The sequence below is a fragment of the Camellia sinensis genome, chromosome 13 (assembly GCF_055761805.1).
Source record: "Camellia sinensis isolate YWXY chromosome 13, ASM5576180v1, whole genome shotgun sequence".
NCBI classification, from domain to species: Eukaryota; Viridiplantae; Streptophyta; class Magnoliopsida; order Ericales; family Theaceae; genus Camellia; species Camellia sinensis.
Window position 1 is genome coordinate 18,861,788 of NC_138973.1, and position 58,839 is coordinate 18,920,626.

General features: G+C 36.5%; 2 protein-coding genes and 3 pseudogenes across 7 annotated transcripts; 3 read left to right on the forward strand and 2 right to left on the reverse strand.

Annotated features, from left to right (window-relative positions):
• Positions 1-2,584: 2,584 nt before the first annotated feature.
• LOC145806033 (putative pentatricopeptide repeat-containing protein At3g15130 pseudogene) lies at positions 2,585-6,459 on the forward strand (annotated as a pseudogene). Its single transcript, XR_014348454.1, has 2 exons — positions 2,585-5,184; positions 5,968-6,459. The product of XR_014348454.1 is annotated as a putative pentatricopeptide repeat-containing protein At3g15130 pseudogene (transcript).
• A 1,237-nt stretch (positions 6,460-7,696) lies between these two features.
• LOC145806451 (uncharacterized) lies at positions 7,697-16,644 on the reverse strand. Of its 2 annotated transcripts, none has more exons than XM_082903467.1 (2): positions 16,229-16,644; positions 7,697-8,313 (listed from the first exon to the last, which is right to left on the reverse strand). In XM_082903467.1, exons 1-2 carry the CDS (start codon positions 16,426-16,428, stop codon positions 7,878-7,880), a joined length of 636 nt encoding a protein of 211 aa, XP_082759593.1. In that variant the 5' UTR covers positions 16,429-16,644; the 3' UTR covers positions 7,697-7,877. The 2 variants fall into 2 exon arrangements, with proteins under 2 accessions (XP_082759593.1, XP_082759594.1); XM_082903468.1 differs by lacking the exon at positions 16,229-16,644 and adding an exon at positions 13,354-13,762.
• Positions 16,645-28,400: 11,756 nt separating this feature from the next.
• On the forward strand, positions 28,401-32,199 carry LOC145806452 (putative pentatricopeptide repeat-containing protein At3g15130 pseudogene; annotated as a pseudogene). Its single transcript, XR_014349592.1, has 2 exons — positions 28,401-30,924; positions 31,708-32,199. The product of XR_014349592.1 is annotated as a putative pentatricopeptide repeat-containing protein At3g15130 pseudogene (transcript).
• A 1,219-nt stretch (positions 32,200-33,418) lies between these two features.
• On the reverse strand, positions 33,419-42,360 carry LOC145806454 (uncharacterized). Of its 2 annotated transcripts, none has more exons than XM_082903475.1 (2): positions 41,960-42,360; positions 33,419-34,053 (listed from the first exon to the last, which is right to left on the reverse strand). In XM_082903475.1, the coding sequence occupies exons 1-2, from the start codon at positions 42,157-42,159 to the stop codon at positions 33,618-33,620; spliced, it is 636 nt and encodes a 211-aa protein (XP_082759601.1). In that variant the 5' UTR covers positions 42,160-42,360; the 3' UTR covers positions 33,419-33,617. The 2 variants fall into 2 exon arrangements, with proteins under 2 accessions (XP_082759601.1, XP_082759602.1); XM_082903476.1 differs by lacking the exon at positions 41,960-42,360 and adding an exon at positions 39,087-39,495.
• An 11,793-nt stretch (positions 42,361-54,153) lies between these two features.
• On the forward strand, positions 54,154-57,554 carry LOC145806453 (putative pentatricopeptide repeat-containing protein At3g15130 pseudogene; annotated as a pseudogene). Its single transcript, XR_014349593.1, has 2 exons — positions 54,154-56,635; positions 57,419-57,554. The product of XR_014349593.1 is annotated as a putative pentatricopeptide repeat-containing protein At3g15130 pseudogene (transcript).
• The last annotated feature ends 1,285 nt before the right edge of the window (positions 57,555-58,839 follow it).

Below are 58,839 nucleotides of genomic sequence, written 5' to 3' on the forward strand. Positions count from 1 at the left end.
AATCATGATTTTTCTAGTTGAAAACTGCTTGAATGCTTGGCAATCCTAAATTGAGCAACTTATTGCACCGACTTTGCAACTAAACTGCAAGCCTTTGTGTTGTCGCAGCAAAGTCTATATTTTGAGACATGCTCTGGACGTAACAGGTGGTTTCAAAGTTCAACAGTTCCCGTACTTTCAAATTTGAACTTGTTCGCTGATATTCGCATGGTTTGCAAGAATTTTGGAATTTAGATGCTAATGTTTCTAGTACTTTCTTATGGCCTTATAGCTAGTTTCCTTTGGTCAAAAGGAGAATAAGAAACAACAGGATTACTTAGACCTTTTAAGACACTAAATCTAAGAGCAGAAACCATGACCCAAAAAATGATGGTATTGGTTGAAAAACCAAGTAAATTTTGTGTTTGTACGCGTGCAAATCCCACATGGAGCCAAAAACCAAGTGCTTATATTATATAATCATCGCACTAATAGCTTGTGAATCAAATGAAGGTTGAATCACTGAGGTAGTGAAACTGTGTTTGGTGGGGCCACTTCTGGATGGACTATGAATCAATGAGTTTAATGTTTATGATGTTCCTTAGTAGCGACAGTTTGCTTCTTTTGCTGGGTTGAAAGCTGTATATTATACCATGTGTAAATTATTTGCTTGGTGTGGTAGGGAAGTATCTTATGAATTTGTATAGATTGCATAGCAGCTGTTAACTAAATTTATTGGTTAAAATAATTGCAATCCATTTGGCAGCTGGTTACTTACAATTTGAAATATGCCTCACAAATGTTGTGGGAGATTAATATCTGGATTTTTATGCAGGCCGTAATAGAAAATCTTTAGGATTTCATGCATTAGATTGCGTGGAGTATAGTTTATGCTTGGAATTCAATTTCAAACGTCATGCTGGGGCATGTTGTGTACTTCTTTGACTTGTGTTTTAATATATTTTTAATCCACTTTCGGTTTCAGTCATTAATCTTGTTGATATTGCAGTTTCATACAACGGTGAGGATAAATCCTCTAGTTCTTTGTTGCTGAAGGTTGCCTCTGCCAATGAATCTGGCACCATTGATCGTGGAAGTAAAGAGCAACCATTTTTACGCAAATGTGAGACAAACACTGAAGCTTTGAGAGTTCTTCCTTGGGAAGTCGATGGCAGAGTAGAATCATCCCGTGTCTCATCGACAGTTCAAAATACATCGATTTCCACTTCTGACTCAGATCATCACGTTGAACCACATGTCTATCGGAGTAAATTTTTCACCCCGAATCAAATAAGTTGTGCCATTGCAGTGTCAGAGAGTACCCGCATCTATTGTTCTCTACCAGCAGCCATTTTAGTAGTACTTTCTCATGTTGGACTTCCTGTACTGGGTAGCCACATCGTGAAGAGCACCATATTTTTTGGGCCTTTGTATCTAGTTTTGCTTACCAATGTATCGATTGTGCTAGCACAGCTACTTTTAGGAAAACAGAGACGGTTGGAGCGGATTGAGCAAGAAGCAAATAGTGTCCCTTTGATTGGTGGGTACGGTTTTGCTGAACAACTAGGCAAGGCATTGGAGTCAGGTTTGGTGTTGCAGAACATAGTGGGTGCAATGTTCATGGATTGTAGTGTGTATGCGGTCGTTGTTGTATGCGGTCTCTCTCTTGTGCACAAATTCGGCTGGTAGGATATTTGGTTGAATAATTTGAATCATTGGCCCTTGATGAGCTAGTTCAACTCCTTGTCTAATGAATGTACTTTCACTCAGGTGTCTTCCTTTCTTTGTAATATATTTTGTATAAGGATTTGAAGGCACCTCCTTTTAGGCCTAGTCATGTATAACATTTATCTTTAATACTATTTACTTTTCTTCTGTTCAAAAAACCCTAGTTCAACTCTGCTTTGAATGCACTTTATTTTTCAATTTCTGTACATTTCCCCCCCTAGGCATGGATTCAAGTTTATGTAATTTTCTTTAGGTTTCAACTTTGTGTTGAATTCGGATTTGAAGGGACAGTTTTGTAAATCAACTTGTATCTATCTATGTTATAATCGGAGTTTCTATTTGCATACCACATATCTTCGGGCTTTATTTAGTAGTCTAGAAGCACAATATAACATTGCTTACGTGATACTCTAAACCAATTACCTAGTTAGTGTGTTATGATTTTTTTATTGGCTGGGATTACTATATAGACAATGACATGATATTTATATCTTCTCAATTCACATCATTTTTTCAACTAATTATGATCATGCTCCTTGAACGAATTTCTAAAATGCCCTCATCTTCTATTCCCACATCCCCATCATCTTCTACCTGAAACCCAACAACCACCCCATCCTCACGATGCCGAAAATTGCCTTTGCCCCCACCATTCCCAACCCTCTACCAGCATGCCACCATGGAAACGGGTAAGAGACGTAGTTAGGAGGGAAGGGGCGCCAGTGGTGGAAATGGCGGCAGGAAGTTACAGGTGGTTTTAAGCAATATGTTAGGGTCAGGGTTAGAATATTGGAAATTAATTTATTATGGAGAGTAAATGGTGTCAATTGAAAAAAAAATCAAAAATTAAAAATGTGTGTTTGGTGTTTGATTATATTTTTTATTTTTATTTTGTTTTCAGAAAACATGAAAAACTTGTTTTAAAATTTTTAATTTCACACAAAATAAAAACGTATATGACTTTTTCATTATTTATTTTGTTAGAAACCATGTTCAAGCAACTCATTTGGTTCAACCTCTGCATCTCTCGAAACAGCTCAATTGCTTCGCTAGCTCTACTATGATTCGCTGATCCTCCAATCATTCTACTCCATCAAATACCATCTCTTTCCGACATTTTATCAAACAACCGCCAAGCTTGATACATTCTTCCGGATTACCCAAACAAAGTCCTCTGCAAAAACCCATTTCTATCTGCACAAAAGCGAAACCATTGATCAACAAAGATTGCCACCGAGGTCTCGATGGATTTTGTAATTGTTAGTTAATAATACACTGAATTTCTGTTTCATTGATGATTGAGAGGCAAACATTAGCTAAGCTCCTGAGGAGCTGTTCAAAAAATTGGTTTATTGATCAAGGACTACAAGCCCATGCAGCTGTAGTGAAATTGGGATATGGGTTTGACATGATGCTAAGCAATGACCTTATAGACATGTATGGAAAATGTAGTAGAATGGACATTGCTTGTGCTGTGTTTGATAGAATGCTTGAAAGAAATGTTGTTTCGTGGACTGCATTGATGTGTGGTCACTTGCAGCAGGGTAATCCCAAAGTGTCGTTACAGCTTTTTTGTCAAATGGGGTATTCTGATGTTGATCCCAACGAGTTTACTTTCTCGACAAATTTTAAAGCTTGTGGGTTTTTGAGTATTATTGAGAATGGAATGCAAATTCACGGCAACTGTGTTAGAACTGGATTTGAATGGTATCCTGTGGTGGGAAATTCTATTGTGGACATGTACTCGAGATGTGGAAGAATTAGTGAAGCAGAGCGAATGTTTGATCTAATGCCAGTTAGAAGCCTCATAAGTTGGAATGTGATGATAGCAGGATATGCCCTTGAAGGAATGGGAGACAAAGCATTACTTTTGTTCCAGAAAATGCAAGAACAAGGAGAAGTGCCAGACGAATTTACACTTACAAGCTCTTTGAAAGCTTGTAGTGGTATTGGTGCGATTCGGGAAGGAAGTCAAATTCATGCTTATTTGATCGCAAAAGGATTCCCGCTCTCTGTTCAGACAATTATAGCAGGTGCGCTTGTTGATCTGTATGTGAAAAGTGGGCACTTATTTGAAGCACAGCAAGTATTTGATCAAGTTGAACGGAAGAGTGTGATATCATGGACTGCCCTAATTGTGGGTTATGGTCAAAAAGGAAATCTAATGGAAGCCATGGATTTGTTTGGGCAGCTTAGGGAAAGTAGCATTCGGGTAGACGGTTTTGTTCTCTCGAGCATGATAGGCGTGTTTGCTGATTTTGTTCTGGTAGAGCAAGGGAAGCAAATGCATTGTTACACAATCAAAGTTCCATCTGGTTTGGACATATCGGTAGCCAATTCAATTGTTGATATGTATCTGAAATGTGGGTTAATAGAGGAAGCAGAAAGTCATTTCAGTGAAATGCCTGAAAGAAATGTGGTTTCTTGGACCGTTATGATTACGGGGTATGGCAAACACGGTCATGGCAGAGAAGCTATACAACTCTTCAAGAAAATGCGGCTAGATAATGTTGAGCCCGACGGAGTGACTTACTTGGCTGTCCTCTCAGCTTGTAGCCATTCTGGACTAATTGAAGAAAGTCAAGAATTCTTTTCAAGATTGTATGAGGATTGTCGAATCAAACCTAGAGTAGAGCACTATGCTTGCATGGTTGATCTACTTGGTCGAGCTGGACGCTTAAAAGACGCTAAGAGACTTACAGAGAACATGCCGCTAAAACCAAACGTTGGGATATGGCAAACATTGCTTAGTGCTTGTAGAGTACATGGGGAGTTGGAAATAGGGAGAGAAGTAGGAGAGTTACTGTTCAGATTGGATGGTAACAATCCAGTCAATTACGTTTTGATGTCAAATATCTATGCTGATGCTGGCTACTGAAAAGAGCGTGAGAGCGTGAGAGAATTGGTGAAGTTGAAAGGGTTGAAGAAAGAAGCAGGACAGAGTTGGGTTGAGATTGACAAGGAGGTTCACTTCTTTTACAATGGAGATGAGACGCACCTGCTTACAGAAGAAATCCATGAAGTTTTGAAGGAAATGAAGAGAAGGATAAAAGAAGAGACGGGTTATGCTTATGAAATGAGATTTGCGTTGCACGATGTTTAAGAGGAATCAAAGGTGGAGAGCTTGAGATTTCACAGTGAGAAGCTGGCAATTGGGTTGGCATTAGTTCACAGTGGGATACAAAAGGGGGGAAGAATGATTCGAGTTTTCAAAAACTTGAGAGTTTGTGGGGATTGTCATGAGTTCATCAAGGGCTTGTCAAGGATTTTGGACAAGGTCTTTTTGGTAAGAGATGCCAATAGGTTCCACAAGTTTGAGGATGGGTTTTGCTCTTGCAGAGATTATTGTTGATTCGGATTTGGTTTCTCCAATGGCTGAAATGCAACTTTGGGGAAGCCTTGCAGTTTTGCAGACGGATACCGTCCCATGTTAAGTAGCAAAGAGAGATTGAATAGAAAGCTCAAAAATTATAAGAGGTGAGGAAACTTCTCTCAGATGCCAGTGGTATTCCTTCTCTCCCTCTCTTGCACAGGTCCGCACAAATACACACACAAATCACATATGCATTTCCATCCTAAGCTCCCAATTTATAAGATCAGAATAACGTGCTTATGACTTGGTCTACAACTTAATTTATAGTTTTCAATCCATTGAAACAGAAGAATGATATTAACGGACCAGATATTTAAAGAAATTTGATGCTTCAATGAAATTGCAAATAAATGCCTTGTTTTTATTCATGGATCAATATGGTGCTCAGGTGTAAAAAAAATTTCAAAATATAAGAACAAACCATAACTAAACACCTGTCCACCCCCTTTCATTGCTCCATCTTTAATTGTGTGCATTACATTATAGATTACCCATGTAAGATTTGTCTACTAATCCATCTCACACTGATCAATATATAAAAAGACCAAGAATATTGCTTTGATATTGATCATGGTAATCTAAGTGGGAAATATGTATGGCTGTAACGTCTAACTAAAGACTCGCATCTCTATATACTGGTGACAAAATCAAATATATTTCCTGAGTATGTTTTGTGCATTGGTTTGTTCGACTTACTTGTTTTAGAAATTTGAATGTCTTTTCCTTGCACAGATATATCTAACTGTCAAGACATTACGTATATATCAACTCAATTTTGATTGCTTTGATTAATCAAAAAGGCAAAAGCATATTTTCACATATAGATATCCATATAATTTTACATAAAAATTATATGAATATCTAGTACTAACAGTGCAGATCCTCAGGTGTGGACATTTGTGGTTGATGGATCTCGGACAGCAGCAAAGTGTAGAGCTGGTGCAGCATGGGTTTGCCACAATGAAGAACAAGTAAATGTTCAACAAGAAGTCACAATACACTATCTTCCCTCTCCATTGGTGGCAGAAGCTAAAGCTTGTGTGGATGCACCACAATGATCATTGACTAACATGTGTGTTGGCATTCACAGATTGCCAAGTCCTGGTTAATATTTTGAATGTCAAATGTGAACCATATTGGAATATTAGTTGCACAATTAATTATTGAGCACATCAAAACTATCTGTAGGTTATTTAATGTTTTTATGTATATCTAAAGTTTCTAGATCTGTAATTCTGCCAGTCCGTGAGCTAGCTAATCTGTAAACGCTGATACTACATAATGTTATATAATTTTCTGTTTCCACAAAAGGGACGAAAAAAATCTTCAAAGCACTAGCAGGTTATATTTTCCCAATAAAATACACCAACTTCAAGTTTACTTGTGATCCTGCAATAGAGTTTCTGTTTATTATCCAAACAGGGCACAATAAAGCAATGCAATTTATAGATAAAGGCCAACAATTCAAAACCCAGTGAAGCAATAGCAGATATCCAGCAACAGCATTTCATAAGATCACAAAACATCTGATGTTAGAGAAACACCATCTATATGACGGTGGTTAAAGTCATTATTTCTACCAAAAAAAAAAAAGAAAAAAAAAAAAAAAAGAAAGAAAGAAAAGGAAATAGCTATGATTCTCAGCCTCGAGTTCTTGAAATAGTAAAACTAAAAACCAGAGCATAGAATATATAAATTATCCTCATCCCTACCACACACTATTGGGGGTATGGTGGGTATGCAGGTCCAGCTGCAGCACTATAATCATACGTACCGCCATAATTCGTCTGTCCTGCATACGGTCCCTGCAATCCATATGATCCACTTGCCCAAGCCCCAGTAGCTCCGATGTCTTGAGTAGCAAATGGGTACTGTTGAGGAAGGGCAGCAGCAGGGCTTTGAGTGAGAGCCCCACCATATCCCGGTTCATACGAGGCTGCTGTGCCAGGACCACCCTCATACACGCTGTGGCTGGCGGCATAGTTGTATGGTGAGGAAAATCTGCCAGCTGCTGCGGTGTGATGTGGCTGGGGAGGGGGGTTCCTGGGCCGGAAAGATGGGGAGGCATTAGAAAATCTTCATTATTTGAAAAGTACTAAAGGAAAATTTTGAATCCTTTGTCGTGTTTGTCTTCTATAAACTTAGTTTGTTTCTTACGTGTAAATCCTAATAAGTGAACTTATTATTTATCCTATGAAAAAAATTTGTCATAAAAAAAGTCATTAATTGTCAATTTTTAGTGACATATAAAAAATTGTCACAAAAAAATTATTTTTAACAACAATTTTATCAAAACTTATTTCCAATAGAACTTAATGGGAATTAAGCTCAACTATTAAGACCTATTAGTAGTTTACCCTTGTTTTTTCTTTTGAAGGAGTAGTTTGTTTTTGTTTATGTTTGTTCTCTCTATAAGAGAAGTGTATTGAATTTCATTATATATTTTTCTTTTTTAGTTATAATATGACTTACTTGTCCCAAAAAAAAAAAAAAAAAAAAAATCAGCGCAATCAATTTTTTTTTCATAAATCAGCAAAATACTGATTTCATTTCTTGTTTTTGATCAGAGTAGTTCTTATTCAACCAATATCCATGATGAAAATAAAAGCAATCAAGTTACCATGACTCATAATATTAGGATATCAGCTCCAAAATTACAAAAACGTATAAGAGCTACAAAACTGCAAAATCAGGCAGTAACAGTACTAAAAAAAACAAAAAAACACAAAAACCAAAAATAAACCCGACATGACAGGCTTCAACACAGCTATGACCGGGCCTTCAACACAGCTCACACTTAAGAATTAGCAATCAGCTGCTCAGGAACATCACTATGCAATCCCTCCCCATCAGTATCTTCAACACCTTGCTCGATCTGCTTCTGTTTGCCCGACCATCCATACATCTGTCTTCTTGCATCCCTACGAGCCGCCCTCTCAGCTAGTTTCAATTCTTTAAAGCCCTCTTCAAACTTAGCTTCATCCTCGGGTGAAAAGAAAACTACCCCCATTTCCCCAAGCTCTTCGTACATTTTCTCAATTTTGGCTTTCCAGAAGAGGCCCATCTCTGTGTCCATCTTTTGATATGGCGTTTTCAGCAAGTACTCATCGATCCCACCTGCCTTGTCTATGCAACGGAGGGCATGGGTTGTTACCTTTACACGAATGTGTCGGTCTAGGATGTAACTGAAGAGTCGCTTCTCTTGTACGTTTGGTTTCCAGTTCCTCCTTGTCCTGTTACCACCATTGCATTAAAGCCTTGAGAAGAATAATCCACTCGTTTTCTTTTTCAATCAATGAATGACAAGAGAATTTGAAGCATAAAAATAACCAAGGAGAACATGTCTAAGCTGTCTCATAAGTTTCACAAAATATGAAGAGACTAAACAATGTTTCTTCCAAAAGTATCATCCATGGAGGCTAGTGCATATAGAAACTAGCAATGATTTCATATAGTGCAAGTCATTACGTATCATATGTAACTTGTCTAATTCTTGTTTAAATGAAATGGGTAATCGATGGATTCTAGGAGTATGTTGTTTACATTCAATTCCTCCAAAGAATATCTCCTCAGTTAAATACTCTTTCTTTACAGGCATGTCAGAATTTTCATGGCAAATGGGAGTTGGAAGGTACCATCTATGATTCTATTTTGGTATAGCAGAGCAAACATGGCTTGGAATACTTTTGCAGGTCCGTGAAATCTGACATGAGAAAACTTTCAGTTTCTTTCTAGGCATTTGGCTTTTCTAATCTTAGTGGCACTGGTTTTATGAGATTGGCAGTCACATCTTTTCCTCCATCTTCATGAATTGCTACACCCTCACATAAATTATGCAAAGTCAAATTGGGCAGAAAGCACCCACGGGAATTCTGAGCAAGTGGGAGCAGCAGGTGTTTGAAAGGACAGCTAAAAGTCCATTTTATTCACACAAGTCAACTAGTGGCAAAGGATTTGATCTCTTTACTGGGTTTAAAGAATATTAAAAATGGAATTTCACAAAAAAAAAAAAAAAAACTTCGATAGTTCCAACATTACTAATTTCATTATTAGTAGAGAGCTATTCAAGGGAACTCTTGATTTCTTCTTCTTCTTCTTTTTTTTTTTCTCTAATTAAAATATTTGAAAGAGAACTATCTATCCAACAAACAAAAAGATGATGGATGATCACCAATTCTAGATCCATGAATTGAATATATGTGGGCACCAAGGAAAGCAATTTTGGGGTAGATATTCAAATCCAGGTTGCCAGTATAAAATTCCTTCCAATACACATACACATGTTGTGAATTGTCCAGAGCAAGGTTTTAAAAAGCGACTGCAACCGTTACGTTGTTACGTAACGGTTGTGGTGGTTACCGCCACCCGTTACGGCCGGTTTTGCAGCGTGATTGAGATTCATAGATGTGTCGGCCATAGCGGTCGTAACGGTGCCGTAACAGCCTGTTACGTAACGGTTCCGAACTGTTTCTTTCGAAAAAAACACACAAAAAAAAGATTAAAAATGGGGGAAGAGGGATAGAGAGAAGAGAGAAGATAAAGAAAGAAGATGGAGGGGCAAGAGATAGAGAAAGAAGAGGGAAAATGAAAAACATGTTATTAATTTGTTTAAACTGTAAGACTTATGCTATTTTATCTGCTGCTATCATTCAACCATTTTGTTTGTGTGTGTTTATCTATATATTGTTTGAAAATAATAATAATAATAATAATAAGTGTGGTCATTATCTATTTGGCTTGGTTAAAATATGTATATATATATATAGGTTTTTATTTATTCTCTTACTTTTGTCGTTGTTTATCTTATATATAATAGTTAGTGATTGATTTTTTGTATAATATGAAGTCATTAATTATTAAAATTAAATGTAAAAAACTCAGTTTATAGTGATTTAAAAATATGAAATATATTGGATCATACTTAAAAATTTACAAAAAGTGATCAATATTTATTTTAAAGCCAATAAAATAAATATGATCATGGAAAAAAAATATGCGTAACGGTAAGTTTTTTTCAAATTGTGGGAAATATAAAAAAATTCACGGTTCCGGTTACCGCAACCGTTACGCTATGACCTTTACATCCCGTAACCGCAACCACGCCACCGCCACCGTTACGTCGACCGCAATTGCCTTTCAGAACTTTGGTCCAGACACTAGAAAATCTAGTGCTTCTTGTCCTGTCTATCACTATTCATATACAAATGTATGTATATACACTATGCATGCATGTGATCTTATGCATCGTAAATAAAAAAATAAAAAAAAACCCCATGCCTAGCCCTAAAACCCATATATGTATATATATATATATATATGTACATACGAATACATACACAAATGTTTGTTGGATTCTTTATAGAACTGAATAAATGCTCTATTAATGCCTGTTTTCACTGTCAGTAGTAAAACGATACATGCATAATAGATGTTTCAATATATCTATACTATCCCCACAAGCAAAGGATTGTCATAGTTCCCAAAAAACATTTGGGAAAAACAATAATAAGAAAGGGGTCGGTTTAGGCACATTCCCTTTGACTGCATAGCTGCACCTACAGAAATGTAAATCATACTCCAATCCATATCCAAATTCAATAGACCAATTTTTAGCATCCAAACAATGCATTATAAAATATGTTCACACAAAATGTTTGATTTTACTAAACTCTTGGATGGTTCTGAATGGTAATCGAAGCAAGCAAATAAAATCTACAACTCAAATCCAAATCCAAGATTTTAAAAGCAATTGTATTTAGTGATAGGAGGAAACAAGAATTATCGGTATTTTTTCATTTAAACAGAGGAGAAGAAGGCGACAAGTACAATGAAAAAGTTTAGGGTAGATTTATCTCTCAAACATTTTCAAACCTTGAAAGGACCATCACTTTTCTCCAGAAAGATTCTTCACATTTGAAGTGTAGCAATCATTTTCCTTGCCTACTTAAAGCCAAAACAAAATATATATTTTTTTTTTTATAAGTAGTTAAATTTATTAGAAAAGCATCAAAAAGATGCAAGGAATACAATGAACCTCGAACTTCTAACCAATAACGTTATCCAAAAAATCTATGAAAACAAATATATCCGGGTCGGCCTGTGACTCCAACCAAGTGCATAAAGTAAGCAACAATCAATTCTCAAGCCAAGACACCGAATGAGTAATCTCGAGAAACGTCCGTCGATTCCTCTCCAACCAAAATACTTTTTCTTTGGTTGGAGACCTATTAGACATAGATTCAAATTTTCATTATTTTTTGGATTCTTAGAGTTTTTGGTTCCTGGTGGTATCAAAAGGGCACTGCGTCAAAATATTCCATTCATCCCTCATGTACATGGGCATATCAAAATAAGATTTTAAGTTTAATTATTAATTCCTTCTGCAACCAACCTACCCCACTTCTTATAACTAATGTGATTCGTTTATTTATCCTCATAATACTACTGTTTCACATTGTTGTAAAACAAGTTCAACAAAAGATATGCTCTGTGGGGAATGGGATATACAGGAAATAGAATTTGAGGATGAGAGTCCTATTCATTGTTAGGAGGGAATGATTCTATATTACTCATCGAGTGTTTAAATAATTCTATGTAGAGATATAGGGGTATAAATATAATGTATACTTTAAGTGTACAACGTAGGCACCCTGCTTTGGTTGTTGTTTCCTAAAAGATCCGAAGATCCTGATTATTGTTCCCTAAGTTTCTACATCACCACAAGTGCCCTCACACTAACAACACTTAAAGTTTCCATGTAACCTAGCATGTGATCACTTATGCCAATGGGGTCACTCATCACATCAAAAGAATATACAAGCAACATTAGAGAATACCCAACTAAACAAAAGGCGACAATGCAAGTTGGTATGTGCCTAGCATGCAACAATTTAAGTAGATGTGGATGCCTCCTATACCAGTAAGGATATGAATACAAAGGAATCATGTCCCTAGAGAGAGAGAGAGAGAGGCTACCCCACCATAAAAACTGGGAAGAGCAAATAGCCTAGCAAACCAAAGGGAAGAGCAAATCAGCTCTTCCCAGTTTTTATTTTTTCCTTTATATAGTAAGCTTCACCTTTTATTCGGAGGATAAAAAATGACAATTAAAATTAAAAACAAAAGTAAAAAGTAAAGAACGGAGGTTGGTTGAAGTTGCAAACAACATTTGAAGACTACCCCTTTTCTATTTTATACTGCTCTTCTCATTCTAATTTTTCCTCTATCTGTTCTTCATCTCCACTTAATGGCCTCTTTCCTCACGTAACTTAAAGGCAATTGAAAGCTTTCTATATGTGGCCTGTCACTTGTTCCATGAACAGAAGCATTCCACCACATGAGATTTCAACCCTACTTTCATCATTCACCAAATGCGTTCACCTTTTCAAATCACCTCTTTCTTTTGCTCCATCAAATTGTGATTATTCTAAAAGTTGAGGGTACATAATTTCCAAATTTCATACTATATCAAACTCTAGTAAATAAAAAGCTTGATCAAACTCCGTTTTCATTCATTAATTTAGATGGGTAGATTTAAGTCCTCTAGAATACCAGAAGTTAGAGCCTAACCAAATACTCTAGTGCATTTCCCTCCTTCTTGGGTGTCAAATAGACAACCTCTTTGGTTGCCTCCCTTTCCCCTTCAACTTCTCTTCTTCACTGGTTTCTACTAGTTCTCTTTCTCCTACTCGATCTCCATGTTGACTGTTTATATAAGTCTATATATAGCACTGCTCTTTTTCACACTCTCAATATCTCTCTTGCTCCGAAACTGTTCTTTCTATCTAAAACCCTCTACCAAGCCTCCTCACCGTGCCCCAAAATTGCTTCCATAGAAAAGATGGAGATTTTCAAATCAGCTAGAAACTGATTCTTGAAGCCTACTAAGGAACTAACCACCAAGTGAAAACAAAAGGCCTCAGGACCTCACTTGCATCAAAGGCAAGAAATTCCAGTTGAATACCAAATCCCCTAGATCTTGGAAAGGTATACCTAAATAGATTCACCAATCATTACAAAAATAAATAAATAAATAAATAAATAAAAACACACCTAAACCTCCTTAGTTACCAATCTATAACTACCACCTAAACCTTGTATATATAGAGATAAAGATATGCCATGAAAGATTACCAATAATTATAAAAACCAAAAACCCACCAAATTACAAACCTTCAAACAGGTGCAACCACATCCACATTCATAAATGCACATATATAGATATACATATATATGTAGAGAGAGAGAGAGAGAGAGAGAGAGAGAGTACGGACTTGTTGCCACCGTCTTCGCCGACGCGGTTACCGAACTGGATGTGGCGGCCGGCGAAGATGCCGCGATGGGCCCTGCCCATGACGACCTTGGAGTCAGGTACGCATTTCTTGAGTGATTCCTTCACCCCAGGACCCAAGTTCTTCTCTCCCTATCTTCTTCATTATCTTTTTCATCATCTCCTTCGACCTGAACGCCATTCTCTCTCTCACTCTCTCTCTCTCTTCAATTGTAAGGGTTTTGAAGAGATTGAATTGCTACGAAGAACAAGTTGTGTACTTCTCTCTCTGGTCTGCAATGTTCATATGGAGCGAGAGATCTGCTTTAGAATCCACTTCGTTCAGAGTCGCAGAGCAGGGTTTTGGAGGAAGAGGAGGCTTGTATAATGGTATTGTACCTGTTGCTACTATATGTTGTACCCTAAATCATTTCTCATTTTCAAGTTTGTGGTTTAACCTTTGCATTTATCTCTCAAACATTTTCAAACCTTGAAATGACCATCACTTTTCTCCAGAAAGATTCTTCACATTTGAAGTGTAGCAATCATTTTCCTTGCCTACTTAAAGCCAAAACAAAATACTTCTTTTTTTTTTTTATAAGTAGTTAAATTTATTAGAAAAGCATCAAAAAGATGCAAAGAATACAATGAACCTAGAACTTCTAACCAATAACATTATCCAAAAAATCTGTGAAAACAAATATATCCGGGTTGGCCTGTGACTCCAACCAAGTGCATCAAGTAAGCAACAATCAATTCTCAAGCCAAGACACCAAATGAGTAATCTCGAGAAACGTCCGTTGATTTCTCTCCAACCAAAATACTTTTTCTTTGGTTGGAGACCTATTAGACATAGATTCAAATTTTCATTATTTTTTGGATTCTTAGAGTTTTTGGTTCCTGGTGGTATCAAAAGGGCACTGCGTCAAAATATTCCATTCATCTCTCAATGTACATAGGCATATCAAAATAAGATTTTAAGTTTAATTATTAATTCCTTCTGCAACCAACCTACCCCACTTCTTATAACTAATGTGATTCGTTTATTTATCCTCATAATACTACTGTTTCACACTGTTGTAAAACAAGTTCAACAAAAGATATGCTCTGTGGGGAATGGGATATACAGGAAATAGAATTTGAGGATGAGAGTCCTATTCATTGTTAGGAGAGAATGATTCTATATTACTCATCGAGTGTTTAAATAATTCTATGTAGAGATATAGGGGTATAAATATAATGTATACTTTAAGTGTACAACGTAGGCACCCTGCTTTGGTTGTTGTTTCCTAAAAGATCCGAAGATCCTGATTATTGTTCCCTAAGTTTCTACATCACCACAAGTGCCCTCACACTAACAACACTTAAAGTTTCCATGTAACCTAGCATGTGATCACTTATGCCAATGGGGTCACTCATCACATCAAAAGAATATACAAGCAACATTAGAGAATACCCAACTAAACAAAAGGCGACAATGCAAGTTGGTATGTGCCTAGCATGCAACAATTTAAGTAGATGTGGATGCCTCCTATACCAATAAGGATATGACTACAAAGGAATCATGTCCCTAGAGAGAGAAAGAGAGAGAGAGGCTACCCCACCATAAAAACTGGGAAAAGCAAATAACCTAACAAACCAAAGGGAAGAGCAAAGCAGCTCTTCCCAGTTTTTATTTTTTCCTTTATATAGTAAGCTTCACCTTTTATTCGGAGGATAAAAAATGACAATTAAAATTAAAAACAAAAGTAAAAAGTAAAGAACAGAGGTTGGTTGAAATTGCAAACAACATTTGATGACTACCCCTTTTCTATTTTATACTGCTCTTCTCATTCTAATTTTTCCTCTATCTGTTCTTCATCTCCACTTAATGGCCTCTTTCCTCACGTAACTTAAAGGCAATTGAAAGCTTTCTATATGTGGCCTGTCACTTGTTACATGAACAGAAGCATTCCACCGCATGAGATTTCAACCCTACTTTCATCATTCACCAAATGTGTTCACCTTTTCAAATCACCTCTTTCTTTTGCTCCATCAAATTGTGATTATTCTAAAAGTTGGGGGTACATAATTTCCAAATTTCATGCTATATCAAACTCTAGTAAATAAAAAACTTGATCAAACTCAGTTTTCATTCATTAATTTAGATGGGTAGATTTAAGTCCTCTAGAATACCAAAAGTTAGAGCCTAACCAAATACTCTAGTGCATTTCCCTCCTTCTTGGGTGTCAAATAGACAACTTCTTTGGTTGCCTCCCTTTCCCCTTCAACTTCTCTTCTTTACTGGTTTCTATTAGTTCTCTTTCTCCTACTCGATCTCCATGTTGACTGTTTATATAAGTCTATATATAGCACTGCTCTTTTTCACACTCTCAATATCTCTCTTGCTCCGAAACTGTTCTTTCTATCTAAAACCCTCTACCAAGCCTCCTCCCAGTGCCCCAAAATTGCTTCCATAGAAAAGATGGAGATTTTCAAATCAGCTAGAAACTGATTCTTGAAGCCTACTAAGGAACTAACCACCAAGTGCAAACAAAAGGCCTCAGGACCTTACTTGCATCAAAGGCAAGAAATTCCTGTTGAATACCAAATCTCCTAGATCTTGGAAAGGTATACCTAAATAGATTCACCAATCATTACAAAAATAAATAAATAAAAACACACCTAAACCTCCTTAGTTACCAATCTATAACTACCACCTAAACCTTGTATATATAGAGATAAAGATATGCCATGAAAGATTACCAATAATTATAAAAACCAAAAACCCACCAAATTACAAACCTTTAAACAGGTGCAACCACATCCACATTCATAAATGCACATATATAGATATACATATATATGTAGAGAGAGAGAGAGAGAGAGAGAGTACGGACTTGTTGCCACCGTCTTCGCTGACACGGTTACCGAACTGGATGTGGCGGCCGGCGAAGATGCCGCGATGGGCCCTGCCCATGACGACCTTGGAGTCAGGTACGCATTTCTTGAGTGATTCCTTCACCCCAGGACCCAAGTTCTTCTCTCCCCCTATCTTCTTCATTATCTTTTTCATCATCTCCTTCGACTTGAACGCCATTCTCTCTCTCACTCTCTCACTCTCTCTCTTCAATTGTAAGGGTTTTGAAGAGATTGAATTGCTACGAAGAACAAGTTGTGTACTTCTCTCTCTGGTCTGCAATGTTCATATGGAGCGAGAGATCTGCTTTAGAATCCACTTCGTTCAGAGTCGCAGAGCAGGGTTTTGGAGGAAGAGGAGGCTTGTATAATGGTATTGTACCTGTTGCTACTATATGTTGTACCCTAAATCATTTCTCATTTTCAAGCTTGTGGTTTAACCTTTGCATTTATCTCTCAAACATTTTCAAACCTTGAAATGACCATCACTTTTCTCCAGAAAGATTCTTCACATTTGAAGTGTAGCAATCATTTTCCTTGCCTACTTAAAGCCAAAACAAAATACTTCTTTTTTTTTTTTTTATAAGTAGTTAAATTTATTAGAAAAGCATCAAAAAGATGCAAAGAATACAATGAACCTAGAACTTCTAACCAATAACATTATCCAAAAAATCTGTGAAAACAAATATATCCGGGTCGGCCTGTGACTCTAACCAAGTGCATAAAGTAAGCAACAATCAATTCTCAAGCCAAGACACCGAATGAGTAATCTCGAGAAACGTCCGTCGATTTCTCTCCAACCAAAATACTTTTTCTTTGGTTGGAGACCTATTAGACATAGATTCAAATTTTCATTATTTTTTGGATTCTTAGAGTTTTTGGTTCCTGGTGGTATCAAAAGGGCACTGCGTCAAAATATTCCATTCATCTCTCAATGTACATGGGCATATCAAAATAAGATTTTAAGTTTAATTATTAATTCCTTCTGCAACCAACCTACCCCACTTCTTATAACTAATGTGATTCGTTTATTTATCCTCATAATACTACTGTTTCACACTGTTGTAAAACAAGTTCAACAAAAGATATGCTCTGTGGGGAATGGGATATACAGGAAATAGAATTTGAGGATGAGAGTCCTATTCATTGTTAGGAGGGAATGATTCTATATTACTCATCGAGTGTTTAAATAATTCTATGTAGAGATATAGGGGTATAAATATAATGTATACTTCAAGTGTACAACGTAGGCACCCTGCTTTGGTTGTTGTTTCCTAAAAGATCCGAAGATCCTGATTATTGTTCCCTAAGTTTCTACATCACCACAAGTGCCCTCACACTAACAACACTTAAAGTTTCCATGTAACCTAGCATGTGATCACTTATGCCAATGGGGTCACTCATCACATCAAAAGAATATACAAGCAACATTAGAGAATACCCAACTAAACAAAATGCGACAATGCAAGTTGGTATGTGCCTAGCATGCAACAATTTAAGTAGATGTGGATGCCTCCTATACCAATAAGGATATGAATACAAATGAATCATGTCCCTAGAGAGAGAGAGAGAGAGAGAGAGAGAGAGAGAGAGAGGCTACCCCACCATAAAAACTGGGAAGAGCAAATAACCTAGCAAACCAAAGGGAAGAGCAAATCAGCTCTTCCCAGTTTTTATTTTTTCCTTTATATAGTAAGCTTCACCTTTTATTTGAAGGATAAAAAATGACAATTAAAATTAAAAACAAAAGTAAAAAGTAAAGAACAGAGGTTGGTTGAAGTTGTAAACAACATTTGATGACTACCCCTTTTCTATTTTATACTGCTCTTCTCATTCTAATTTTTCCTCTATCTGTTCTTCATCTCCACTTAATGGCCTCTTTCCTCACGTAACTTAAAGGCAATTGAAAGCTTTCTATATGTGGCCTGTCACTTGTTCCATGAATAGAAGCATTCCACCACATGAGATTTCAACCCTACTTTCATCATTCACCAAATGTGTTCACCTTTTCAAATCACCTCTTTCTTTTGCTCCATCAAATTGTGATTATTCTAAAAGTTGAGGGTACATAATTTCCAAATTTCATACTATATCAAACTCTAGTAAATAAAAAACTTGATCAAACTCAGTTTTTATTCATTAATTTAGATGGGTAGATTTAAGTCCTCTAGAATACCAGAAGTTAGAGCCTAACCAAATACTCTAGTGCATTTCCCTCCTTCTTGGGTGTCAAATAGACAACTTCTTTGGTTGCCTCCCTTTCCCCTTCAACTTCTCTTCTTCACTGGTTTCTACTAGTTTTCTTTCTCCTACTCGATCTCCATGTTGACTGTTTATATAAGTCTATATATAGCACTGCTCTTTTTCACACTCTCAATATCTCTCTTGCTCCGAAACTGTTGTTTCTATCTAAAACCCTCTTCCAAGCCTCCTCCCAGTGCCCCAAAATTGCTTCCATAGAAAAGATGGAGATTTTCAAATCAGCTAGAAACTGATTCTTGAAGCCTACTAAGGAACTAACCACCAAGTGCAAACAAAAGGCCTTAGGACCTCACTTGCATCAAAGGCAAGAAATTCCAGTTGAATACCAAATCCCCTAGATCTTGGAAAGGTATACCTAAATAGATTCACCAATCATTACAAAAATAAATAAATAAAAACACACCTAAACCTCCTTAGTTACCAATCTATAACTACCACCTGTTTCCCCTAGATGTTTCCCTGTTTGCTGAGTAATGCTTTATTCCATCTTAGTTGATGTTGTTGCTACAAAATAGTTAGTGGGTGTTTTTGTTAGTTATAGTGATGAGTTGAGATGTTTGTAAAGGAATGGAACTAAGTATGATATTTCATTTTAACTTACAATTTGCTTTGCAATTTCAAAGTACTTGTTGTGGCAATCTTTTGCTGGTCTCAAAGAGTCATAGTGTCTCCATATTCCATCAGCATTGTCAAAGACCACAATTGTCCAATGGTTGTCGTGGTTGATTGGGAAATGGATATATCTGTTTTTCATTGCTTCTGGAAAATGGTTGTCCATCAGTTTTTCTCTCAGTGCTTGATCTTGGTTTTGTAGTGGAGTCTGTAAGTTATATATATGTTTGAAATATGTTATAAAACTATGTAGTAATACATGTTGAGAAAGTAGAAAATTTTGCAGTTGTATGGTATGTTAAGTTTTGCTTACATTGATGAGTGTTGAGAAAACGTAAGATCTTCCTGCATATGGATTGCTTGCAAAGACTAGATCGTTTTTCTCAAATTCTTCAATGGTTGGCTGGAGTGCCAATTGCTTCTGTGAGAAGGCATCAATGACCTGAAACATGTTATATATGAGAATGTGTTAGGTTTGTGGAATAGGTTATTGAATATGTACAGAAACTGTAAAATTGTGTAGTTGGAGACCTACATTCCCATATAAGGGTTCCCTGTTGGTCAATCTGCATATATCTGAAAAGTATACGCAGTTTTCATCTTCGCTGCCAGACCAGACACAAGCACTTGATTGTGTGTTGTTGATGAGTTGAATTTGGTCTTGGTCTTTTTTGGATAGGCTATGCCAAACCTTGTTTGTTTTGCGGCATGAAATGGCGAGTGGCTTGTTTGGGATTGATTCTTCCTGGAAATCATCATCACTTTCCAATACTTGAAGTTTTGTCTTCTTTTGATTGGCATGCTCTTTTGGGTTTGTTTCAGCAGCAACTGCTTTCTCTTGGCCAATATGTTCTTGCATCTTTTCTTTCTGCTGTTGTTTTGCTTCATGAGCACCCTCTTTGTTGTTGTCATTCTTCTTCTCTTTTTCTTCATCGGTACCCTGTGTTGGTTTGGGTACATCAGCAGCAGTTTGTGTCTTGTTTCTTGCATCTTCTTTGGGTTTGGTCATTGGTTGGTATTCAAAATCTGGGTCATGTGCTTGTTTTCTTGATTTTTGTTTGATTCTCTTGACCATGGATCTTTGTTGGGGACTGCCAGTTTTTTTGGTGGACATTTCCTTCAATTGATCTTCTTTTTTACGCAATTCAGCCATGAATTTTTGTTCCATTTCTTGCATTTGTGCTCTCATGGCTGATATGAGCTTGTCCTTGTCGTCCTCTTTGGTTGGTGTTTGTGGTTGGTCATGACCTATAAAAATGTTGGATTGTGTTTTGGTTAGTTTAATGAAATTTTGCAGTATGCTTTAGTATTAGACAATAGTTTACCTTGCGCATGAAATATGTCAGATTTCTCTTGCAGTTCTTCTTGTTGGTTTGTCAGTTCTTATTCATTGACTTCTTCTTGTTGGTTTGTTTGTTGTTCTTCTTGTTCTTGTTGTTGGTCTTCTTCTTCATCAAGGTCTTCTTGTTGATCACCTTTTATTTGTTGTCTTTCTTCTGCTTTGTCATTGTCTTGTTGTTCATCAAGTTCTTCTTCTTTTTCTTGTTGTTGTTGTTGTTGTTCTTCTTCTTCTTCTTCTTCTTCTTCAGTTTCTTCTTCAGTTTCAGTTTCTTCTTCTTCTTCAGTTTCTTCTTCATCAGTTTTTTCTTCATCAGTCACTTGATTTTTTTCATCATCACTCTTTTCTTCTTGTTCATCACTTTCTGGTTCTTCTTGTGGTTTTTGCTTTCTTTTTTTTTTTTTTTTTTGTTGTTCTTCTTGTTCTGATTGTGATTCTGATTCTGAATGATGTTCTTCTTTGAGAAAGTCATCCTCATCACTGTCTAGAAGTCTTCTTTTTTTTTGTTACTTTTGTTTTCTTTTTTTGCTTATTGTCCTTTTTGTGGTCTTGTTTCTTTGCTGAAGAGTCTGTTGATGTGCTTTGATTGATATGCAATAACTGTATTTCTTGTTCAGTTGGGGTTAAAGCACTTTGGTTAACCTGCATTGGAATAATGTGGCATATATCAGTAATACTGTAAATTTGGTCAGTTTCATAAGATGAGTTGTACTGTGAGTAATGTGGGTTAAGTGTCGAAATATGTTTTTTGAAACTGAAAAATGTTACAGTTTCATAACATGAGTGATGTTAAAGAAGTGTGTGCTTTGAAACTGAAAATTTTCACAGTTTCATAATATGATTTGTACTACAATGAATATGAAAGGAGTGTTGAATAGATTTGTGCTATGATAGTATAGAAGAGTTTGAATACCTTTTCAAAGTGAGCAAGGCTGATGTGTTTCCACTTTGAGTACATTTTGCCAAGGTTCCATTTCATAAACCTTGGGAAGCCTTCTTTGTTGGATGGTCGGAGGAGTTTACTGTACTCACAGTACCAGTACTGTAAAAAAAAAAAAAAAAGAAGTTGAAATATGTTAGATAGTTAGAAATAGGTGGATGTCTGATATTTTTGTGGAAAGTAGTTGAGTAATGTGTTTACCAAGAGTAACATGACGCATCCAGTGACGTGCCTTGGGTTGTTGTTTGCATTTGCCATTGAATTCATCAGTGTGTCTTTTATTGCCTCAACCCAATTGTACTTCTTGATGTTGTTGAGATTGTCAACATAGTTGAGGAAACTCCAACTGAGTGTATGGCCTGTTGTGGGCATGAGAAGTTTCAAGCACAAGTAAAGGGTGATTACCCTTGCAAGATCTTGACGATCATTGGTTGATTTTCCTTTTTTTGTTTGTTGAAACATTTTGGTCAAAGACTTGCCATCCAATCTCTTGACTGATTTGCATCTTCGTTTGTAAAATGGAAGCTGAAAATCCTTTGGTCTTGCATAGGATTTGGTGGTGATACTGTCTTCTCCACAGTCGATACCAAAAATGAGCTTGACATCACTGCTTCTGAGTTTCATTTCCTTTTTGCCAAGTACAAATGATCTTTTTCTTTTGTTGTAGAGTGTTGTCATTTCTGCTACAATGGAATTGTAGCATCTGCACCAAGAGGCCTTCAGTTGTGTTGAGGAGAGAGCATTTATAAGGGGCCAAAAAGGGATTTTTTGCAGCTCTGTCTGTTGGGCTTTTGTAAATTTGACCCCCTTCAACAGTTTGATTACCGTTCCGATGTTGGAACGATAATTAAATTGTTGGACTCTCTTTGCAGGGACTGCTGCTTTTTTTTCTTTTGATGCCTTGGTTTTTGTTTTGGGAGTTGATTGGCTTTCTTGGAGCTTTCTTTTTTTGGTTGGAGGAGCTTCTTGGTTTTTTGTTGGCTTTCTTTTGTTTGTTTTTGTTGTGGTTGGAGGTGTGGTTGGTATTTGTTGGGTGGGTGGGGTCTGTGGTGTAGTTCTTGGGCTTTTTCTTGTAGGTGGTGTGGTTATTTTGTGGGTTTTTTGGTGGGGTCTGTTGGGTTTGGTTGTTTTTGAGTGTGGTGGTTTGGTTTTTTGTGGATGGGGAGATGGTGGTGGCATTTTAGTGGATACAGGAGATGGACTTTCAAAATGGGAGATGGTTAAATCCCTGATTGGATTTGTGAGCATATGGGTTTGTTTCTTCCAATATCTTCCAACAGCTATTTCTGAAAAAATGAAAGTGACCGCAGGGTATGAGTAATAGGAACAGCCCATTGTATGAACAATAGGAACAGCCCATTGTATTTTGTAAAAAGCAACAATAACAACAAGAAGATTAAAAATTCAAAAATAAGAATAAGAGAAGCCAATATTGAACAACAAGAATAAGAATAAGGTGTTGAATGTGTAAAAACAGGGATTTATGTGTAAAAACAGTGTTTAGAATGTTGAAAAACAGGGGACTATATATAAAAGAGGGTTTATACATTTGGAAGTATGTAAAATGTGTATATACGAAATATGAAAGAATGATGTACAAATGTGAATGAAAAATAATGAATAGGTGAATAGAGATGTTACTTTTTTCCCCATTTTTGTGAATCGGAAGTCAGGAACTATGAAATCTCTTCAGAGTGGTGATGGTTCTTCGTGTTGTTGAGAGTCGCCGATTGGAGAATATGAACGGCTTGGTGTTGTGTTGAAGATGAACGGTTTGGTTTTGTGGTTAGGGTAGGGTTTCAGAGGGAATGGAGTCGAATGGAGGAAAGATGGAGGATTGAGAATGCGATTTCGAGCAGCGGAGATGTAACAGTGTACTGATCAGACTGAGATGATTGTGGGTGATGAAAATGAACGGTTACGTTTTCTGGTTAGGGTTAGGGTTTCAGAGGGGATGGAGTTGAACGGAAGAGAGATGGAGGACTGAGGAGTCGATTTCGAGCGGCGGAGACGTGACAGTGTACTGATCGGACTGAGATGATGGGAACGTGGGAGATGGTTGCGCGCGTGTAAATTGGATTATATATTGTGGATATTTTCGTCTTATTGTTAATTTGAGGACTTAATGGAGTATTAAATTTGTTTTGGGTCTAAATGGGGTATGATATGTTGGGCTTGGACCTTTGGGTCAGACGCCCAAATTTAAAAGTAGGAAGAGAGAGCATAGAGGTGTCAGGAGGGCCGAGTGGTCTAAGGCGCCAGACTCATTTGGAGCTTTTTTTGGGCCTTCCTTACTATTAGACTTGGGATGAGGGCCTACCTTACTATTTGGGCTTGGGATGAGGTCCAATTAGTTTTGCGGGTTCACTTACAAACATATCGTTTAAAAAGTTGAGCCCAACTAATTATAAATTCAATATTTGGGGTGGTAAACTAGCAGCTTGGTTCGACAACTTACAAAGTTTTAAAAAATTTAAGTTTTATTTATTACACTTTTAAATTAATCTCAAATAATTTTTTTTCGAGTCCACCTCAAGTAATTTGGTATTTGTATTTAATGTTAAGACAGTCGAATTAAGTTGAACGAATTATTAACTATTTAAATTTAATTTACAATTTTTAATGAATTCTAACAATATATTCAAGTTTAATTACACATGAACTTTTAATAAATTGAATAAAAGTGGAATTTAAATTGTTTGATCCATTTATCACTGCAATAAATAAAAATATACAAAGGCCTATGTTTGGGAAGTGGGTTTTGTGACTTTTTTAGTTAAAATAGTCACAAAAAATAAAATAGACTTTTTAGCTCAATAAGACAAAATATCTCATTCAACTTATAATCATTGCATTCTTTCTCTCACAAAAAAATCTAAAAAGACCAAAAGTCCTTTCCAAACCAGGTTTTTAACCCCAGACTAAAATAATCAAAAAAATTAAAAACCCAAAAAACCAACCCACTTTCCAAACGAAGCCAAAGAGACAAAAATTTACAAAAATATTATACAAACCTGACAAATTGTGATTATTTATTTAAAAACATGATAACCATAATTTGATGAAAAATATTATAAATCTTAAATTTTTTAACAAATAAATGATCAAATATCTCACGAAACCCACACCGTATGTGATATTTGAACATTTATTTAATAAAAAATTTGACATTTCTACCGTTACCTTAATTTGATCGTATTCAATCATGCCAATCCACGTAACCAAAACTGAAGAACGAGATTCGTAAGCAAACATCAATCAAAAACTTTGCATAAATGAGATTCGCCATCTCCATTTTTCTTAGTTATATTCTGAAGAAGTGAAACTCATTTTCGATCCAAAGCTTGTGTGTGTGTGTGTGTGTGTATTCGTTCTCAAACTACATTGCGGGGATGGCGACAAGCAGCAGAGAGGCCAGACGACGTCGCATTGCGGATAGAGGCTCGGATCGCTTGTCATTTCCAAACCCTGCCTTGTTCATCATCTTCGCCCTCTCAATCTCATCATTCAAATCTTTCGCCACATCAATCCACTGGTATTCCCTCCCTCTGTCTCTCTGTCTCTCTCTCTCTCTATGTATATATATTTATATATGTCTAATTATCAGATTGTTAGCTTAATTTTTAACTAAAACGAAAAAAAATGATCCTTTTTTTTTTTCTTCTATGGATTTGTTGCATAAAATTGATGTCCTTGTGATAATTAATATGTTGCAAAGAGAAAGAAGAATAGTTGCTTATGTAAAAACATCTCTAATCATTCATCCCATATTTCATTAAATTTGAGTAAAAATCTGGCCTTTCGACCAGTTGGTCATCCGGCTAAAGTAAATTTTCAATAAATTCATCTCAAAATTGGTTGTCTAGGAACCAACACTTGCCTACAAATTTGATGAAACAATAAACGTTCTCTTTATTTGATGAAAAAAAGTATCACTTACCAAACTGATGAAACAGTTTGAGTACTATTTTCATCGATTTTTCATCAAATTTAATCTGATGAAGGATTGGAGATGATCTAAATCAACTATATGATTTTTATAGTAATTATTTGAGGCCTAAAGTAAGTTGTGGCCAAAAATGGTTTAGAATTTGTGATTTTATTTTTTATTTTTTGTTTTTCAGCTTCGCAGGGGATTATTTTAGTTATAATTTTGATGGGTCATGAACACTTGCCAAACTGGTTAAGAGAAACCAAGTTATTGTGCAATTGTGATTTCCATTTTAGAAGAGTTGGTGGTGAACCCATGGTCAATTCAATGAAATTCTTAATAAGGGAGCATTCTATATTCCAACACACAAATGCTAATAATATGGAGGACTTTAGTTTGCTTTTACTAAAATCATGATTTTTCTAGTTGAAAACTGCTTGAATGCTTGGCAATCCTAAATTGAGCAACTTATTGCACCGACTTTGCAACTAAACTGCAAGCCTTTGTGTTGTCGCAGCAAAGTCTATATTTTGAGACATGCTCTGGACGTAACAGGTGGTTTCAAAGTTCAACAGTTCCCGTACTTTCAAATTTGAACTTGTTCGCTGATATTCGCATGGTTTGCAAGAATTTTGGAATTTAGATGCTAATGTTTCTAGTACTTTCTTATGGCCTTATAGCTAGTTTCCTTTGGTCAAAAGGAGAATAAGAAACAACAGGATTACTTAGACCTTTTAAGACACTAAATCTAAGAGCAGAAACCATGACCCAAAAAATGATGGTATTGGTTGAAAAACCAAGTAAATTTTGTGTTTGTACGCGTGCAAATCCCACATGGAGCCAAAAACCAAGTGCTTATATTATATAATCATCGCACTAATAGCTTGTGAATCAAATGAAGGTTGAATCACTGAGGTAGTGAAACTGTGTTTGGTGGGGCCACTTCTGGATGGACTATGAATCAATGAGTTTAATGTTTATGATGTTCCTTAGTAGCGACAGTTTGCTTCTTTTGCTGGGTTGAAAGCTGTATATTATACCATGTGTAAATTATTTGCTTGGTGTGGTAGGGAAGTATCTTATGAATTTGTATAGATTGCATAGCAGCTGTTAACTAAATTTATTGGTTAAAATAATTGCAATCCATTTGGCAGCTGGTTACTTACAATTTGAAATATGCCTCACAAATGTTGTGGGAGATTAATATCTGGATTTTTATGCAGGCCGTAATAGAAAATCTTTAGGATTTCATGCATTAGATTGCGTGGAGTATAGTTTATGCTTGGAATTCAATTTCAAACGTCATGCTGGGGCATGTTGTGTACTTCTTTGACTTGTGTTTTAATATATTTTTAATCCACTTTCGGTTTCAGTCATTAATCTTGTTGATATTGCAGTTTCATACAACGGTGAGGATAAATCCTCTAGTTCTTTGTTGCTGAAGGTTGCCTCTGCCAATGAATCTGGCACCATTGATCGTGGAAGTAAAGAGCAACCATTTTTACGCAAATGTGAGACAAACACTGAAGCTTTGAGAGTTCTTCCTTGGGAAGTCGATGGCAGAGTAGAATCATCCCGTGTCTCATCGACAGTTCAAAATACATCGATTTCCACTTCTGACTCAGATCATCACGTTGAACCACATGTCTATCGGAGTAAATTTTTCACCCCGAATCAAATAAGTTGTGCCATTGCAGTGTCAGAGAGTACCCGCATCTATTGTTCTCTACCAGCAGCCATTTTAGTAGTACTTTCTCATGTTGGACTTCCTGTACTGGGTAGCCACATCGTGAAGAGCACCATATTTTTTGGGCCTTTGTATCTAGTTTTGCTTACCAATGTATCGATTGTGCTAGCACAGCTACTTTTAGGAAAACAGAGACGGTTGGAGCGGATTGAGCAAGAAGCAAATAGTGTCCCTTTGATTGGTGGGTACGGTTTTGCTGAACAAGTAGGCAAGGCATTGGAGTCAGGTTTGGTGTTGCAGAACATAGTGGGTGCAATGTTCATGGATTGTAGTGTGTATGCGGTCGTTGTTGTATGCGGTCTCTCTCTTGTGCACAAATTCGGCTGGTAGGATATTTGGTTGAATAATTTGAATCATTGGCCCTTGATGAGCTAGTTCAACTCCTTGTCTAATGAATGTACTTTCACTCAGGTGTCTTCCTTTCTTTGTAATATATTTTGTATAAGGATTTGAAGGCACCTCCTTTTAGGCCTAGTCATGTATAACATTTATCTTTAATACTATTTACTTTTCTTCTGTTCAAAAAACCCTAGTTCAACTCTGCTTTGAATGCACTTTATTTTTCAATTTCTGTACATTTCCCCCCCTAGGCATGGATTCAAGTTTATGTAATTTTCTTTAGGTTTCAACTTTGTGTTGAATTCGGATTTGAAGGGACAGTTTTGTAAATCAACTTGTATCTATCTATGTTATAATCGGAGTTTCTATTTGCATACCACATATCTTCGGGCTTTATTTAGTAGTCTAGAAGCACAATATAACATTGCTTACGTGATACTCTAAACCAATTACCTAGTTAGTGTGTTATGATTTTTTTATTGGCTGGGATTACTATATAGACAATGACATGATATTTATATCTTCTCAATTCACATCATTTTTTCAACTAATTATGATCATGCTCCTTGAACGAATTTCTAAAATGCCCTCATCTTCTATTCCCACATCCCCATCATCTTCTACCTGAAACCCAACAACCACCCCATCCTCACGATGCCGAAAATTGCCTTTGCCCCCACCATTCCCAACCCTCTACCAGCATGCCACCATGGAAACGGGTAAGAGACGTAGTTAGGAGGGAAGGGGCGCCGGTGGTGGAAATGGCGGCAGGAAGTTACAGGTGGTTTTAAGCAATATGTTAGGGTCAGGGTTAGAATATTGGAAATTAATTTATTATGGAGAGTAAATGGTGTCAATTGAAAAAAAAATCAAAAATTAAAAATGTGTGTTTGGTGTTTGATTATATTTTTTATTTTTATTTTGTTTTCAGAAAACATGAAAAACTTGTTTTAAAATTTTTAATTTCACACAAAATAAAAACGTATATGACTTTTTCATTATTTATTTTGTTAGAAACCATGTTCAAGCAACTCATTTGGTTCAACCTCTGCATCTCTCGAAACAGCTCAATTGCTTCGCTAGCTCTACTATGATTCGCTGATCCTCCAATCATTCTACTCCATCAAATACCATCTCTTTCCGACATTTTATCAAACAACCGCCAAGCTTGATACATTCTTCCGGATTACCCAAACAAAGTCCTCTGCAAAAACCCATTTCTATCTGCACAAAAGCGAAACCATTGATCAACAAAGATTGCCACCGAGGTCTCGATGGATTTTGTAATTGTTAGTTAATAATACACTGAATTTCTGTTTCATTGATGATTGAGAGGCAAACATTAGCTAAGCTCCTGAGGAGCTGTTCAAAAAATTGGTTTATTGATCAAGGACTACAAGCCCATGCAGCTGTAGTGAAATTGGGATATGGGTTTGACATGATGCTAAGCAATGACCTTATAGACATGTATGGAAAATGTAGTAGAATGGACATTGCTTGTGCTGTGTTTGATAGAATGCTTGAAAGAAATGTTGTTTCGTGGACTGCATTGATGTGTGGTCACTTGCAGCAGGGTAATCCCAAAGTGTCGTTACAGCTTTTTTGTCAAATGGGGTATTCTGATGTTGATCCCAACGAGTTTACTTTCTCGACAAATTTTAAAGCTTGTGGGTTTTTGAGTATTATTGAGAATGGAATGCAAATTCACGGCAACTGTGTTAGAACTGGATTTGAATGGTATCCTGTGGTGGGAAATTCTATTGTGGACATGTACTCGAGATGTGGAAGAATTAGTGAAGCAGAGCGAATGTTTGATCTAATGCCAGTTAGAAGCCTCATAAGTTGGAATGTGATGATAGCAGGATATGCCCTTGAAGGAATGGGAGACAAAGCATTACTTTTGTTCCAGAAAATGCAAGAACAAGGAGAAGTGCCAGACGAATTTACACTTACAAGCTCTTTGAAAGCTTGTAGTGGTATTGGTGCGATTCGGGAAGGAAGTCAAATTCATGCTTATTTGATCGCAAAAGGATTCCCGCTCTCTGTTCAGACAATTATAGCAGGTGCGCTTGTTGATCTGTATGTGAAAAGTGGGCACTTATTTGAAGCACAGCAAGTATTTGATCAAGTTGAACGGAAGAGTGTGATATCATGGACTGCCCTAATTGTGGGTTATGGTCAAAAAGGAAATCTAATGGAAGCCATGGATTTGTTTGGGCAGCTTAGGGAAAGTAGCATTCGGGTAGACGGTTTTGTTCTCTCGAGCATGATAGGCGTGTTTGCTGATTTTGTTCTGGTAGAGCAAGGGAAGCAAATGCATTGTTACACAATCAAAGTTCCATCTGGTTTGGACATATCGGTAGCCAATTCAATTGTTGATATGTATCTGAAATGTGGGTTAATAGAGGAAGCAGAAAGTCATTTCAGTGAAATGCCTGAAAGAAATGTGGTTTCTTGGACCGTTATGATTACGGGGTATGGCAAACACGGTCATGGCAGAGAAGCTATACAACTCTTCAAGAAAATGCGGCTAGATAATGTTGAGCCCGACGGAGTGACTTACTTGGCTGTCCTCTCAGCTTGTAGCCATTCTGGACTAATTGAAGAAAGTCAAGAATTCTTTTCAAGATTGTATGAGGATTGTCGAATCAAACCTAGAGTAGAGCACTATGCTTGCATGGTTGATCTACTTGGTCGAGCTGGACGCTTAAAAGACGCTAAGAGACTTACAGAGAACATGCCGCTAAAACCAAACGTTGGGATATGGCAAACATTGCTTAGTGCTTGTAGAGTACATGGGGAGTTGGAAATAGGGAGAGAAGTAGGAGAGTTACTGTTCAGATTGGATGGTAACAATCCAGTCAATTACGTTTTGATGTCAAATATCTATGCTGATGCTGGCTACTGGAAAGAGCGTGAGAGCGTGAGAGAATTGGTGAAGTTGAAAGGGTTGAAGAAAGAAGCAGGACAGAGTTGGGTTGAGATTGACAAGGAGGTTCACTTCTTTTACAATGGAGATGAGACGCACCTGCTTACAGAAGAAATCCATGAAGTTTTGAAGGAAATGAAGAGAAGGATAAAAGAAGAGACGGGTTATGCTTATGAAATGAGATTTGCGTTGCACGATGTTGAAGAGGAATCAAAGGTGGAGAGCTTGAGATTTCACAGTGAGAAGCTGGCAATTGGGTTGGCATTAGTTCACAGTGGGATACAAAAGGGGGGAAGAATGATTCGAGTTTTCAAAAACTTGAGAGTTTGTGGGGATTGTCATGAGTTCATCAAGGGCTTGTCAAGGATTTTGGACAAGGTCTTTTTGGTAAGAGATGCCAATAGGTTCCACAAGTTTGAGGATGGGTTTTGCTCTTGCAGAGATTATTGGTGATTCGGATTTGGTTTCTCCAATGGCTGAAATGCAACTTTGGGGAAGCCTTGCAGTTTTGCAGACGGATACCGTCCCATGTTAAGTAGCAAAGAGAGATTGAATAGAAAGCTCAAAAATTATAAGAGGTGAGGAAACTTCTCTCAGATGCCAGTGGTATTCCTTCTCTCCCTCTCTTGCACAGGTCCGCACAAATACACACACAAATCACATATGCATTTCCATCCTAAGCTCCCAATTTATAAGATCAGAATAACGTGCTTATGACTTGGTCTACAACTTAATTTATAGTTTTCAATCCATTGAAACAGAAGAATGATATTAACGGACCAGATATTTAAAGAAATTTGATGCTTCAATGAAATTGCAAATAAATGCCTTGTTTTTATTCATGGATCAATATGGTGCTCAGGTGTAAAAAAAATTTCAAAATATAAGAACAAACCATAACTAAACACCTGTCCACCCCCTTTCATTGCTCCATCTTTAATTGTGTGCATTACATTATAGATTACCCATGTAAGATTTGTCTACTAATCCATCTCACACTGATCAATATATAAAAAGACCAAGAATATTGCTTTGATATTGATCATGGTAATCTAAGTGGGAAATATGTATGGCTGTAACGTCTAACTAAAGACTCGCATCTCTATATACTGGTGACAAAATCAAATATATTTCCTGAGTATGTTTTGTGCATTGGTTTGTTCGACTTACTTGTTTTAGAAATTTGAATGTCTTTTCCTTGCACAGATATATCTAACTGTCAAGACATTACGTATATATCAACTCAATTTTGATTGCTTTGATTAATCAAAAAGGCAAAAGCATATTTTCACATATAGATATCCATATAATTTTACATAAAAATTATATGAATATCTAGTACTAACAGTGCAGATCCTCAGGTGTGGACATTTGTGGTTGATGGATCTCGGACAGCAGCAAAGTGTAGAGCTGGTGCAGCATGGGTTTGCCACAATGAAGAACAAGTAAATGTTCAACAAGAAGTCACAATACACTATCTTCCCTCTCCATTGGTGGCAGAAGCTAAAGCTTGTGTGGATGCACCACAATGATCATTGACTAACATGTGTGTTGGCATTCACAGATTGCCAAGTCCTGGTTAATATTTTGAATGTCAAATGTGAACCATATTGGAATATTAGTTGCACAATTAATTATTGAGCACATCAAAACTATCTGTAGGTTATTTAATGTTTTTATGTATATCTAAAGTTTCTAGATCTGTAATTCTGCCAGTCCGTGAGCTAGCTAATCTGTAAACGCTGATACTACATAATGTTATATAATTTTCTGTTTCCACAAAAGGGACGAAAAAAATCTTCAAAGCACTAGCAGGTTATATTTTCCCAATAAAATACACCAACTTCAAGTTTACTTGTGATCCTGCAATAGAGTTTCTGTTTATTATCCAAACAGGGCACAATAAAGCAATGCAATTTATAGATAAAGGCCAACAATTCAAAACCCAGTGAAGCAATAGCAGATATCCAGCAACAGCATTTCATAAGATCACAAAACATCTGATGTTAGAGAAACACCATCTATATGACGGTGGTTAAAGTCATTATTTCTACCAAAAAAAAAAAAAGAAAAAAAAAAAAAAAAGAAAGAAAGAAAAGGAAATAGCTATGATTCTCAGCCTCGAGTTCTTCAAATAGTAAAACTAAAAACCAGAGCATAGAATATATAAATTATCCTCATCCCTACCACACACTATTGGGGGTATGGTGGGTATGCAGGTCCAGCTGCAGCACTATAATCATACGTACCGCCATAATTCGTCTGTCCTGCATACGGTCCCTGCAATCCATATGATCCACTTGCCCAAGCCCCAGTAGCTCCGATGTCTTGAGTAGCAAATGGGTACTGTTGAGGAAGGGCAGCAGCAGGGCTTTGAGTGAGAGCCCCACCATATCCCGGTTCATACGAGGCTGCTGTGCCAGGACCACCCTCATACACGCTGTGGCTGGCGGCATAGTTGTATGGTGAGGAAAATCTGCCAGCTGCTGCGGTGTGATGTGGCTGGGGAGGGGGGTTCCTGGGCCGGAAAGATGGGGAGGCATTAGAAAATCTTCATTATTTGAAAAGTACTAAAGGAAAATTTTGAATCCTTTGTCGTGTTTGTCTTCTATAAACTTAGTTTGTTTCTTACGTGTAAATCCTAATAAGTGAACTTATTATTTATCCTATGAAAAAAATTTGTCATAAAAAAAGTCATTAATTGTCAATTTTTAGTGACATATAAAAAATTGTCACAAAAAAATTATTTTTAACAACAATTTTATCAAAACTTATTTCCAATAGAACTTAATGGGAATTAAGCTCAACTATTAAGACCTATTAGTAGTTTACCCTTGTTTTTTCTTTTGAAGGAGTAGTTTGTTTTTGTTTATGTTTGTTCTCTCTATAAGAGAAGTGTATTGAATTTCATTATATATTTTTCTTTTTTAGTTATAATATGACTTACTTGTCCCAAAAAAAAAAAAAAAAAAAAATCAGCGCAATCAATTTTTTTTTCATAAATCAGCAAAATACTGATTTCATTTCTTGTTTTTGATCAGAGTAGTTCTTATTCAACCAATATCCATGATGAAAATAAAAGCAATCAAGTTACCATGACTCATAATATTAGGATATCAGCTCCAAAATTACAAAAACGTATAAGAGCTACAAAACTGCAAAATCAGGCAGTAACAGTACTAAAAAAAACAAAAAAACACAAAAACCAAAAATAAACCCGACATGACAGGCTTCAACACAGCTATGACCGGGCCTTCAACACAGCTCACACTTAAGAATTAGCAATCAGCTGCTCAGGAACATCACTATGCAATCCCTCCCCATCAGTATCTTCAACACCTTGCTCGATCTGCTTCTGTTTGCCCGACCATCCATACATCTGTCTTCTTGCATCCCTACGAGCCGCCCTCTCAGCTAGTTTCAATTCTTTAAAGCCCTCTTCAAACTTAGCTTCATCCTCGGGTGAAAAGAAAACTACCCCCATTTCCCCAAGCTCTTCGTACATTTTCTCAATTTTGGCTTTCCAGAAGAGGCCCATCTCTGTGTCCATCTTTTGATATGGCGTTTTCAGCAAGTACTCATCGATCCCACCTGCCTTGTCTATGCAACGGAGGGCATGGGTTGTTACCTTTACACGAATGTGTCGGTCTAGGATGTAACTGAAGAGTCGCTTCTCTTGTACGTTTGGTTTCCAGTTCCTCCTTGTCCTGTTACCACCATTGCATTAAAGCCTTGAGAAGAATAATCCACTCGTTTTCTTTTTCAATCAATGAATGACAAGAGAATTTGAAGCATAAAAATAACCAAGGAGAACATGTCTAAGCTGTCTCATAAGTTTCACAAAATATGAAGAGACTAAACAATGTTTCTTCCAAAAGTATCATCCATGGAGGCTAGTGCATATAGAAACTAGCAATGATTTCATATAGTGCAAGTCATTACGTATCATATGTAACTTGTCTAATTCTTGTTTAAATGAAATGGGTAATCGATGGATTCTAGGAGTATGTTGTTTACATTCAATTCCTCCAAAGAATATCTCCTCAGTTAAATACTCTTTCTTTACAGGCATGTCAGAATTTTCATGGCAAATGGGAGTTGGAAGGTACCATCTATGATTCTATTTTGGTATAGCAGAGCAAACATGGCTTGGAATACTTTTGCAGGTCCGTGAAATCTGACATGAGAAAACTTTCAGTTTCTTTCTAGGCATTTGGCTTTTCTAATCTTAGTGGCACTGGTTTTATGAGATTGGCAGTCACATCTTTTCCTCCATCTTCATGAATTGCTACACCCTCACATAAATTATGCAAAGTCAAATTGGGCAGAAAGCACCCACGGGAATTCTGAGCAAGTGGGAGCAGCAGGTGTTTGAAAGGACAGCTAAAAGTCCATTTTATTCACACAAGTCAACTAGTGGCAAAGGATTTGATCTCTTTACTGGGTTTAAAGAATATTAAAAATGGAATTTCACAAAAAAAAAAAAAAAAACTTCGATAGTTCCAACATTACTAATTTCATTATTAGTAGAGAGCTATTCAAGGGAACTCTTGATTTCTTCTTCTTCTTCTTTTTTTTTTCTCTAATTAAAATATTTGAAAGAGAACTATCTATCCAACAAACAAAAAGATGATGGATGATCACCAATTCTAGATCCATGAATTGAATATATGTGGGCACCAAGGAAAGCAATTTTGGGGTAGATATTCAAATCCAGGTTGCCAGTATAAAATTCCTTCCAATACACATACACATGTTGTGAATTGTCCAGAACAAGGTTTTAAAAAGCGACTGCAACCGTTACGTTGTTACGTAACGGTTGTGGTGGTTACCGCCACCCGTTACGGCCGCTTTTGCAGCGTGATTGAGATTCATAGATGTGTCGGCCATAGCGGTCGTAACGGTGCCGTAACAGCCTGTTACGTAACGGTTCCGAACTGTTTCTTTCGAAAAAAACACACAAAAAAAAGATTAAAAATGGGGGAAGAGGGATAGAGAGAAGAGAGAAGATAAAGAAAGAAGATGGAGGGGCAAGAGATAGAGAAAGAAGAGGGAAAATGAAAAACATGTTATTAATTTGTTTAAACTGTAAGACTTATGCTATTTTATCTGCTGCTATCATTCAACCATTTTGTTTGTGTGTGTTTATCTATATATTGTTTGAAAATAATAATAATAATAATAAGTGTGGTCATTATCTATTTGGCTTGGTTAAAATATGTATATATATATATAGGTTTTTATTTATTCTCTTACTTTTGTCGTTGTTTATCTTATATATAATAGTTAGTGATTGATTTTTTGTATAATATGAAGTCATTAATTATTAAAATTAAATGTAAAAAACTTAGTTTATAGTGATTTAAAAATATGAAATATATTGGATCATACTTAAAAATTTACAAAAATTGATCAATATTTATTTTAAAGCCAATAAAATAAATATGATCATGGAAAAAAAATATGCGTAACGGTAAGTTTTTTTCAAATTGTGGGAAATATAAAAAAATTCACGGTTCCGGTTACCGCAACCGTTACGCTATGACCTTTACATCCCGTAACCGCAACCACGCCACCGCCACCGTTACGTCGACCGCAATTGCCTTTCAGAACTTTGGTCCAGACACTAGAAAATCTAGTGCTTCTTGTCCTGTCTATCACTATTCATATACAAATGTATGTATATACACTATGCATGCATGTGATCTTATGCATCGTAAATAAAAAAATAAAAAAAAACCCCATGCCTAGCCCTAAAACCCATATATGTATATATATATATATATATGTACATACGAATACATACACAAATGTTTGTTGGATTCTTTATAGAACTGAATAAATGCTCTATTAATGCCTGTTTTCACTGTCAGTAGTAAAACGATACATGCATAATAGATGTTTCAATATATCTATACTATCCCCACAAGCAAAGGATTGTCATAGTTCCCAAAAAACATTTGGGAAAAACAATAATAAGAAAGGGGTCGGTTTAGGCACATTCCCTTTGACTGCATAGCTGCACCTACAGAAATGTAAATCATACTCCAATCCATATCCAAATTCAATAGACCAATTTTTAGCATCCAAACAATGCATTATAAAATATGTTCACACAAAATGTTTGATTTTACTAAACTCTTGGATGGTTCTGAATGGTAATCGAAGCAAGCAAATAAAATCTACAACTCAAATCCAAATCCAAGATTTTAAAAGCAATTGTATTTAGTGATAGGAGGAAACAAGAATTATCGGTATTTTTTCATTTAAACAGAGGAGAAGAAGGCGACAAGTACAATGAAAAAGTTTAGGGTAGATTTATCTCTCAAACATTTTCAAACCTTGAAAGGACCATCACTTTTCTCCAGAAAGATTCTTCACATTTGAAGTGTAGCAATCATTTTCCTTGCCTACTTAAAGCCAAAACAAAATATTTTTTTTTTTTTTATAAGTAGTTAAATTTATTAGAAAAGCATCAAAAAGATGCAAGGAATACAATGAACCTCGAACTTCTAACCAATAACGTTATCCAAAAAATCTATGAAAACAAATATATCCGGGTCGGCCTGTGACTCCAACCAAGTGCATAAAGTAAGCAACAATCAATTCTCAAGCCAAGACACCGAATGAGTAATCTCGAGAAACGTCCGTCGATTCCTCTCCAACCAAAATACTTTTTCTTTGGTTGGAGACCTATTAGACATAGATTCAAATTTTCATTATTTTTTGGATTCTTAGAGTTTTTGGTTCCTGGTGGTATCAAAAGGGCACTGCGTCAAAATATTCCATTCATCCCTCATGTACATGGGCATATCAAAATAAGATTTTAAGTTTAATTATTAATTCCTTCTGCAACCAACCTACCCCACTTCTTATAACTAATGTGATTCGTTTATTTATCCTCATAATACTACTGTTTCACATTGTTGTAAAACAAGTTCAACAAAAGATATGCTCTGTGGGGAATGGGATATACAGGAAATAGAATTTGAGGATGAGAGTCCTATTCATTGTTAGGAGGGAATGATTCTATATTACTCATCGAGTGTTTAAATAATTCTATGTAGAGATATAGGGGTATAAATATAATGTATACTTTAAGTGTACAACGTAGGCACCCTGCTTTGGTTGTTGTTTCCTAAAAGATCCGAAGATCCTGATTATTGTTCCCTAAGTTTCTACATCACCACAAGTGCCCTCACACTAACAACACTTAAAGTTTCCATGTAACCTAGCATGTGATCACTTATGCCAATGGGGTCACTCATCACATCAAAAGAATATACAAGCAACATTAGAGAATACCCAACTAAACAAAAGGCGACAATGCAAGTTGGTATGTGCCTAGCATGCAACAATTTAAGTAGATGTGGATGCCTCCTATACCAGTAAGGATATGAATACAAAGGAATCATGTCCCTAGAGAGAGAGAGAGAGAGGCTACCCCACCATAAAAACTGGGAAGAGCAAATAGCCTAGCAAACCAAAGGGAAGAGCAAATCAGCTCTTCCCAGTTTTTATTTTTTCCTTTATATAGTAAGCTTCACCTTTTATTCGGAGGATAAAAAATGACAATTAAAATTAAAAACAAAAGTAAAAAGTAAAGAACGGAGGTTGGTTGAAGTTGCAAACAACATTTGAAGACTACCCCTTTTCTATTTTATACTGCTCTTCTCATTCTAATTTTTCCTCTATCTGTTCTTCATCTCCACTTAATGGCCTCTTTCCTCACGTAACTTAAAGGCAATTGAAAGCTTTCTATATGTGGCCTGTCACTTGTTCCATGAACAGAAGCATTCCACCACATGAGATTTCAACCCTACTTTCATCATTCACCAAATGCGTTCACCTTTTCAAATCACCTCTTTCTTTTGCTCCATCAAATTGTGATTATTCTAAAAGTTGAGGGTACATAATTTCCAAATTTCATACTATATCAAACTCTAGTAAATAAAAAGCTTGATCAAACTCCGTTTTCATTCATTAATTTAGATGGGTAGATTTAAGTCCTCTAGAATACCAGAAGTTAGAGCCTAACCAAATACTCTAGTGCATTTCCCTCCTTCTTGGGTGTCAAATAGACAACCTCTTTGGTTGCCTCCCTTTCCCCTTCAACTTCTCTTCTTCACTGGTTTCTACTAGTTCTCTTTCTCCTACTCGATCTCCATGTTGACTGTTTATATAAGTCTATATATAGCACTGCTCTTTTTCACACTCTCAATATCTCTCTTGCTCCGAAACTATTCTTTCTATCTAAAACCCTCTACCAAGCCTCCTCACCGTGCCCCAAAATTGCTTCCATAGAAAAGATGGAGATTTTCAAATCAGCTAGAAACTGATTCTTGAAGCCTACTAAGGAACTAACCACCAAGTGAAAACAAAAGGCCTCAGGACCTCACTTGCATCAAAGGCAAGAAATTCCAGTTGAATACCAAATCCCCTAGATCTTGGAAAGGTATACCTAAATAGATTCACCAATCATTACAAAAATAAATAAATAAATAAATAAATAAAAACACACCTAAACCTCCTTAGTTACCAATCTATAACTACCACCTAAACCTTGTATATATAGAGATAAAGATATGCCATGAAAGATTACCAATAATTATAAAAACCAAAAACCCACCAAATTACAAACCTTCAAACAGGTGCAACCACATCCACATTCATAAATGCACATATATAGATATACATATATATGTAGAGAGAGAGAGAGAGAGAGAGAGAGAGTACGGACTTGTTGCCACCGTCTTCGCCGACGCGGTTACCGAACTGGATGTGGCGGCCGGCGAAGATGCCGCGATGGGCCCTGCCCATGACGACCTTGGAGTCAGGTACGCATTTCTTGAGTGATTCCTTCACCCCAGGACCCAAGTTCTTCTCTCCCTATCTTCTTCATTATCTTTTTCATCATCTCCTTCGACCTGAACGCCATTCTCTCTCTCACTCTCTCTCTCTCTTCAATTGTAAGGGTTTTGAAGAGATTGAATTGCTACGAAGAACAAGTTGTGTACTTCTCTCTCTGGTCTGCAATGTTCATATGGAGCGAGAGATCTGCTTTAGAATCCACTTCGTTCAGAGTCGCAGAGCAGGGTTTTGGAGGAAGAGGAGGCTTGTATAATGGTATTGTACCTGTTGCTACTATATGTTGTACCCTAAATCATTTCTCATTTTCAAGTTTGTGGTTTAACCTTTGCATTTATCTCTCAAACATTTTCAAACCTTGAAATGACCATCACTTTTCTCCAGAAAGATTCTTCACATTTGAAGTGTAGCAATCATTTTCCTTGCCTACTTAAAGCCAAAACAAAATACTTCTTTTTTTTTTTTATAAGTAGTTAAATTTATTAGAAAAGCATCAAAAAGATGCAAAGAATACAATGAACCTAGAACTTCTAACCAATAACATTATCCAAAAAATCTGTGAAAACAAATATATCCGGGTTGGCCTGTGACTCCAACCAAGTGCATCAAGTAAGCAACAATCAATTCTCAAGCCAAGACACCAAATGAGTAATCTCGAGAAACGTCCGTTGATTTCTCTCCAACCAAAATACTTTTTCTTTGGTTGGAGACCTATTAGACATAGATTCAAATTTTCATTATTTTTTGGATTCTTAGAGTTTTTGGTTCCTGGTGGTATCAAAAGGGCACTGCGTCAAAATATTCCATTCATCTCTCAATGTACATAGGCATATCAAAATAAGATTTTAAGTTTAATTATTAATTCCTTCTGCAACCAACCTACCCCACTTCTTATAACTAATGTGATTCGTTTATTTATCCTCATAATACTACTGTTTCACACTGTTGTAAAACAAGTTCAACAAAAGATATGCTCTGTGGGGAATGGGATATACAGGAAATAGAATTTGAGGATGAGAGTCCTATTCATTGTTAGGAGAGAATGATTCTATATTACTCATCAAGTGTTTAAATAATTCTATGTAGAGATATAGGGGTATAAATATAATGTATACTTTAAGTGTACAACGTAGGCACCCTGCTTTGGTTGTTGTTTCCTAAAAGATCCGAAGATCCTGATTATTGTTCCCTAAGTTTCTACATCACCACAAGTGCCCTCACACTAACAACACTTAAAGTTTCCATGTAACCTAGCATGTGATCACTTATGCCAATGGGGTCACTCATCACATCAAAAGAATATACAAGCAACATTAGAGAATACCCAACTAAACAAAAGGCGACAATGCAAGTTGGTATGTGCCTAGCATGCAACAATTTAAGTAGATGTGGATGCCTCCTATACCAATAAGGATATGACTACAAAGGAATCATGTCCCTAGAGAGAGAAAGAGAGAGAGAGGCTACCCCACCATAAAAACTGGGAAAAGCAAATAACCTAACAAACCAAAGGGAAGAGCAAAGCAGCTCTTCCCAGTTTTTATTTTTTCCTTTATATAGTAAGCTTCACCTTTTATTCGGAGGATAAAAAATGACAATTAAAATTAAAAACAAAAGTAAAAAGTAAAGAACAGAGGTTGGTTGAAGTTGCAAACAACATTTGATGACTACCCCTTTTCTATTTTATACTGCTCTTCTCATTCTAATTTTTCCTCTATCTGTTCTTCATCTCCACTTAATGGCCTCTTTCCTCACGTAACTTAAAGGCAATTGAAAGCTTTCTATATGTGGCCTGTCACTTGTTACATGAACAGAAGCATTCCACCGCATGAGATTTCAACCCTACTTTCATCATTCACCAAATGTGTTCACCTTTTCAAATCACCTCTTTCTTTTGCTCCATCAAATTGTGATTATTCTAAAAGTTGGGGGTACATAATTTCCAAATTTCATGCTATATCAAACTCTAGTAAATAAAAAACTTGATCAAACTCAGTTTTCATTCATTAATTTAGATGGGTAGATTTAAGTCCTCTAGAATACCAAAAGTTAGAGCCTAACCAAATACTCTAGTGCATTTCCCTCCTTCTTGGGTGTCAAATAGACAACTTCTTTGGTTGCCTCCCTTTCCCCTTCAACTTCTCTTCTTTACTGGTTTCTATTAGTTCTCTTTCTCCTACTCGATCTCCATGTTGACTGTTTATATAAGTCTATATATAGCACTGCTCTTTTTCACACTCTCAATATCTCTCTTGCTCCGAAACTGTTCTTTCTATCTAAAACCCTCTACCAAGCCTCCTCCCAGTGCCCCAAAATTGCTTCCATAGAAAAGATGGAGATTTTCAAATCAGCTAGAAACTGATTCTTGAAGCCTACTAAGGAACTAACCACCAAGTGCAAACAAAAGGCCTCAGGACCTTACTTGCATCAAAGGCAAGAAATTCCTGTTGAATACCAAATCTCCTAGATCTTGGAAAGGTATACCTAAATAGATTCACCAATCCTTACAAAAATAAATAAATAAAAACACACCTAAACCTCCTTAGTTACCAATCTATAACTACCACCTAAACCTTGTATATATAGAGATAAAGATATGCCATGAAAGATTACCAATAATTATAAAAACCAAAAACCCACCAAATTACAAACCTTCAAACAGGTGCAACCACATCCACATTCATAAATGCACATATATAGATATACATATATATGTAGAGAGAGAGAGAGAGAGAGAGTACGGACTTGTTGCCACCGTCTTCGCTGACACGGTTACCGAACTGGATGTGGCGGCCGGCGAAGATGCCGCGATGGGCCTTGCCCATGACGACCTTGGAGTCAGGTACGCATTTCTTGAGTGATTCCTTCACCCCAGGACCCAAGTTCTTCTCTCCCCCTATCTTCTTCATTATCTTTTTCATCATCTCCTTCGACTTGAACGCCATTCTCTCTCTCACTCTCTCACTCTCTCTCTTCAATTGTAAGGGTTTTGAAGAGATTGAATTGCTACGAAGAACAAGTTGTGTACTTCTCTCTCTGGTCTGCAATGTTCATATGGAGCGAGAGATCTGCTTTAGAATCCACTTCGTTCAGAGTCGTAGAGCAGGGTTTTGGAGGAAGAGGAGGCTTGTATAATGGTATTGTACCTGTTGCTACTATATGTTGTACCCTAAATCATTTCTCATTTTCAAGCTTGTGGTTTAACCTTTGCATTTATCTCTCAAACATTTTCAAACCTTGAAATGACCATCACTTTTCTCCAGAAAGATTCTTCACATTTGAAGTGTAGCAATCATTTTCCTTGCCTACTTAAAGCCAAAACAAAATACTTCTTTTTTTTTTTTTTATAAGTAGTTAAATTTATTAGAAAAGCATCAAAAAGATGCAAAGAATACAATGAACCTAGAACTTCTAACCAATAACATTATCCAAAAAATCTGTGAAAACAAATATATCCGGGTCGGCCTGTGACTCTAACCAAGTGCATAAAGTAAGCAACAATCAATTCTCAAGCCAAGACACCGAATGAGTAATCTCGAGAAACGTCCGTCGATTTCTCTCCAACCAAAATACTTTTTCTTTGGTTGGAGACCTATTAGACATAGATTCAAATTTTCATTATTTTTTGGATTCTTAGAGTTTTTGGTTCCTGGTGGTATCAAAAGGGCACTGCGTCAAAATATTCCATTCATCTCTCAATGTACATGGGCATATCAAAATAAGATTTTAAGTTTAATTATTAATTCCTTCTGCAACCAACCTACCCCACTTCTTATAACTAATGTGATTCGTTTATTTATCCTCATAATACTACTGTTTCACACTGTTGTAAAACAAGTTCAACAAAAGATATGCTCTGTGGGGAATGGGATATACAGGAAATAGAATTTGAGGATGAGAGTCCTATTCATTGTTAGGAGGGAATGATTCTATATTACTCATCGAGTGTTTAAATAATTCTATGTAGAGATATAGAGGTATAAATATAATGTATACTTCAAGTGTACAACGTAGGCACCCTGCTTTGGTTGTTGTTTCCTAAAAGATCCGAAGATCCTGATTATTGTTCCCTAAGTTTCTACATCACCACAAGTGCCCTCACACTAACAACACTTAAAGTTTCCATGTAACCTAGCATGTGATCACTTATGCCAATGGGGTCACTCATCACATCAAAAGAATATACAAGCAACATTAGAGAATACCCAACTAAACAAAATGCGACAATGCAAGTTGGTATGTGCCTAGCATGCAACAATTTAAGTAGATGTGGATGCCTCCTATACCAATAAGGATATGAATACAAAGGAATCATGTCCCTAGAGAGAGAGAGAGGCTACCCCACCATAAAAACTGGGAAGAGCAAATAACCTAGCAAACCAAAGGGAAGAGCAAATCAGCTCTTCCCAGTTTTTATTTTTTCCTTTATATAGTAAGCTTCACCTTTTATTTGAAGGATAAAAAATGACAATTAAAATTAAAAAAAAAAGTAAAAAGTAAAGAACAGAGGTTGGTTGAAGTTGTAAACAACATTTGATGACTACCCCTTTTCTATTTTATACTGCTCTTCTCATTCTAATTTTTCCTCTATCTGTTCTTCATCTCCACTTAATGGCCTCTTTCCTCACGTAACTTAAAGGCAATTGAAAGCTTTCTATATGTGGCCTGTCACTTGTTCCATGAATAGAAGCATTCCACCACATGAGATTTCAACCCTACTTTCATCATTCACCAAATGTGTTCACCTTTTCAAATCACCTCTTTCTTTTGCTCCATCAAATTGTGATTATTCTAAAAGTTGAGGGTACATAATTTCCAAATTTCATACTATATCAAACTCTAGTAAATAAAAAACTTGATCAAACTCAGTTTTTATTCATTAATTTAGATGGGTAGATTTAAGTCCTCTAGAATACCAGAAGTTAGATCCTAACCAAATACTCTAGTGCATTTCCCTCCTTCTTGGGTGTCAAATAGACAACTTCTTTGGTTGCCTCCCTTTCCCCTTCAACTTCTCTTCTTCACTGGTTTCTACTAGTTTTCTTTCTCCTACTCGATCTCCATGTTGACTGTTTATATAAGTCTATATATAGCACTGCTCTTTTTCACACTCTCAATATCTCTCTTGCTCCGAAACTGTTGTTTCTATCTAAAACCCTCTTCCAAGCCTCCTCCCAGTGCCCCAAAATTGCTTCCATAGAAAAGATGGAGATTTTCAAATCAGCTAGAAACTGATTCTTGAAGCCTACTAAGGAACTAACCACCAAGTGCAAACAAAAGGCCTTAGGACCTCACTTGCATCAAAGGCAAGAAATTCCAGTTGAATACCAAATCCCCTAGATCTTGGAAAGGTATACCTAAATAGATTCACCAATCATTACAAAAATAAATAAATAAAAACACACCTAAACCTCCTTAGTTACCAATCTATAACTACCACCTGTTTCCCCTAGATGTTTCCCTGTTTGCTGAGTAATGCTTTATTCCATCTTAGTTGATGTTGTTGCTACAAAATAGTTAGTGGGTGTTTTTGTTAGTTATAGTGATGAGTTGAGATGTTTGTAAAGGAATGGAACTAAGTATGATATTTCATTTTAACTTACAATTTGCTTTGCAATTTCAAAGTACTTGTTGTGGCAATCTTTTGCTGGTCTCAAAGAGTCATAGTGTCTCCATATTCCATCAGCATTGTCAAAGACCACAATTGTCCAATGGTTGTCGTGGTTGATTGGGAAATGGATATATCTGTTTTTCATTGCTTCTGGAAAATGGTTGTCCATCAGTTTTTCTCTCAGTGCTTGATCTTGGTTTTGTAGTGGAGTCTGTAAGTTATATATATGTTTGAAATATGTTATAAAACTATGTAGTAATACATGTTGAGAAAGTAGAAAATTTTGCAGTTGTATGGTATGTTAAGTTTTGCTTACATTGATGAGTGTTGAGAAAACGTAAGATCTTCCTGCATATGGATTGCTTGCAAAGACTAGATCGTTTTTCTCAAATTCTTCAATGGTTGGCTGGAGTGCCAATTGCTTCTGTGAGAAGGCATCAATGACCTGAAACATGTTATATATGAGAATGTGTTAGGTTTGTGGAATAGGTTATTGAATATGTACAGAAACTGTAAAATTGTGTAGTTGGAGACCTACATTCCCATATAAGGGTTCCCTGTTGGTCAATCTGCATATATCTGAAAAGTATACGCAGTTTTCATCTTCGCTGCCAGACCAGACACAAGCACTTGATTGTGTGTTGTTGATGAGTTGAATTTGGTCTTGGTCTTTTTTGGATAGGCTATGCCAAACCTTGTTTGTTTTGCGGCATGAAATGGCGAGTGGCTTGTTTGGGATTGATTCTTCCTGGAAATCATCATCACTTTCCAATACTTGAAGTTTTGTCTTCTTTTGATTGGCATGCTCTTTTGGGTTTGTTTCAGCAGCAACTGCTTTCTCTTGGCCAATATGTTCTTGCATCTTTTCTTTCTGCTGTTGTTTTGCTTCATGAGCACCCTCTTTGTTGTTGTCATTCTTCTTCTCTTTTTCTTCATCGGTACCCTGTGTTGGTTTGGGTACATCAGCAGCAGTTTGTGTCTTGTTTCTTGCATCTTCTTTGGGTTTGGTCATTGGTTGGTATTCAAAATCTGGGTCATGTGCTTGTTTTCTTGATTTTTGTTTGATTCTCTTGACCATGGATCTTTGTTGGGGACTGCCAGTTTTTTTGGTGGACATTTCCTTCAATTGATCTTCTTTTTTACGCAATTCAGCCATGAATTTTTGTTCCATTTCTTGCATTTGTGCTCTCATGGCTGATATGAGCTTGTCCTTGTCGTCCTCTTTGGTTGGTGTTTGTGGTTGGTCATGACCTATAAAAATGTTGGATTGTGTTTTGGTTAGTTTAATGAAATTTTGCAGTATGCTTTAGTATTAGACAATAGTTTACCTTGCGCATGAAATATGTCAGATTTCTCTTGCAGTTCTTCTTGTTGGTTTGTCAGTTCTTATTCATTGACTTCTTCTTGTTGGTTTGTTTGTTGTTCTTCTTGTTCTTGTTGTTGGTCTTCTTCTTCATCAAGGTCTTCTTGTTGATCACCTTTTATTTGTTGTCTTTCTTCTGCTTTGTCATTGTCTTGTTGTTCATCAAGTTCTTCTTCTTTTTCTTGTTGTTGTTGTTGTTGTTCTTCTTCTTCTTCTTCTTCTTCTTCAGTTTCTTCTTCAGTTTCAGTTTCTTCTTCTTCTTCAGTTTCTTCTTCATCAGTTTTTTCTTCATCAGTCACTTGATTTTTTTCATCATCACTCTTTTCTTCTTGTTCATCACTTTCTGGTTCTTCTTGTGGTTTTTGCTTTCTTTTTTTTTTTTTTTTTTGTTGTTCTTCTTGTTCTGATTGTGATTCTGATTCTGAATGATGTTCTTCTTTGAGAAAGTCATCCTCATCACTGTCTAGAAGTCTTCTTTTTTTTTGTTACTTTTGTTTTCTTTTTTTGCTTATTGTCCTTTTTGTGGTCTTGTTTCTTTGCTGAAGAGTCTGTTGATGTGCTTTGATTGATATGCAATAACTGTATTTCTTGTTCAGTTGGGGTTAAAGCACTTTGGTTAACCTGCATTGGAATAATGTGGCATATATCAGTAATACTGTAAATTTGGTCAGTTTCATAAGATGAGTTGTACTGTGAGTAATGTGGGTTAAGTGTCGAAATATGTTTTTTGAAACTGAAAAATGTTACAGTTTCATAACATGAGTGATGTTAAAGAAGTGTGTGCTTTGAAACTGAAAATTTTCACAGTTTCATAATATGATTTGTACTACAATGAATATGAAAGGAGTGTTGAATAGATTTGTGCTATGATAGTATAGAAGAGTTTGAATACCTTTTCAAAGTGAGCAAGGCTGATGTGTTTCCACTTTGAGTACATTTTGCCAAGGTTCCATTTCATAAACCTTGGGAAGCCTTCTTTGTTGGATGGTCGGAGGAGTTTACTGTACTCACAGTACCAGTACTGTAAAAAAAAAAAAAAAAGAAGTTGAAATATGTTAGATAGTTAGAAATAGGTGGATGTCTGATATTTTTGTGGAAAGTAGTTGAGTAATGTGTTTACCAAGAGTAACATGACGCATCCAGTGACGTGCCTTGGGTTGTTGTTTGCATTTGCCATTGAATTCATCAGTGTGTCTTTTATTGCCTCAACCCAATTGTACTTCTTGATGTTGTTGAGATTGTCAACATAGTTGAGGAAACTCCAACTGAGTGTATGGCCTGTTGTGGGCATGAGAAGTTTCAAGCACAAGTAAAGGGTGATTACCCTTGCAAGATCTTGACGATCATTGGTTGATTTTCCTTTTTTTGTTTGTTGAAACATTTTGGTCAAAGACTTGCCATCCAATCTCTTGACTGATTTGCATCTTCGTTTGTAAAATGGAAGCTGAAAATCCTTTGGTCTTGCATAGGATTTGGTGGTGATACTGTCTTCTCCACAGTCGATACCAAAAATGAGCTTGACATCACTGCTTCTGAGTTTCATTTCCTTTTTGCCAAGTACAAATGATCTTTTTCTTTTGTTGTAGAGTGTTGTCATTTCTGCTACAATGGAATTGTAGCATCTGCACCAAGAGGCCTTCAGTTGTGTTGAGGAGAGAGCATTTATAAGGGGCCAAAAAGGGATTTTTTGCAGCTCTGTCTGTTGGGCTTTTGTAAATTTGACCCCCTTCAACAGTTTGATTACCGTTCCGATGTTGGAACGATAATTAAATTGTTGGACTCTCTTTGCAGGGACTGCTGCTTTTTTTTCTTTTGATGCCTTGGTTTTTGTTTTGGGAGTTGATTGGCTTTCTTGGAGCTTTCTTTTTTTGGTTGGAGGAGCTTCTTGGTTTTTTGTTGGCTTTCTTTTGTTTGTTTTTGTTGTGGTTGGAGGTGTGGTTGGTATTTGTTGGGTGGGTGGGGTCTGTGGTGTAGTTCTTGGGCTTTTTCTTGTAGGTGGTGTGGTTATTTTGTGGGTTTTTTGGTGGGGTCTGTTGGGTTTGGTTGTTTTTGAGTGTGGTGGTTTGGTTTTTTGTGGATGGGGAGATGGTGGTGGCATTTTAGTGGATACAGGAGATGGACTTTCAAAATGGGAGATGGTTAAATCCCTGATTGGATTTGTGAGCATATGGGTTTGTTTCTTCCAATATCTTCCAACAGCTATTTCTGAAAAAATGAAAGTGACCGCAGGGTATGAGTAATAGGAACAGCCCATTGTATGAACAATAGGAACAGCCCATTGTATTTTGTAAAAAGCAACAATAACAACAAGAAGATTAAAAATTCAAAAATAAGAATAAGAGAAGCCAATATTGAACAACAAGAATAAGAATAAGGTGTTGAATGTGTAAAAACAGGGATTTATGTGTAAAAACAGTGTTTAGAATGTTGAAAAACAGGGGACTATATATAAAAGAGGGTTTATACATTTGGAAGTATGTAAAATGTGTATATACGAAATATGAAAGAATGATGTACAAATGTGAATGAAAAATAATGAATAGGTGAATAGAGATGTTACTTTTTTCCCCATTTTTGTGAATCGGAAGTCAGGAACTATGAAATCTCTTCAGAGTGGTGATGGTTCTTCGTGTTGTTGAGAGTCGCCGATTGGAGAATATGAACGGCTTGGTGTTGTGTTGAAGATGAACGGTTTGGTTTTGTGGTTAGGGTAGGGTTTCAGAGGGAATGGAGTCGAATGGAGGAAAGATGGAGGATTGAGAATGCGATTTCGAGCAGCGGAGATGTAACAGTGTACTGATCAGACTGAGATGATTGTGGGTGATGAAAATGAACGGTTACGTTTTCTGGTTAGGGTTAGGGTTTCAGAGGGGATGGAGTTGAACGGAAGAGAGATGGAGGACTGAGGAGTCGATTTCGAGCGGCGGAGACGTGACAGTGTACTGATCGGACTGAGATGATGGGAACGTGGGAGATGGTTGCGCGCGTGTAAATTGGATTATATATTGTGGATATTTTCGTCTTATTGTTAATTTGAGGACTTAATGGAGTATTAAATTTGTTTTGGGTCTAAATGGGGTATGATATGTTGGGCTTGGACCTTTGGGTCAGACGCCCAAATTTAAAAGTAGGAAGAGAGAGCATAGAGGTGTCAGGAGGGCCGAGTGGTCTAAGGCGCCAGACTCATTTGGAGCTTTTTTTGGGCCTTCCTTACTATTAGACTTGGGATGAGGGCCTACCTTACTATTTGGGCTTGGGATGAGGTCCAATTAGTTTTGCGGGTTCACTTACAAACATATCGTTTAAAAAGCTGAGCCCAACTAATTATAAATTCAATATTTGGGGTGGTAAACTAGCAGCTTGGTTCGACAACTTACAAAGTTTTAAAAAATTTAAGTTTTATTTATTACACTTTTAAATTAATCTCAAATAATTTTTTTTCGAGTCCACCTCAAGTAATTTGGTATTTGTATTTAATGTTAAGACAGTCGAATTAAGTTGAACGAATTATTAACTATTTAAATTTAATTTACAATTTTTAATGAATTCTAACAATATATTCAAGTTTAATTACACATGAACTTTTAATAAATTGAATAAAAGTGGAATTTAAATTGTTTGATCCATTTATCACTGCAATAAATAAAAATATACAAAGGCCTATGTTTGGGAAGTGGGTTTTGTGACTTTTTTAGTTAAAATAGTCACAAAAAATAAAATAGACTTTTTAGCTCAATAAGACAAAATATCTCATTCAACTTATAATCATTGCATTCTTTCTCTCACAAAAAAATCTAAAAAGACCAAAAGTCCTTTCCAAACCAGGTTTTTAACCCCAGACTAAAATAATCAAAAAAATTAAAAACCCAAAAAACCAACCCACTTTCCAAACGAAGCCAAAGAGACAAAAATTTACAAAAATATTATACAAACCTGACAAATTGTGATTATTTATTTAAAAACATGATAACCATAATTTGATGAAAAATATTATAAATCTTAAATTTTTTAACAAATAAATGATCAAATATCTCACGAAACCCACACCGTATGTGATATTTGAACATTTATTTAATAAAAAATTTGACATTTCTACCGTTACCTTAATTTGATCGTATTCAATCATGCCAATCCACGTAACCAAAACTGAAGAACGAGATTCGTAAGCAAACATCAATCAAAAACTTTGCATAAATGAGATTCGCCATCTCCATTTTTCTTAGTTATATTCTGAAGAAGTGAAACTCATTTTCGATCCAAAGCTTGTGTGTGTGTGTGTGTGTGTATTCGTTCTCAAACTACATTGCGGGGATGGCGACAAGCAGCAGAGAGGCCAGACGACGTCGCATTGCGGATAGAGGCTCGGATCGCTTGTCATTTCCAAACCCTGCCTTGTTCATCATCTTCGCCCTCTCAATCTCATCATTCAAATCTTTCGCCACATCAATCCACTGGTATTCCCTCCCTCTGTCTCTCTGTCTCTCTCTCTCTCTATGTATATATATTTATATATGTCTAATTATCAGATTGTTAGCTTAATTTTTAACTAAAACGAAAAAAAATGATCCTTTTTTTTTTTCTTCTATGGATTTGTTGCATAAAATTGATGTCCTTGTGATAATTAATATGTTGCAAAGAGAAAGAAGAATAGTTGCTTATGTAAAAACATCTCTAATCATTCATCCCATATTTCATTAAATTTGAGTAAAAATCTGGCCTTTCGACCAGTTGGTCATCCGGCTAAAGTAAATTTTCAATAAATTCATCTCAAAATTGGTTGTCTAGGAACCAACACTTGCCTACAAATTTGATGAAACAATAAACGTTCTCTTTATTTGATGAAAAAAAGTATCACTTACCAAACTGATGAAACAGTTTGAGTACTATTTTCATCGATTTTTCATCAAATTTAATCTGATGAAGGATTGGAGATGATCTAAATCAACTATATGATTTTTATAGTAATTATTTGAGGCCTAAAGTAAGTTGTGGCCAAAAATGGTTTAGAATTTGTGATTTTATTTTTTATTTTTTGTTTTTCAGCTTCGCAGGGGATTATTTTAGTTATAATTTTGATGGGTCATGAACACTTGCCAAACTGGTTAAGAGAAACCAAGTTATTGTGCAATTGTGATTTCCATTTTAGAAGAGTTGGTGGTGAACCCATGGTCAATTCAATGAAATTCTTAATAAGTGAGCATTCTATATTCCAACACACAAATGCTAATAATATGGAGGACTTTAGTTTGCTTTTACTAAAATCATGATTTTTCTAGTTGAAAACTGCTTGAATGCTTGGCAATCCTAAATTGAGCAACTTATTGCACCGACTTTGCAACTAAACTGCAAGCCTTTGTGTTGTCGCAGCAAAGTCTATATTTTGAGACATGCTCTGGACGTAACAGGTGGTTTCAAAGTTCAACAGTTCCCGTACTTTCAAATTTGAACTTGTTCGCTGATATTCGCATGGTTTGCAAGAATTTTGGAATTTAGATGCTAATGTTTCTAGTACTTTCTTATGGCCTTATAGCTAGTTTCCTTTGGTCAAAAGGAGAATAAGAAACAACAGGATTACTTAGACCTTTTAAGACACTAAATCTAAGAGCAGAAACCATGACCCAAAAAATGATGGTATTGGTTGAAAAACCAAGTAAATTTTGTGTTTGTACGCGTGCAAATCCCACATGGAGCCAAAAACCAAGTGCTTATATTATATAATCATCGCACTAATAGCTTGTGAATCAAATGAAGGTTGAATCACTGAGGTAGTGAAACTGTGTTTGGTGGGGCCACTTCTGGATGGACTATGAATCAATGAGTTTAATGTTTATGATGTTCCTTAGTAGCGACAGTTTGCTTCTTTTGCTGGGTTGAAAGCTGTATATTATACCATGTGTAAATTATTTGCTTGGTGTGGTAGGGAAGTATCTTATGAATTTGTATAGATTGCATAGCAGCTGTTAACTAAATTTATTGGTTAAAATAATTGCAATCCATTTGGCAGCTGGTTACTTACAATTTGAAATATGCCTCACAAATGTTGTGGGAGATTAATATCTGGATTTTTATGCAGGCCGTAATAGAAAATCTTTAGGATTTCATGCATTAGATTGCGTGGAGTATAGTTTATGCTTGGAATTCAATTTCAAACGTCATGCTGGGGCATGTTGTGTACTTCTTTGACTTGTGTTTTAATATATTTTTAATCCACTTTCGGTTTCAGTCATTAATCTTGTTGATATTGCAGTTTCATACAACGGTGAGGATAAATCCTCTAGTTCTTTGTTGCTGAAGGTTGCCTCTGCCAATGAATCTGGCACCATTGATCGTGGAAGTAAAGAGCAACCATTTTTACGCAAATGTGAGACAAACACTGAAGCTTTGAGAGTTCTTCCTTGGGAAGTCGATGGCAGAGTAGAATCATCCCGTGTCTCATCGACAGTTCAAAATACATCGATTTCCACTTCTGACTCAGATCATCACGTTGAACCACATGTCTATCGGAGTAAATTTTTCACCCCGAATCAAATAAGTTGTGCCATTGCAGTGTCAGAGAGTACCCGCATCTATTGTTCTCTACCAGCAGCCATTTTAGTAGTACTTTCTCATGTTGGACTTCCTGTACTGGGTAGCCACATCGTGAAGAGCACCATATTTTTTGGGCCTTTGTATCTAGTTTTGCTTACCAATGTATCGATTGTGCTAGCACAGCTACTTTTAGGAAAACAGAGACGGTTGGAGCGGATTGAGCAAGAAGCAAATAGTGTCCCTTTGATTGGTGGGTACGGTTTTGCTGAACAAGTAGGCAAGGCATTGGAGTCAGGTTTGGTGTTGCAGAACATAGTGGGTGCAATGTTCATGGATTGTAGTGTGTATGCGGTCGTTGTTGTATGCGGTCTCTCTCTTGTGCACAAATTCGGCTGGTAGGATATTTGGTTGAATAATTTGAATCATTGGCCCTTGATGAGCTAGTTCAACTCCTTGTCTAATGAATGTACTTTCACTCAGGTGTCTTCCTTTCTTTGTAATATATTTTGTATAAGGATTTGAAGGCACCTCCTTTTAGGCCTAGTCATGTATAACATTTATCTTTAATACTATTTACTTTTCTTCTGTTCAAAAAACCCTAGTTCAACTCTGCTTTGAATGCACTTTATTTTTCAATTTCTGTACATTTCCCCCCCTAGGCATGGATTCAAGTTTATGTAATTTTCTTTAGGTTTCAACTTTGTGTTGAATTCGGATTTGAAGGGACAGTTTTGTAAATCAACTTGTATCTATCTATGTTATAATCGGAGTTTCTATTTGCATACCACATATCTTCGGGCTTTATTTAGTAGTCTAGAAGCACAATATAACATTGCTTACGTGATACTCTAAACCAATTACCTAGTTAGTGTGTTATGATTTTTTTATTGGCTGGGATTACTATATAGACAATGACATGATATTTATATCTTCTCAATTCACATCATTTTTTCAACTAATTATGATCATGCTCCTTGAACGAATTTCTAAAATGCCCTCATCTTCTATTCCCACATCCCCATCATCTTCTACCTGAAACCCAACAACCACCCCATCCTCACGATGCCGAAAATTGCCTTTGCCCCCACCATTCCCAACCCTCTACCAGCATGCCACCATGGAAACAGGTAAGAGACGTAGTTAGGAGGGAAGGGGCGCCAGTGGCGGCAGGAAGTTACAGGTGGTTTTAAGCAATATGTTAGGGTCAGGGTTAGAATATTGGAAATTAATTTATTATGGAGAGTAAATGGTGTCAATTGAAAAAAAAAAAAAAAAAAAAAATCAAAAATTAAAAATGTGTGTTTGGTGTTTGATTATATTTTTTATTTTTATTTTGTTTTCAGAAAACATGAAAAACTTGTTTTAAAATTTTTAATTTCACACAAAATAAAAACGTATATGACTTTTTCATTATTTATTTTGTTAGAAACCATGTTCAAGCAACTCATTTGGTTCAACCTCTGCATCTCTCGAAACAGCTCAATTGCTTCGCTAGCTCTACTATGATTCGCTGATCCTCCAATCATTCTACTCCATCAAATACCATCTCTTTCCGACATTTTATCAAACAACTGCCAAGCTTGATACATTCTTCCGGATTACCCAAACAAAGTCCTCTGCAAAAACCCATTTCTATCTGCACAAAAGCGAAACCATTGATCAACAAAGATTGCCACCGAGGTCTCGATGGATTTTATAATTGTTAGTTAATAATACACTGAATTTCTGTTTCATTGATGATTGAGAGGCAAACATTAGCTAAGCTCCTGAGGAGCTGTTCAAAAAATTGGTTTATTGATCAAGGACTACAAGCCCATGCAGCTGTAGTGAAATTGGGATATGGGTTTGACATGATGCTAAGCAATGACCTTATAGACATGTATGGAAAATGTAGTAGAATGGACATTGCTTGTGCTGTGTTTGATAGAATGCTTGAAAGAAATGTTGTTTCGTGGACTGCATTGATGTGTGGTCACTTGCAGCAGGGTAATCCCAAAGTGTCGTTACAGCTTTTTTGTCAAATGGGGTATTCTGATGTTGATCCCAACGAGTTTACTTTCTCGACAAATTTTAAAGCTTGTGGGTTTTTGAGTATTATTGAGAATGGAATGCAAATTCACGGCAACTGTGTTAGAACTGGATTTGAATGGTATCCTGTGGTGGGAAATTCTATTGTGGACATGTACTCGAGATGTGGAAGAATTAGTGAAGCAGAGCGAATGTTTGATCTAATGCCAGTTAGAAGCCTCATAAGTTGGAATGTGATGATAGCAGGATATGCCCTTGAAGGAATGGGAGACAAAGCATTACTTTTGTTCCAGAAAATGCAAGAACAAGGAGAAGTGCCAGACGAATTTACACTTACAAGCTCTTTGAAAGCTTGTAGTGGTATTGGTGCGATTCGGGAAGGAAGTCAAATTCATGCTTATTTGATCGCAAAAGGATTCCCGCTCTCTGTTCAGACAATTATAGCAGGTGCGCTTGTTGATCTGTATGTGAAAAGTGGGCACTTATTTGAAGCACAGCAAGTATTTGATCAAGTTGAACGGAAGAGTGTGATATCATGGACTGCCCTAATTGTGGGTTATGGTCAAAAAGGAAATCTAATGGAAGCCATGGATTTGTTTGGGCAGCTTAGGGAAAGTAGCATTCGGGTAGACGGTTTTGTTCTCTCGAGCATGATAGGCGTGTTTGCTGATTTTGTTCTGGTAGAGCAAGGGAAGCAAATGCATTGTTACACAATCAAAGTTCCATCTGGTTTGGACATATCGGTAGCCAATTCAATTGTTGATATGTATCTGAAATGTGGGTTAATAGAGGAAGCAGAAAGTCATTTCAGTGAAATGCCTGAAAGAAATGTGGTTTCTTGGACCGTTATGATTACGGGGTATGGCAAACACGGTCATGGCAGAGAAGCTATACAACTCTTCAAGAAAATGCGGCTAGATAATGTTGAGCCCGACGGAGTGACTTACTTGGCTGTCCTCTCAGCTTGTAGCCATTCTGGACTAATTGAAGAAAGTCAAGAATTCTTTTCAAGATTGTATGAGGATTGTCGAATCAAACCTAGAGTAGAGCACTATGCTTGCATGGTTGATCTACTTGGTCGAGCTGGACGCTTAAAAGACGCTAAGAGACTTACAGAGAACATGCCGCTAAAACCAAACGTTGGGATATGGCAAACATTGCTTAGTGCTTGTAGAGTACATGGGGAGTTGGAAATAGGGAGAGAAGTAGGAGAGTTACTGTTCAGATTGGATGGTAACAATCCAGTCAATTACGTTTTGATGTCAAATATCTATGCTGATGCTGGCTACTGGAAAGAGCGTGAGAGCGTGAGAGAATTGGTGAAGTTGAAAGGGTTGAAGAAAGAAGCAGGACAGAGTTGGGTTGAGATTGACAAGGAGGTTCACTTCTTTTACAATGGAGATGAGACGCACCTGCTTACAGAAGAAATCCATGAAGTTTTGAAGGAAATGAAGAGAAGGATAAAAGAAGAGACGGGTTATGCTTATGAAATGAGATTTGCGTTGCACGATGTTGAAGAGGAATCAAAGGTGGAGAGCTTGAGATTTCACAGTGAGAAGCTGGCAATTGGGTTGGCATTAGTTCACAGTGGGATACAAAAGGGGGGAAGAATGATTCGAGTTTTCAAAAACTTGAGAGTTTGTGGGGATTGTCATGAGTTCATCAAGGGCTTGTCAAGGATTTTGGACAAGGTCTTTTTGGTAAGAGATGCCAATAGGTTCCACAAGTTTGAGGATGGGTTTTGCTCTTGCAGAGATTATTGGTGATTCGGATTTGGTTTCTCCAATGGCTGAAATGCAACTTTGGGGAAGCCTTGCAGTTTTGCAGGCGGATACCGTCCCATGTTAAGTAGCAAAGAGAGATTGAATAGAAAGCTCAAAAATTATAAGAGGTGAGGAAACTTCTCTCAGATGCCAGTGGTATTCCTTCTCTCCCTCTCTTGCACAGGTCCGCACAAATACACACACAAATCACATATGCATTTCCATCCTAAGCTCCCAATTTATAAGATCAGAATAACGTGCTTATGACTTGGTCTACAACTTAATTTATAGTTTTCAATCCATTGAAACAGAAGAATGATATTAACGGACCAGATATTTAAAGAAATTTGATGCTTCAATGAAATTGCAAATAAATGCCTTGTTTTTATTCATGGATCAATATGGTGCTCAGGTGTAAAAAAAATTTCAAAATATAAGAACAAACCATAACTAAACACCTGTCCACCCCCTTTCATTGCTCCATCTTTAATTGTGTGCATTACATTATAGATTACCCATGTAAGATTTGTCTACTAATCCATCTCACACTGATCAATATATAAAAAGACCAAGAATATTGCTTTGATATTGATCATGGTAATCTAAGTGGGAAATATGTATGGCTGTAACGTCTAACTAAAGACTCGCATCTCTATATACTGGTGACAAAATCAAATATATTTCCTGAGTATGTTTTGTGCATTGGTTTGTTCGACTTACTTGTTTTAGAAATTTGAATGTCTTTTCCTTGCACAGATATATCTAACTGTCAAGACATTACGTATATATCAACTCAATTTTGATTGCTTTGATTAATCAAAAAGGCAAAAGCATATTTTCACATATAGATATCCATATAATTTTACATAAAAATTATATGAATATCTAGTACTAACAGTGCAGATCCTCAGGTGTGGACATTTGTGGTTGATGGATCTCGGACAGCAGCAAAGTGTAGAGCTGGTGCAGCATGGGTTTGCCACAATGAAGAACAAGTAAATGTTCAACAAGAAGTCACAATACACTATCTTCCCTCTCCATTGGTGGCAGAAGCTAAAGCTTGTGTGGATGCACCACAATGATCATTGACTAACATGTGTGTTGGCATTCACAGATTGCCAAGTCCTGGTTAATATTTTGAATGTCAAATGTGAACCATATTGGAATATTAGTTGCACAATTAATTATTGAGCACATCAAAACTATCTGTAGGTTATTTAATGTTTTTATGTATATCTAAAGTTTCTAGATCTGTAATTCTGCCAGTCCGTGAGCTAGCTAATCTGTAAACGCTGATACTACATAATGTTATATAATTTTCTGTTTCCACAAAAGGGACGAAAAAAATCTTCAAAGCACTAGCAGGTTATATTTTCCCAATAAAATACACCAACTTCAAGTTTACTTGTGATCCTGCAATAGAGTTTCTGTTTATTATCCAAACAGGGCACAATAAAGCAATGCAATTTATAGATAAAGGCCAACAATTCAAAACCCAGTGAAGCAATAGCAGATATCCAGCAACAGCATTTCATAAGATCACAAAACATCTGATGTTAGAGAAACACCATCTATATGACGGTGGTTAAAGTCATTATTTCTACCAAAAAAAAAAAAAGAAAAAAAAAAAAAAAAGAAAGAAAGAAAAGGAAATAGCTATGATTCTCAGCCTCGAGTTCTTGAAATAGTAAAACTAAAAACCAGAGCATAGAATATATAAATTATCCTCATCCCTACCACACACTATTGGGGGTATGGTGGGTATGCAGGTCCAGCTGCAGCACTATAATCATACGTACCGCCATAATTCGTCTGTCCTGCATACGGTCCCTGCAATCCATATGATCCACTTGCCCAAGCCCCAGTAGCTCCGATGTCTTGAGTAGCAAATGGGTACTGTTGAGGAAGGGCAGCAGCAGGGCTTTGAGTGAGAGCCCCACCATATCCCGGTTCATACGAGGCTGCTGTGCCAGGACCACCCTCATACACGCTGTGGCTGGCGGCATAGTTGTATGGTGAGGAAAATCTGCCAGCTGCTGCGGTGTGATGTGGCTGGGGAGGGGGGTTCCTGGGCCGGAAAGATGGGGAGGCATTAGAAAATCTTCATTATTTGAAAAGTACTAAAGGAAAATTTTGAATCCTTTGTCGTGTTTGTCTTCTATAAACTTAGTTTGTTTCTTACGTGTAAATCCTAATAAGTGAACTTATTATTTATCCTATGAAAAAAATTTGTCATAAAAAAAGTCATTAATTGTCAATTTTTAGTGACATATAAAAAATTGTCACAAAAAAATTATTTTTAACAACAATTTTATCAAAACTTATTTCCAAT

Excerpts from the sequence above, each read along its gene's own strand:
- LOC145806451 (XM_082903467.1), bottom strand. The coding sequence starts at position 16,428 with ATGGCGTTCAAGTCGAAGGAGATGATGAAAAAGATAATGAAGAAGATA. Across the intron at positions 8,314-16,228 it reads AGCGAAGACGGTGGCAACAA|GACAAGGAGGAACTGGAAAC; the intron begins GTCCGTACTCTC and ends TGGTGGTAACAG.
- LOC145806454 (XM_082903475.1), bottom strand. The coding sequence starts at position 42,159 with ATGGCGTTCAAGTCGAAGGAGATGATGAAAAAGATAATGAAGAAGATA. Across the intron at positions 34,054-41,959 it reads AGCGAAGACGGTGGCAACAA|GACAAGGAGGAACTGGAAAC; the intron begins GTCCGTACTCTC and ends TGGTGGTAACAG.